Below are 72,089 nucleotides of genomic sequence, written 5' to 3'. Positions count from 1 at the left end.
AAGCACTTCAATGGATAGATTAATACTGCACTGTATGCCACATGTTCAAGCTGTAACACAAAGGAAGTGTTATGTTTATAGGGAGAGAATGACAGCCTTGAATAGATCCACATTGTAGTGTGTGTGTGTGAGGGGGATTGTGCTTTGTTTTTGTTTTGGTTTTTTTGCTGTGATGCCATAAATTCTACCTTTGACAGGAGCATGCACATAGATGACCTATTTATGGTAAAGGCAGGTAGTGAAGAGAGGAAATATGAAATTTGCTTAATTGGGCTGTTTCATACACAACCTGTGATGTTACTGTGTAAAAGGTGAACAGTGTCTTAAATCAGAAAGTTCATGATCCTTCAGAGAACACTAAATGTGACTGATCTAATACTAAAATGGTTTGCGGCTTCTCTGATCTATCCAAGTCTTTTAAGTAGGCAAAATTGGTCTGGAATCCTGATCAACAAACAGGCTTATTCATACTAATTTGTTATTTCCAGCATAAATAGAAATAGGAAACACCACCAAAAAACAAAACAAAACCCCAAAACTTCATAATATTGTGGTATTTCTGGATGGAACTAGGAATTGAAGCAGATGTATGGAAGTGTAAAGCAATTGCTAAAAAAAGTTATTTGAACATGTCTGAACACTACATGTTAGTAGTGAGGACTTGAAACAGTTCAAATTACAATGGGTCTTCTCATCCCCTCTCCCACTGGCTGTGTTGCAGGTGGGTGTGCTTTGACAGAGGCTGGAAAAATGAAAGGAAAAGTGTGTGGCCTGTAGCCAGCTCTAAAGAAACAGGCACTGCTGTTTGAGTACTCCTCCAATTTTTAGATTTTTTTTTTTTAATAAGTGATCTAATTCATTCATTCGGATACCTTGCACGAAGCTACAATATTTTGTGTAAACCACATCACCTATCCCTACTAATAAATCACCACATAAAGATTATAGTTATTAAAATGAATAGAAACGGATTTTAGCATAGGGTGACCAGATGTCCCGATTTTATAGGGACAGTCCCAATATTTGGGGCTTTGTCTTATATAGGTGCCTATTGCCCCCCACCCCCTGACCCCATTTTTAACACTTGGGGCTGGTCTACACTGGGGGGGGATCGATCTAAGATATGCAACTCCAGCGACGTGAATAGCGTCGCTGAAGTCGAAGTATCTTAGATCGATTTACCTTGGGTCCTCACGGCGCGGAATAGACGGCCGCGGCTCCCCCGTCGACTCCGCTACCGCCACTCGCTCTGGTGGAGTTCTGGAGTCGACGGGGAGCGCGTTCGGGGATCGTTATATCGTGTCTTAACGAGACGTGATATAGCGATCCCCGATAAATCGATCGCTACCCACCGATACGGTGGGTAGTCTGGACGTACCCTTGCTGTCTGGTCACCCTATTTTAGCATGTTTTGGGGACATTTCAGCTGTGTTTAGTAGTTCTATTTAGCCAGGCCCATGGGATGGAGAGTTATGTTGTCACTGTTACAAAGGTTTACACATTGTGCTTAAACAACTTAACTTTACAAGTGTTATTCTACTGAAGTGGGGCCGGTAGGTGGGGGAGAATCTCTTTCATCCCTGTAGGGTATTATTTTGCTTGAGTGGATGTCACATACTCAGCTTTACAAAAAGTAACTGAATCAGATCATTATCCTAGTGCTTTCCAGCTGGACGGCCTGTGCTGGGTGGCTATGCCTTTCTGAAGGAAACTGCAGACAGGAAGACGAATGATTGTCTATAAGTTTCGGATCCTGCTCCCCATGAACTCAATGGGAGTTTTGCTATAGCCTTCAGTGGAGCAGGATAGAACACTAATGTGGTACCATCTTGTAACCCATTAGTCTGTTTGCCAGAAGCTGGAAATGGGCCACTGGAGATGGATCACTTAATGATTACCTGTTCTGTTCATTCCCTCTGAAGCACCTGGCATTGGCTGCTGTTGGAAGACAGGATACTGGTCTGAGCTAGTATGGTCGTTCTTATGTTCTTAATATGTGAAAAAATAGGAATACTCTACCTCAGGGATCGGCAACCTTTGACATGTGGCCCACCAGGGTAAGCCCCGGCGGGCCGGACCGCTTTGTTTACCTGCCATGTCCACAGGTTCAGCCGATCGTGGCTCCCACTGGCCGTGGTTCGCCGCTCCAGGCCATTGGGGGCTGCGGGAAACGGCACAGGCCAAGGGATGTGCTGGCCACCGCTTCCCGCAGCCCCCATTGGCCTGGAGCAGCGAACCACGGCCAGTGGGAGCTGCGATCGGCCGAACCTCCAGATGCGTCAGGTAAACAAACTGGCCCGGCCCGCCAGGGTGCTTACTCTGGTGGGCTGCGGGCCAAAGGTTGCTGATCCCTGCTCTACCTCATTACACGAAGATTTATCAAAAGGCATAATTAACTGAACACAGTTAGGATGCCAAAGATCTCTCACAGAATCCCTTTTATATAAAATATATATTTTTTTCCATGAGGATGGAGTAGAAATCTGGACAGAAAGGTTAATCAAATACGTTCAGAAGAATGTGGATATCTCCTTATACCTTGTTACTGAATCTTGCTGCCTCTTCACCAGCCACTCACTGCTGAAGGGTAACCCAAACTAGTTGGAACAACCTGAATTTAAATGTGTTTTTTTTTTAATGACATCTTGCACTGAATGATTGAGATCACTTTCATTAGGAATTGAGGAAAATCATTTGTTTTGAGGAAAATCCTTTTGTTATAACTTAGTGTCACATTTTTTTACTTTAACCTATGAGAAGTTTGTATATTTGGAATTCCTTTCATAACTATGTTTCCTGTCTCTTCATTTAACTTGGAATTAACTTATTCCAACTTTACTTTAACTTATATTTGGAATTAATTGGACTTGGGAAAATGGGACCTTTTGTCTTCTTGCACATAAGCTGAACTTTATGTCTAGAATCAAACGTGAACCAAATCTTTTCTTTAGATTCTGAAAAAATCATGTGATCTTATGTTTTTATTTTCACTTGAGATGGACCTGAGTCAAAACCATGCTTTCAAGTAACTTTTAATCTTATGGACTTGGATCTGGAGTCAAGCTTTGGTCCCAATCCTGTAACTATTTACACATCCAAGAATAGGAACTACTCCAATGTGGAAAGTTATCCCTGTAAGGTTTTGCAGGATTCAGGGCCTTAGTGGCTGATCCAGTCTCTATAATGTATCAAACTCAAAACCCTATGTCCTGATGTCCCGGCACTTTGGGAATGTTCCAATCAGGATCCAAACCTGTCAATTTGGGTCCCTGTCTAATTTCTGCAGTCTTTGCTTTTGCAGTCAAAAGTGGGCTGGAAAGGCTGAAATACCTCAAAAGGGCTTTCTTGTGAGATTTTTTTTTAAGTGTGTTTTTTGTTTTTAGTAAAGAAACTCAGAAACTTTGATAGACTTTTGGGTACTTATCCAAACCAAGCCTGGCCTTTTGCAATTTTGCAATTCACCCATCATTATTTAGAATTTGCCATGACTGTTAAATTTGTCTTTGATTTACCAAATGCTCCTCACTGGCACAGCTGAACTCTGAGTCAAGAGGCAGGGAATTAAGTGAAATGGATTGTGCTGGCAACTAAAATAGAAAACTCATATGTTAAATGAAGAATCATAGAAAGGGCTGCATATATAATGGTGGATTGTCTAAATTTCATGTTACATGGTCATTTTATCTTTTGATAAGTTTGATTAATAACTACACTGTGAGTAATGACCCGAAAGAGCTATCTTAATTTTTGTTCATTATTTTACAAGGTTTTATAAAAAAAGATTCAGTATTTGCCTCTTACATTGTATAAATTATGTGAGACTATACATTTCTATTTTAATTTCATATTCTACAATAGGCATATTATACTTCATTCTTTTTTTTCTTCTGAAATTAAACATTTAATGAAATAAGATACTTTCCTCCTCAAACTGGTGTGTACAAATATCTAATTTGAGAGCTACAAGTTCTCAACCTGCCTCCTCATCTATGAGATGTTGCTATGGTCAGGGCCGGCTCTAGGTTTTTTGACACCCCAAGCAAAAAACAAAACAACAACAAAAAACACCTCCAAAAGCACAACTGCCGAAGCGCGAAAAAAAAAAAAAAAAAGTGGCTGGAATGCCGCCCCTGAAATTGTGCCGCCCCCAAACACGTGCTTGGTTTGCTGGTGCCTAGAGCCGGCCCTGGCTATGGTTATTACCCTACTAGGTAATTAGCTTAGCAATTCCTTTCTTCCACAATACTGTACACCTATACAGTAGGCTTGAGTTCACTAAGTGTGTTGGGTTGGGGGGAAGGAGTCTTTCACACAACCGTCTTCTCTGAACGATGTTTTGTCACAACACTTACATGAAAAATATTTTGAGTTAGGGACAGAAATCCTTAGCAATAAGTAGATTGTGTGAAAGACTCCTTCCCACCCCCATCAACACCCTCAGTGAACTCAAGCCTACTGAATACGTTTACTGTATTGTGGAAGAAAGAATTGCTAAGTGAATTACTCCATTTCACTACCCAGTAGGATAATAACCATAGCAACAGTTCATAGATATTTGTACACAAAGGGGTGTGTGTATCATATGCAAATTGCTGCAAGTCTCGTCAGCATGCACAAGGTGAAGAAGGCTCAGCAAAACATTATCCTTTCCTCAAAGTGTCACCTCTTCTGACCCTGTAACTTAGTGCTGTTGTTGCCCAGGTACTGATCATCTGACAGAAATCATCCCTCCTGCCCCCACCAACAGGGACAGATGTCCTGTTCTTTCATTTGGAGAATCTGGTTGGAATCTAGATGAAAAATTCCTATTAGAATATCTACTTTACTCCCCTACCAATGAACGCTTGTTCTTCTCCAGCAAGCTTTATATGGCTTCATTCAGCCCAGTTAAAAAAAAGTCTCCAATGATGGGGATTCTTTCAATTCCCTAGGGAGCATGTTCCGCGGCCTAATACATCTCACTGTCAGGAGGTTGTTCCTGATATTCAACCTACTTTTTTTCTTTTCTTAATTGTGTCCCATTACTTTTCATTCTTCATTCTCAGCACGGCAAACTAGAAACTGATCTACAGTTATTCTTATCACCTTTGACAGGTAGCCGCCACCACTGCAAGTGGTTTTAGGTATCCTCTGATGGCCTCTTATTCCACGACATTCTGTGGCTGCCCACTGTGCTGCTCTTTCAATAATAGCTGCAGCCAGGAGTTCCTCCGGAGACAATTTCCTGAAAAAGAAACTAATGAAAAGTAAACAAAATAAGGTACTCAGCTCTACATAACTTGTGAATTCTGAATGCTCACTCTGCGGGGAAAGAGGCCCTGCCAGCCAAACAGGTATCAAATCTAGATAGTTCCACATGATGCAGAAAAAAACCCATCTACTAGATGAGATTTCTGTTATGGCTCAAGGAATATATTTTTGGTGAACAATGTATTCACCAATTTTAGCCATTATTTAGTGACCATGTTATTGTCAAATAACTGTTTGTGTGATTTGACCAGTTCTGGTTTCTAAATACATTCCCCTATTTCACTCCGAAATTGCACAGTTTGTGTACACACCCTTCAAATACTTGCATGTGTTTACCATGACCTCTGTTAGTCACCACTTTGTCAAACTATGCAAATTTTACTCTATTCTCTTTGGATAAAAAAAAGAAAAGAAATCTGTCCTTCTTTCTGAATCATTTTTACTGCAGTTCTCAGAAATCCTTCCACATAAGTCTGTCTTCCTGGAACCAAGTTGTGAAACAAATGAACACATTATTCCAGGATTGTACGGAGAGGCACAATCTCTCATCTTTGCTCCATGACTTGTCTTCTCTGCATGTGTTGCCTGAGATTCCACTGCCCTTAATTTGCATCATGACCATATAGCAAACTTTCATGTCCAGTTTTCTGACAATTACCACCCATAAGTCACTTCCAATATTACTGCCTTCCAGATTGTTTCTGTGTATCTATATTTTGGCTATTTCCCCCTACAACTGTTCTGGAATAGATTGTTTCTCAAAATTCCTGGGTAGTCCCTTCACCTCCCCACCATCCAGCTGAGACAGTGGTTTACGGTTACTAGGGCTTTGTAGAAAGTGCTAGTTTTGGCTTGTATAACCAATTTTAATCAGCTTTAGAATCCATAATTTAATTTTGCTACACATTTCTCGGACCCTGCCCAAAACAGGAAGGACAGAGTAGCTTGAACTTGGGAAATTGGTAGTTGCACAGACACCTCATGATGGATATAATCTTATTGACGCAGAGTAAATAGTGAACTTAAGTAAATACCAGAGTCTTTGCACCTGACCTTTGATTTACTAATATGCAAAGCATACAGTGAGTCAAAACACTGAGAGACTAGAGCTGTGTGAACCACTGATTTTCCACTTCACTGGGGAAAAAATAGTTTCTGGTGAACACCAAACTCAAAATATTTCAGAATCTTTAACAAATTGAAAAGTCAGACAATTCATTCTAGGTGGAATGAAATGCCAGGGTGTTTCCCTCTCCCCTCATGCCCTAACCACCAGGCTAGAGTCTTTCTCTATCTCCGGTTCTCCTCTAGAGCAGGGACTTGAATCTGGGTGTCTCATATCTCAGATGAGAGCCCTAACCACGGGGCTACTGGCCATAAGGGAGCAATGGCAGCACTGCCACCACCTCCTTGAGTTTGTGAATGGGGCCTAACTCTCCTTGTGAATCTATCCCCCAAAACTCGGGGTGAGTGGGTGTAGAGTTTTGGCTGGAAAATGTAGTCACCTAGTTCTATGACAGACTCTTTTCTCTTAGATTTTAATGATAATAATAATAATACTGGAGTAGAGAAAAATAGATGTTAGTGTAAGATATTATATATTTAATTAGATTTACTTATGGGGAAGAGTAAAGGGGACAAGATGAACTTCAATGGAGCTAACAAATACATTATCTTCAGATAATGTTGATGTCACAAAAGCAGGGCCAGCTCCAGCATTTCTGCTGCCCCAAGCAAAAAAAAAAAAAAAAAAAAAAAGCGCAATCGTGATCGGCGGCGGCAATTGGAAATTTTTTTTTAAAAAAAAGCCGCGATTGGAGGGAGTGAGGGACCTGCCGCCCCCGAATTGCCGCAGGTGCTGCCCCTCTCCCTTGGCTGCCCCAAGCACCTGCTTGTTAAGCTGGTGCCTGGAGCCGGCCCTGCACAAAAGATAAATACAAGTCTGAAGTATGGTAAAAGCAAGACTTTATTTACTTGCGCACTGTGGACTGTTGTACATTTGTACAGCTGTCTGGCATACACAACCACACGGAGGAACTAATCTCTTTCACCTTAAACACAAGAATAGTTGTACTGAAGTTTACACAGATTCCCTGTGTAATCCCCCTGCGTAGGGAAGGCTTGGCAGTTGTGGATACCATTACCACAGCTTTAAACAGCATTCATGGAGTTGATTGATTCCTCCAGAAGATGCCTGTGGAACTCTCTTTGGAAAGCCCATTTCTTTGTGCTTTGCACAGACTGAGAAGATTTGTTCTTTAGACAGTATGGTTGGGAAGAATAACACAACATAATGTGCCCCAATATTTGTAGTTAGATAACCCTAAAATCTATCAGCATAGGTAGTAAAAGGCTCATGAGATTGTGTGTGCATAGAGGAGAGAGAACAGGACCACTGTATGCATTGAGTGCAATTGGGTAGATAATACACTAATACAGGGGTCGGCAACGTTCGGCACGCGGCTCGCCAGGGTAAGCACCCTAGGGGGCCGGGCCAGTTTATTTACCTGCTGACATGGCAGGTTTGGCCGATCGCGGCCCCCAGTCGCCACGGTTCGCCGTCCCGGGCCAATGGGGGCGGCGGAAAGCCGCGGCCAGCACATCCCTCAGCCCGCGCCGCTTCCCGCCGCCCCCATTGGCCCGGGACGGTGAACCGCGGCGAGTGGGGGCCGCGATCGGCCGAACCTGCCGTGTCAGCAGGTAAATAAACTGGCCCAGCCCGCTAGGGTGCTTACCCTGGCGAGCCGCGTGCCAAACGTTGCCGACCCCTGCACTAATATGAGACCTCTGATCTGTAGCCTTTATTTTAAATTGAATTGATTGACAGTTCTGTGGTTTTAAGATCAATAGGGTGAAAATCACCCTTAGATTTGGAGGCTCTAGGAACACACAAAGAATAGACAGTCACCACACACACACAGTCACAAGTAGGAAATCTTGTCTGTAGTGTACATTTTTTACTAAGCAGATGATTAAGGTTACAAATACCAGCAAATGTATAAAACCTAAGAGAGCCCATGCACTAACTAATGCTGTATTCATACACACATACCCAAAGATGATATAGAGGCTGGTGGGTCTCAACTGGTGGTGACTGATATAGGGAGGTTCCTATGAGAGTCTTCTCAAAGACAGCTTCATATCTGGGAGCCCCTTTTATCTTCTTCTCACACCTAATTCTTTATGCATATGCATGAGGTTTCTAATCTTCTTTTCCTTGTCTGTACTACCACACCCCATAAATTTTGGGGGTGCCCCAATTTTCACCGGTCATTATTAATTCCCCTTATTCTCATTAAAATGTACTTAACCATGTTTCCATAGTGACCTGTGGGCAAAGCAAAACTTTCCATGTTGTTACAATCAGGTACTTTGCAGTCTCGTTTTCTGGAATATCACATATTGGCACATCCTTTACAGTAATCCAGTAACTTTCCTGGCATAGGGTCATCCACTCATGTCAAGTCTCCTTAAACCTTAGGCCTAGTGTGGCTAAGCTGAAATCTTACCATCCTTAGCCTGTAGGCCTTAAATTCAGGGCTTTGGAGCCGTGCTCTGGCTCCGGCTCCGCTCCAGCTCCAGGCAAAAACCTGCAGCTCCACTGCTCCGGAGCTGCTCCGTGCTCCAGCTCCGGGCTCTGCTCCAAAGCCCTGCTTAAATTACAGCCTTGCTTTCTTTATATATCTAATATACACTCATTACTCCTAAATAATTGTCGATCTTATACTCCGATAATCCTACGATTTATCTATACTTATACCTGCAATTTAAATCTATTAATCACACATTGATTACCTATGAAAAAGACATGTGAGTTAACCACAACAATAACCCAATTAAATGATAAAATGAGCTAAATGGCTACAGATAACATTCAAACAATACTCTATTCTTTTTTCTTAATGAATCTAGCCCTCATCATTCTACTTCTGGAAAAAGGGGAGGTAAAATTCTGGTTTTGAGCAAATGACCCTGAATAGTGAGGTAGAATAACTCCCTCATAACCTTATTCAGCAATAAAGAAATTGAAAGTTTGTTTAATATATTCTTTTGACAGATGTCTATTAATTACCTAGAAAAGAGGTATTCAAGCAAATACAGTAGGCCTTAGAAACCTAGGAATGCAGTCACTAAATTGTCTATAATTATTTGACACCCACACATGCTGCCTTAATGTATCATACTGAGACTATGCTGAAGAGTTCACTTGCAATTTCAATTTTTAAAATCAATGTACAGTGCATACTTTGTTTTTTCTCTCTCCATGGGCGAAGCAAATTAGTAAATATTTTTGTGATGTATAATTATTTTGTATTGTGTTTATACATAGGCAGTTTTAAAAGACGTATTGAAATGAAAGGAGCTATTAATTTATACTTATCAGATTTAATAAGGAAACAATGAATATTTTAAAATATTTAGATCCTCATAAATTGATTTTATTGTAGTCAAAATAAGTGTGTATAACTGGACAGAAATTGCTGGTACATTAACCATTTCACTGTTCTCATGTCTGCCTAAATGGCAAAATTTTGCTCCTGATTCTTTTCTGGTGAAAGTTGATGATAAAGCGTCTACTTATCTCAGTGGGAACAGGTTGTGAGCTTTAACCTCAGTTAATATGAAGGCAATTTTTATTAAAACCAACAGGAGCTGCATGTGTGTAAAGTGAGGGCAGAATTTAGACAACGGATAGTCACTAATAAAAACAACTGACAAATAAATGTTAGGCCTCTTTTGTGTGTGAGTTCATGCTTCCTGTTATGTGGCTCTTGGCATAAAAAGGAATCCACAAGAATATAATATAATTAGAACTCCATAGGACCATCTCCTACTAAGGCTATGTTTAAACTGCAGAGTCTATAACAGCACTGCTATGCTGGCATATCCCCCGTGTGTAGAAGCAGCATATGCCAGCAGAAAGAGGAGTTCTCCCTGTGTAAGAACACCATCTCCCTGAACAATGTTAGCTGTGTAGTGTCCTGTTCCGTCCACGTAGGTGCATCTACACTAGGTGCTTTGTTGGCATAGCTATGTCGCTAGGGGGTGAGATTTTTTTCACACTCCTGACTGCTATAGTTATGCCAATATAAATGTTAAATGTAGACCAGGCCTAAGTAGTTAATATTAAGTATCTCTTACAACCCTCTTAGATCATTCACACAATGTGCAAAATGAAAATAACTTCACTTACTTCAAAGGATGAAATAACTGTTTGAAATGAAACATCAGCTTCTGAACATGAGCTGGATGAACACTGCAAAGGCATTTCCATAAATATTGGCTGGAATGTTTAAAATAAACTTGCCTCAGTTGTGTTCATGCTCTTCTGGATAGAGAACTGGACTAGGACTCAGAAAACCTTGGGTCTATTCTTGCTTCTGCTGTAGCTTGCTGGGTGAATTGGGCAAGTCACTTTGCTTCTGTGCCTCAATTTTCCCATTTCTAAAATGGGGATAATGATACGGACTTCCTTTGTAAAGTGCTTTGAGGTCTGATGAAAACCACTTCATGAGAGCTGGGTATTACTATTATCATGTTTTCCTTGAATATTGCAGTGAACAGCGGCGGCTCCAGGCACCAGCGCTCCAAGCGCGTGCCTGAGGTGGCAAGCCGCAGGGGGTGGCGTGCCGGTCCCTGCGAGGGCGGCAGTCAGGCAGCCTTTGGCGGCTTGCCTGCGGGAGGTCCACCGGTCCCGCGGCTTCAGCGGCAATTCGGCGGCGGGTACGCTGAAGCCGCGGGACCGGCGGACCTCCCGCAGGCATGCTGCCGAAGCCGCGGGATCGGGGACCTCCCGCGGGACCAGGGACCTCCCGCAGGCATGCCATCGAAAGCCACCTGCCTGCCATGCTTGGGGCGGTAAAAAAGCTAGAGCCACCCCTGGCAGTGAACGATTGTAGTGGAAGGAGTGTTTATGAAGATGGTGAATTTTCATCAAATATTGGAGAGTGCGGAAAGGGAATTTTGTCCTCATAAATGTGTTCATACTGAAAATCTGATTCAAAGAGCTCTGTGAACATGAGAGCTGTGTCCCATGAAAATGAACCAACTCATCTCAAATTGAGACTACTGAACACCAACAGCACATTAATCTCATAGTAGCTACATCCAAGAGCTTTTAGTGTGAATAATTTAAAAAAAAATAAATCAGGAAAACCATAAGGACAGTGTTAAAACTGAAAAAGATAAATAATTTATCAGACAATAGTAATTTTCTTGTGCTCCACAGCTCCAGCAAAGAACAGGTCCAATATAAAGGAGGTTTAGATTCCTAGAGTTTAAGGCCAGGCAAGACGATTGGATCATCTCACCTCCTGTATATCACAGGCCATTAAATTTCATGTAGTATCCCTGAACTGGCCCCAATAACTTGTGGTTGGCTATAGCATATTTACCAGAAAGACATCCGGTCTCAATTTGAAGACATCAAGAGATGGAGAATCCACTACATCCCCGGTAATTCCAAGGCGTTAATGACACTCACTGTCAAAAATCTGTGCTGGATTTCTAATTTGAATTTATCTGACTTTAGCTTCCAGCCATTGGTTCTTTGTGTCTTTCCTTGCTAGACGAAAGAGCCCTTTAGTACCTAATATCCCCCCCCACCCCAAAATACTTGCACACAGTAATCAAGTCACTCCTCCATCGTCTTTTTAATAAGATAAACAAGTTGAGCTCTTTAAGTCTCTCACTGTAAGGCATTTTCTCCAATGCTTGAATCATTTTGTGCCTTTTCTGTACCTTCCCCTATTTTTCAACATTTTTTTTAAACACAGTATTCTAATACTGGTTTCCCCAGTGCTTTATAAAATCCCCTCCCTCCTGTTACTCATTACTTCCTGGTTTGTGTATCCAAGGATCACATTCGCGCCTTTTGACCCAGCATCGCACTAGGAGCTCTTTGAGTTATGTGTCCACTTTGACCCCTAAATCCTTTTCAGAATCCCTGATTTCCAGGATAAAATTCCCCCTATTCTGTAATTATGGCCTACATTCCTTGTTCCTATATGTGTAACTTTGCAGTTGTTAATCCATTTAATACATCTTTTATAGATAAGAAGTGTCTAGTGCAGGACATCAAAAGTAGTGAAAGAACCTCAAATTCAGTTGCCTTTTTAGAGTAGTAAAATATAGATGCTTATTCAAACAACCATCCATGTATCAGTTTGTCTGAAGTTTATATACTGTGTTTAATGACTATGGTATCTGAGCACTGTGGTTCTGAAAGCTCATGACAAAGGCTTCCTTGATAGATTTCCTTCATATGCTGTCTTTGGTGAGGCTGAAACTATGGCTTAAACTATTGAAAAGCTAGAAGTGAAGAGTTGTGTGCAATTAAAAGAAAAAAACCTTCATGGTATTAAATTAAATCTAACAAGCAAAATCAAAGAACGTTAAAAAAAACAACATACCAATGGGACTATCAGAAAATATTCAGCTTGCCAGGGCTTCACAAAGAAAAAGGCGTATAACTCCTATAGCAAGATGGTAGCCATTTCTGTGACTGCTGAACAGGGCTAGAAGCCACCCAGGAATGGAATAGCGGGACTGTGACTGGCCAGGAATGAGTTGCATTGACAGAGCTGTATGGTGATGATAGCACTTAAGCAAGCTGCCAGCACTATTCGATCAGCACTGAAAATTCACTCCTCCTGTGGAATTAGAAATGTAAATCTGGTTATGATCTGTTTAAGCAATGATCTCCCATGTTACTAGTGATTGAAAGACCACAGGCAATATAGGCATATTGGAGATAGGAGCCAAGCAGAACCTTTGGGTACCCCAAAGCAAAGACAACAGCAGACAATCCAATGGATTTCTCTGATATAACTGTAAGAAAGTTATTTCAGTTAGGAGGGATTTTTGAATGCTTATGGCCTGCTTGGCAGACTTTAGATCAGTACATATTTGAGCTAATCCTAACTAACCACTTGCTTTCATACTCCGTTTATTTTAGCAATTTGGTCACATTTTAAAAACAAAAATCAGCTGCTTTATATTTTTTTCAGAGGTGTAAATAGACACTGAATTGTGCCTCAGATGTGTAATTGTTTTGTCACTGTTGCGGGATCAAGGGATTTTTTTGTTTGTTAAATAAAAATTGCCTGTGAAAGAGTTGAACTAGAGGAACATATCTGAAAGATTCCTGCACCAGTCAGACTCACTTAGCCCTTTAATCCCTTACATTGGCAGCTGAATCCAAGAGACATGTAACTAGTGCACAGAGGAGCAATAAACAAACAAAGCTTGAAGCTCTTGGCACCTTAAAAAAAATTGCCCATTTCTCGTAAATACATTGCAATAAAACAATAGCTGCTGAACATTAGTGGAGAAAGAAATCAACCAAGAAGAACGCAGACTAGGTGGCCTTACAGTTGTGGATTAAAGCACCTAAAAAACAGGTTAAGATAAATCCTGCAAAGACTATTTGAGCTTTTGAGGGTTTATTAATAAAATACTCTAGTAGGACACATGCAGAAAACTAAACCAGTTGATTGTTTGAACAGTAGAATATTTGTCTTACACGCAGACACACTCAATCCCCTACTATTAAAATCACTTTCTTTGATTACCTATTATTCTACCACTGGCTCATCACCCTTTCTTAGCCTGTAATTGCTCACATTCAGCTACCTTTTTCATAGAGAATATGTGAAAGAATTAAATAAAATTAGATGTCACATTCTTAAAGTGCAGTGATAGCAGTGTGGATTCATGCTGGTAATTAAGAATGTTTCACTGTGAACAGTGTGAGTATCCTGTTAAAAATGCAATGCAAAAAATTTTGGGCTGACTTAATGATGCATATGCCTTAAAAAAAGAGCTTTTGGAATTTAGATCAGTCGTAGCAGATTGAAACTATACTACATTTTGAATAGTGTGGCATTATATATCATAGAGAGAAGTGGAAATATTGGTTGCATGAAATGGAGGATAAATGAGTACATTAAAATCTTTAAGTTGCTGTATTTATACATGCTGCACACAACATAAAAAGAAAGATAATGAGGTTATTTGCATTATAAGGTTCCAGGGCTCATTTGTGGCACAATTCATCTAGGGTTCTCATTGTGAATCCTGTGTATGTGTGCATCGCATGAGCCAATATCTCAGATGATTGAAAAGATGGTGTAAGTTCCATGTTGGAAAGCTGGTGCAAGTGACTGTGAATGTAAGTGAATTTAACTCACATGATGAGAAGGGCAGAAGGGTGAAGTTGTAGCAGGAAAAACAGCAAAGGTGGAGGTGCTTATACCAAACACATTGTGGTTTTTCTACATGGATACTTAATCTTACACCTCCCTGTTTATTGCCTTTCCTGCTATAATCTTGCCTTTCTGCCCCTTTCACAGTACAAGTTATACACACTTGATTTACTAACTTGAACAGTACACTACTATTTTATATCCTTTATGAATCTGCCCCATTAAGTAGATCTAATTACGTGATGCTTTGAAATCTGCTAAATCTTATGATTGTGAAATACATTGAGGCAGGGCCGGCTTTAGGCCAATTCCACCAATTCCCCCGAATCGGGCCCCGTGCCTAAGAGGGCCCCGCGCCCAGTGGCAGGGCCGCCAGGGGGGCAGGGGGGAAGAAGTGGCCGAGAATCCCTTCCCTGGCTAGAGGCTCCTTTTTAATTTTTACTCACCCGGCGGTGCTCCGGGTCTTCGGCGGCACTTCGGTGGCAGATCCTTCAGGCGCCGAAGACCCGGAGCGAGTGAAGGACCCACCGCCAAAGACTAGGAGCTCCGCCCGGTGAGTACAAGCCCCACGTGTTTTTTTTACGTGGTTTTTTTTTTTTTAGTCATCCCTGACGGGGCCCTGTCGAAACTATTCGAATCGGGCCCCGCACTTCCTAAAGCTGGCCCTGCATTGAGGGAGATTTTTTATAAAGTGCTCTGTTCCTGTTCTGCTGATCTGCAAAACTCCATGTTCCTGGGACTTGCAGGTTAGCTTTCTAGTGGAAGAGAAATCAGTGCCACAGTGTCTGGGTATATGCTTAATGTAACTTGTCTTATTTACACACATACACCAAGGGTGGCAATTAGGGCTGACTGTGTTGGTGTCTTTTGTGATGTGGATGACTAAGAACTAGACAAAAACCACCAATTCAGCTAGCAATAGCCGAATAGCCCTCAGGTTGTGATGACGTTTTAGTTACTAGCTCTGGACTTGGAGCGCATAAAGTTTGTGTCTTGTTTTAGCACATTAGGACATCATTTGTCCTACAACTCTATTGGGACTTATTTTCATGTATGCTAAAGCCCATTTAACTCTACTTTTCTGGTGAAAAGGGGTCCTAAAATGGGAGCATATTACATTTACAATTGTTGTCTTTACCTTGCCAGAGTGATGTAAAAGGCCTTACTGTAAATAAAAATCAGGCCTTCTTATGTCCATCTGGTTATTCTGGTTCCCACCACAAAGACAGTCTCTCCCAAGCTAGAAGTAACTCGCAAACAAGCAAACTAAAGAGCAATGCCAGTAGCACTGTTTGTTAGATGCTACATTGTTAAGCCAGTGGAAAGGAGCTATTTACCACTACTAATTGTCTGAGCAATGGTGATCCCAGTACTTGCTGTTTTGCTATCTCAGTCTAACTGACGGATCTCTGGAGAGATCTATAGGTAGTCTCCTCACTGGCATTTTAGGAGAGAAAAGTATGTGTAGTTCATAGCAGTCAAATGAAAAAATAATGAATGTTGGAGTAATTGTTGTTTCTGAGTAGGCAATGCTTCCTTTAGATGAGTGTAGGCCTTGGTGCAAATACATCCCATTTCTGATAGGGATTATTTCAGGCAGAATTAGAAAACAAAGTTGAGGATGAGGTAGCTGTATTGCATTTACAAAAAAATGTGATTTGTTATTCATGCATGATGTGGTGATTATGATAGCTTTTGAAATCCATTCAGGATTTTCCTACCTGCTGTGGTTCATTTCAGAATCCAGTGCCATCATTAAAGGATAAGAAAACAGATTGCTCTTTCATATGTTCATCTCATTGACCAATTTTAATCAAAACTAGCAACATCTTTAATAGAGGATCATTCTATCAGATTCTATTAGCATTTCTGATCTGTCCCTACTGTAAATTGTCTTGGGGTATGACTACTCATGTCAGAGATAGACAAGTTAGGTGAGGTAATATCTTTTATTGGATCAATTTCTGAGGTGAGTTTTATGAATAATACTATATGTCTAGTTCTGAAAGCAAACACTGTCATATTTTGGTATGCTGGCATTGCCATACTCCACATGGGGCTTCTCAATGCTTGTGGAATTGCAGTGGCCATATTAAAATAAATGGCAGCCATGGACAGATTACCTTCTGTGTGTCTGCATCCTTTGGCCTAAATAAAGTCACACAACAAAATAGCTTGTGAGACCTGAAATAAAAAAAAAAGTGCCCATGTGGTTGTGATGACAAATTTAAATTAAAAACAGGAGGAAGCTAGAGAAATTGTGGAATGTAGTTGCTGCCCATGCAAATAGAAATTCAGAAAGCGAAGTGCAAATAGCTTTGCAAAACCTGTGTGTTGAAGAGTCAGTGACTGATTGCTATTTCCATGGAAAGAAATAATCCAAGTATACAGTCTGGAAGAGTTTGTACAATGCAACTGAAAAGAAAAAAAATGAAATGTTTTGTGTGATACTGTTCACAAGTGAAAATGACAGTACATAGGAAAATAGAAGATTATCCGGAAGAACGGAGTTTATGGAAAGATTGAATCAGATGTTTGAAGCAAATGAAATAAAAGAAGTTGAGTTATCCGTGGCATAAATAGGTCCAGTTCTTACTAAAGTTTATGGTTCTGATTCTGATTTCACTTATTTCACTAGTATAACCTCACTGACTTCATTGGATGACTCCTGTTTTAACGGAAATGAAACTAGAATTGGGCTCAATGGGAGTTTGTGCCTGCATTTACCATGTCTGAATTTAGCCCATAGTCTGATGTTAGTTTCCCCAAATGTTACAGCAATAAAAATTGATTTACAAATGTGTATATTGATGAAAGAGCACCTGACTTCAAGAATGCTTATAATATGATCCCTTTCAATTTCAGAGAAAAGTCAGTGTGAGAAACATGCCAGAATGCTATCAGATTTCTCATATTTAGAGTAGTCTTTACAAGACGGATGTGAGGGTTAATTTTATATGAAACAAGGGAAACCAATGCCCCCAGCAGCCCAAGGCCAAATGTTGGTTTCAACACTGAAAGCTTCGTGATACAGAGACCTAGAGTTGAGGGTCAGTATACTATTGCAACCCAAACCATCTCATTATTTCTTTTAAAGGCCTTACATGTTGATCAGATATTGCTAAAAGGACTACCCTGTGCTTGTGGAAATATAGGGTCACCTTGAATAAGGCTGCAACATTGGGCAGTCTCATCTCTACATTCCTCTCTCTTGACCTAAATGAGATAAATACATAACCACTGTTCCAAAAATTGTAATAGTTTGTAAGCCTTCTTTGGGAAAGAACAACATTCATTGAGTACCCCAGTAGATTTAGAGGGTGAGGATCAAATATTTAAATATTCAGCTATAGACCCTAATGGCATTGTACATCAAGAACCTAGCATGCTCCAGGTATGTCTCTAACATGAAGCAGGTCACATTGGGAAGGTTAAGTCTGATGTTTACTTCTGAGGTGTGATGACCAAGGAGAAAACAGTATCTGCAGTGGTATTGTCTTTTGTCTGTCTATATCAATATACCTGTTTTAATTTGTTCTGTTCTGCTAGTGAAATTCAGGAAACTCTGACCAAAAACCAGAGTATAGAGAACTCACCTTTTAACGTTTTCACTTCCCTTGTGAGAAAATGTAGAAGAAGGTTTATTGGGTATTTTATAAAACATACCGCCCTTTTTTCACTGAAACATTTGTGTTGAGATTTATGTAGTGAGCAAGCATTGAATTATTGGCAAAAATAAACCCTAATAAAAACATAGTTTAATTTTCCTGGGACAAAAAAAGAGGGTGGTGAAATAGAACTGTTATTTAGCACAGTTTAAAAGCTTTAATGGGCTACTGCTACAGTACATTCTCAATAATATCCTTTTGACCAGAGATATAAGCTGGCTCTGGAAAATGTAGCAGATGCATATTTCCATGATTCCCCCCATGCCACAACATCATAAAACTCAGTGGTCATGTAAGAGAACTTAATAGGATCTTCTGCAGATTTCAGACTAGAAACTGTAGGGAAAATATAGAGCTCTACAAATCTCTATTTTGTCTTGTGTAATGTTCGCTAAAGCGTTACAGCTGGCTTAATCAGTTGAATATGAATAAATGATGGATATCAAACAAAAAATAATGAATTCTAAATAAATACTTATTTCATAATTGAAGTTGCAAGAAATTTCTATGAATAAAATATATTTGTACTTATAATGCGTAAATTCAGTTGTGACACTGTGGGCCATAAACAGCTTTCTGATGAAAACATTGATGAGCTGTGTTAAATTAGTAATAGGTTGAATACATTTCTTAATTATGTCACCAACTTTGTGTGCAGGAATGTCATCTAAAATAAATTGGACGCCATTTGTTATGTCTACACCCTGAGAAGAAAATGGTGTATTTTGAAAATTGTAATATACTCTCAGGAGCCAGCAGTTAATGATATGCTGTGCTTAAAATTAGTCCTTGTTATGGGGAGTATTGTGGAGTTGACTTCTCTTTTGCCAAAGACCATTTATATAGTCTTTTCATCAGCATAATAATTAGTATAGATTTACATGTTTTTCCATAAACATAAGTGTTACTCTGGGAATTTTTTTTAAAAAAAGGCAAGAATAAATATACCCAAGAATTCTGTGAACTTTGAAAAACATTCATATTAAACTACAATTAACCAAAAAACCCAAGTGTGCTGAAAAGTATAAAGAGCTGTACCAGGGCAGGTCTTAATTTTTGCGGGGTCTCAGTCTGGGCACCTGTCAGGGGTATTTATTTAGTAAGGCATGCACTTCCATGCTTAAATGCAAGAGATGACCTTACCCCTACAGCGTGTATGAGGTCATGCTCTGTGGAAGATGCCATTTTGTTTTGCTTGATTCCCCCGGCATGGGCTCCTTTACCAATTAGGCACTGCACCAGAGTAAACCTTGGCTCAATAGTTATTCTGTGCATCTGAGATCAAGATTTTAAATGTACAAAATTAAGGATAGGGAAACCTCAGAAAGGTGGCAGTTTAGAAGTTTCTCTCATGTTTAATGATCAGATGGAAAGCAGCTATTTCAATATCCCCCCCCATCATTGACTCAGTGTGTGACCTTAGATAAATCACTTCCCAGTTTGGTGCCTGAGTTTTCCCATTTGTAAAATGGGAATTATACCTACCTGGCTGGGGCAATGTGAAGCTTAATTAATAATGTCTGTAGAATACTTTGAGTTCTTTGAAGCAAAGTCATTATTGTGTTAGTTTTTTGGATGGTTATCTGATTTTTTTAAGTTGAATTAGGCTCACCATATTTCCATCAAAAACAACTTCTAGGAATGGAGACAGTGAGGAGTAAATTGTAATTTATTTCAGGTGTAAATCGGGTCCTGGCTGAGATGTATGGGCTGGGCTACAGCCTAAGCTTGTGTTAACTGGCATATACCCACGGAAAGAAATGGAACTACATTGATTTACACTAGAGGATCTGGCCCTATGGTTCTGCTCACTTTGCTCTGTTTCCCTCTACCCTAAACAGATGGATGAGTGGAAAAAATGTGATTTAAGGATCCTTTTTCAGTCCTGACTTCTTCAGTGGTGATCAGAATGGGATTGCAAGTATGGAAGAGGCATCAGGGTTTCCAAGATATGGAAGAGTTATTTAAGCATGCTGTATTGGAGCAAAATGGAAAAATAATGCCTTGCCTAAAGTCCTGGTACATGGTTGCTACTTTCTGATCAGATATATTCAACCTTGGAAGAGTAGGCAGTGTTCCACCTGGCTAAATGAGCTGGTGGAGAGACACCATTTTACTTATCTGTATTTGCATGAAACTGCAATGCAGGTTTGGTCCTTCCACTTCCAGCAAGCAGAGATGGACTGGTACACTCATCATAGACTCTTTGAGGCATTGTGCCTGTGTGTGGCATAATGCTTCTGAGGGTATGTCTACACCCAGACACTAGTTCGGCGGCTGGCAGTCGAAGTTCTGGGTTCGACTTATCGCATCTTGTCTGGACGCGATAAGTCGAACCAGGAAGTGCTCGCCGTCGACTGCGGTACTCCAGCTAGACGAGAGGAGTACCGCGGAGTCGACGGGGGAGCCTGCCTGCCGCGTGTGGACCGAGGTAAGTTCAAACTAAGGTACTTCGAACTTCAGCTACGTTATTCACGTAGCTGAAGTTGCGTACCTTAGTTCGATTTGGGGGTTTAGTGTAGACCAAGCCTGAGAGTGACTGTTATTCCATCTTGTTATCGTCTGATCCTTGGTGTGCAAATGCTCAAAGCCACAGTTTTGCCCTTAGACAGGTCATCAGGAAAAGTTCTGGATAGTAGGATCTGTTATCCTATGGAATAATTTTCCTACAGGAGTAGTGGAAGCCCTATCACGTTGCACATTAAGAACCTGGATACAACAATAAAGAATTATCCAGCTGTGCCAGGGCAGTGATGGGATCTGCTAGGGAGTTTTCAGTCTAGGTTCTCTGAACCACGCATCAAAGGAATAAATAAGCTTACCCATTTCATTTTTTTCCTCTTTCAGTTCTTCTAACTGTATGAAAGATTCCAAAGCATAAAGTTGGGAAACTTCTCTTTTGCTTGAGAATAATGGCAAATGGGAACCCAGGAATTTCCACCAATGTATTACACCAATGGTCTACTTAATCTAGTATCCTGTTTCCCACAGTGGCAAGTGCCACATGTCTCACAGGAAAATGCAAGAACCTCAAAATAGACAGATGTGGTATAATCTGACCCCCCAAATATACTTCATAGTTACCTTATTTTAGCTATTTTGCACTCATTGCCTCATAAATGAATCAGAGCTATATATAATATCAGTTTAATCTTCACAATATGGACAACATTTTAGGTCATGTTCACGTTCTTTATTGCTTTATAGTGGGGTTTTCTATTTCACTGCTAATGGAGCAGAACGACATTTTTCCATTTCAGAAATTGTCACTTCCCTAGCAGACAATAGGATTGTTTCCTTATCTCCTTTAACTGTGAAATTTGCTCTTTTCAAACAAAAACATGGAGTAACTACAAAATACAATAACCCCTTAATATTGGCTGGCTTCTGGGTTGCTTGACCCTTTATTCTGTCTGTTTCATATAGTGATGGTATGCAACACACAGAAACAGCCCCTTCATTCACATCTTGTCAAATCCCTGTCTGTTTTTACTCTGTCATAAGTCTATTTTTATTCCATTAGATTATAAAACAATATCATTTGGGTTTCATTCTGCATGAAGGATTCAGTGAAAGCAAAGGACTGCAACATCAGGCTGTTAATTTTGGGGAAAAAATATAATGCATTAAACAAAGGATACTTCAGAAGAACTTTCCAAGAACACAGCTTTTTCAGATCTGGGAAAGAGGCACCATGTATACTTCTGCATCCTTGTGGCAACTCTGTTCATGTTCTCTGTTTTGAAATGTTATCAAAAATTATAAAGCATAAAAGCTTTCAAGCACTGAAGATTAATCCTCCCTCCCAGAAAGATATAGATTGTAGTCAAATTCTATAAACCTGGTTTTGCCTGCAGCAACATATTTTTAAGTATAATTCTGAAGCAATATCAAAGCAGATGGTGCAACAGCAGCATTGAAAAAGCATTTGGTGTATTGTAAGTGTCAGGTTAAAATTCACAACCTGATGAATTGCACAGAAGTTCAGTGCTAAAATGGTGCCATTTTTGTTTTAAAATAACTAAGCTGGAAAATGTTTTTCAGTAGAATTAAAGTAAAAAGAAAATAAATAATCCATATGCCCATTGTTCTCTTTAAATATTTCAAGTGTCAACTGCAATTGTGAAATGCCATGATTATGCTTTCCATTTGCTTGGAATTTCTTGTATGAGCATGCTTTCACGGACCTTCACAGTCAGATTTGTTAGCATATGCAGTAGACAGGAGCTATACATAATACTTTCTTCAAGTGAGAGTGTGTACTTTTATCTTGCCTTTAAAATAGTGCTATACATACTTGGGCAATTGAATGGAGCCTTTCTTTTTGGTCTCTATTTACTACACCTTAAAACACCGAAGAATCTTTGTAATAGCAACAACTAGAATCAGATCCCTATTATGTGACAGTTATATTAGCTGTTGTAACTCTGATCTTTCTTAAACTGGGGCCGTTAAATAAAGTTCAGTCTCTTGGCAGCTGCAGGGCCAGATGATGCCATTTTGTGCTTCAGTTCAGATGCAGACTGTTGTGGGAGAGTCACTGTTTTGTGTCCCATTCAGTTGCCAATTCCTATAAAATAATTTGAGGTTGGTTTAGAGAATTTTAGTCTCTCCTGCAGTTCAAGGTGTTTCATGGGCCTTTATTTAGTGCCTGGAATGGGTGAAAGTTCAGGGAGTCTCTGATAGAGATATTTTAATCCTTTCCTTGTTATTGAGAATATCCTGCACTCACAGATTGATTGTGAACAATGTAGAGCCTGTGTGAGTTGACCATCTGACATGGTTCAGACAATATTGGCTACATTGTCAATGATAATGCAACCTAGAGAGAAACTTCAGGAAGGGAGCCGAACATTGATTAGTTTTTGAAACTTTGCAGGTATTTAGGCTGCTGTATGATCTTTGTGAAACCCATGGTTATAAATTGCAACTGCTTTTGAAAACTCACTGCCAATGGCAGAGGCAGATGCTTTTTGGAATGGCAACCAGTGATATGTGACATCCAGTGACTTGTGCAGGCAAGTGTTAGTGTAGTTGTCCCCTTCTTGGTGGTAGTCATGAAAATTATGTTTACACTGGCTCTCAGAGTTGGATTTACTAAGTTGTCACATCTTTTTAGTTTTGCTTTTACTACCTACAGCTCCTTGGAGGGCTCAGCATGTTTATCACTAACATTGTTTTCCTTTATCAGCTGAAGGTTCATACTTTTCATTCTAATTACTCGTATTATGGTTCCTGGATATATTTAAGGTCCCTGCACATGCACACATTTCTGCAGGCCAGTGTCTTCCATATAACATGTCATGAAAGAGGACTGGGTAGCCAATCCTAAGCTGTGCTGCCGCTCCATAAGCCAGGTTGCAATGCTCAGAGCAGGGAGCCAGGGGCAGCTCTCCAGGAATGGCAGCCACCACTGTGGAGTGAGTGCAATCCCCTCCAAGACTTCCCACTCTCTGGGGGCAGGACCCAATATCCTCCTCCTGAAAAAATAAAAAGAAAAATTGTAAACAATAATTTTATGGAGCTCTGCCCAAAACCTGACTAATAACTTCTAACTAAAACAAGAGATGCTGCTATCGGGTTTTTTGGAATGAACTTTCTCCTTCACAAAGGGACTAGCACTGTGGCTGCCTCTGGACCACCGAGGTTGTTGCTTAAATTTAATCTCTAATGAAGCGCAACTTGCATATAGAATACAATCACATAGTGGTGTGGCCTATGTGTTCTCTAAGCTTTTAGAAGGTTTTTAGAGTTATTTTTACCTTTCTACCCTTCTGACATTAAAAAAACAAAAAACAAGCACAATAGCAAGGATTTTTAATGACTCTGTAATCTCGGGGGTTGTACCCTATGACTGGAGAATTGCTAATATAGTACCTATTTTTATGAAGGGGGGGGGGGGATGTGATCTGGGAAACTACAGGCCTGTTAGTTTGACCTCAGTGTTGTGCAAGGTCTTGGAACAAATTTTGAAAGAGTAAGTAGTTAAGAGCATAGAGGTAAATGGCAACTGTGATAAAATACCACATAGTTTTACAAAGGGTAGATTTTTGTCAGACCAACCTGATCTCCTTTGTTGAGAAGATAACTGATTTTTTAGACAAAGGAAATGCAGTAGATCCCTGCCACATCCTGCCTCAGAAAAGGGCAGTAGAGAAGTCCTCCAAGCTGACTAGAATGGTGTGTGGGAAGCAGCCAATCGGAGCCCAGCAGGCTAGTATAAGAAGAGTTGCGGGGCCAGAGCAAATTCAGTTCCTTGTTAGAGTTGGAGGAGTGTGGATGGTGTGTGGCTGGCTGAGGGAACTGCAGGACCTCGGATGAGGTAGTGCTGTCAGAAGCCAGGGAGAGCAAGGAGTCCTGAGCCAGTTGCTGGGACTCCATCAGTAAAAGGCCCTGAGGCAAGGGTGAAGATGGTGCAGGGCTGCAGGGAAGTGGCTCAGGGAATTAGAGCAGCAGTGCGACTTGGATAAAGGGACACAGCGACAGCTTCTATCTACAAGGTCCCTCGGCTGGGACCCAGAGTAGTGGGTGGGCTCAGGTCCCCCTGAACTCCCCATTAGTCACTGGGGGAAGTGGCCTGGGCACTGAGGCACCCCAGAAGGGAGAACTAAACTCTTTAGTGGCCCAACTGAACAGCTATGGTCAGAAAAGCCTTGAGAGGTCGAAGACATTGCCTCCAAGGAAGGAGTACCGTGGTACTGCTCTATTCCAGAGTAGGGACAAACTGAGAGAGACATTGCAGAAGGCACTGAGAAAGGCCCCTGTTGGACTTGTACCCGGAAAGGGGTTTGCTTGTCTTTTATCTCACAGGCAGACAGTGTATGACTTGAGGGCTGAGTCAGTGAAGACCCACCACAAACAAGTAGAGAGAGAGTTCAGGCACGCACACTCGGCCAGGGGGCACTCACAAGAGGTGAGTGCAATGCTGTTACATGTAGATTAATATGAGAATTGAAAGGTAGGGAAGGAACTGGCTAAAGGGGAGACTACGAGTCATACTGAAAAGTGAACTGTCAGGGGAGATTACTAGTGGAATTCCTCAGGTCTCATTTTAATTAATGACCTTGGCACAAAAAGTGGGAGTGTGTTAATAAAATTTGCCAGTGACGCAAGGTTAGGAGGTATTACCAATACTGAGGAGGACTGGAATATGATACAAGAAGATCTGGATGACCATGAAAACTGGAGTTATTGAAATGGGATGAAATTTAATATTGCAAAGTGCAAGGTTTTGCATTTAGGGACTAACAACAAGAATTGTTGCTATGAGCTGGTGACTTATCAGTTGGAAGCAACAAGAGGAGAAAGGCCTGGGTGGGTTGGTTGATCACAGGATGACTATGAGCTACCAATCTGATGAGGTCATGAAAAAAGCAAATATGATCCTAGGATGCATCAGGTGAAGTTTTTCCAGTAGAGAGGGAAGCGTTAGCACCATTATTTAAGGCACTGGTGATACCTCATTTTGAATACTGTGTGCAATTCTGGTCTCCCATTTTTAAGAAAGATGAATTAAAACTGGAACACATGCAGAGAAGAGCCTCTAGGCTGATCAGAGGAATGGAAAGCCTATCTTATGAAAGGAGACTGAAAGAGCTTGGTTTGTTTAACCTAAACAAAAGAAGGTTGAAGGGCAATATGATCACTCTCTATAAATATACCAGAGAGATAAATACCAGGGAGGGGGAGAAGTTATTTAAGTTAAGCACCAATATGGACATAAGAACAAATGTATATAAACTGGCCATCAATAAATTTATGCTTGAAATTAGACAGAGGTTTCTAACTATCAGAGGAAGCAAGTTCTGGAACAGCCTTCCAAGGGGAGTAGTGGGGGCAAAAAACCTAAGTGGCTTCAAGACTGAGGCTTGGTCTACACTAAACCCCCAAATCGAACTTAGGTACGCAACTTCAGCTACGTGAATAACGTAGCTGAAGTTCTAAGTACCTTAGTTCGAACTTACCTCAGTCCACACGCGGCAGGCAGGCTCCCCGTCGACTCCGCGGTACTCCTCTCATCTAGCTGGAGTACCGCAGTCAACGGCGAGCACTTCCTGGTTCGACTTATCACATCCAGACAAGACGCGATAAGTCCAACCCAGAACTTCGATTCCCAGCCGCCGAACTAGCGGCTGGGTGTAGACATACCCTGAGTTTCATAAGTTTATGGAGGGGATGGTATGATGAGTGCCTACAATGGTCTGTAGGCAATCTGTGACTGCTAGTAGCAAGTATCTCCAATGGCTGGTGATGGGACACTAGATGGGGAGGTCTCTGGGTTACTGCAGATAATTCTTTCCCAGGTGTTTGGCTGCTGGATCTTATCCACATGCTCAGGGTCTAACTGTTCCCCATATTTGGGGTCTGGAAGGAATTTTCCCCCCGGGTCAGATTGGGGGTGTTTTACCTTCCTCTGTAGCATGGAGCATGGGTCACTTGCAGGTTTAAACTAGTGTAAATGGTGGATTCTCTGTAACTTGCAGTCTTTAAATCATGATTTGGGTCTCTGCGGGAGGTTCTGTGGCCTGCAATGTGCAGGCGGTCAGACTAGATGATCATGATGGTCCCTTCTGGCCTTAAAGTCTATGTATTGGCAGCTCCAGCAAAGAGACTAAGGATGGATAGGAGAATGAACTAGTTAATTACCCCTAAAGATTCTACTTCCAGGTTAGGGTTGTGGCCAGGGCCGACTCCAGCATTTTTGCCACCCCAAGCGGCAAAAAAAAAAAAAAAAAAAGCCGCAATCGGTGGCACTTCGGCGGCAGCTCTACTGCCGCTGCTTCATTCTTCGGCGGCAATTCGGCAGCAGGTCCTTCCCTCCGAGAGGGACTGAGGGACCCACCGCTGAAGAGCCGGACGTGCCACCCCTCTCCGTTGGCCGCCCCAAGCACCTGCTTGCTGCGCTGGTGCCTGGAGACGGCCCTGGTTGTGGCATGCTGCCAGGGCAGTTGTGGGAAGCTAGATTGTATGACACTATCGTGTACCTGTCCTGTGGCTAAAGAGGAGAATTTCAGTAACCAGAAATGAGAATAAGGAATGCAAGACTGTGCCCTAGATAATTTTATTTATCACTCACAGTTATGATTTACTCTGTTTGCTTGGGATGAATAGTAGAGGTTAGGTGATGATTAGTTTTTAGAGTGCAGAACAGAGACGAGCCAAATACTTAAGAATATGCAGGACCCAGCCCAGATTAAAAATGAAGTCAGGAGGCTTTACTTAACATCTATACTTTGATGGTTTTGTACTGCTCATGTACCTGCTGCATTGGTTGCCTTGGAAACAAGTGACTGTGCATATGCAGCACAATGAGAGTCCACAATTTGTGGACTTGGCCCTTTGGGGCCCCATTACAGAATTCTTATATTTTGTACAAGGCTCCTAGTGTCGCTTATTAGCAGTAAAGTGTGCAGCTGCCTTCATCAGCGTCAACTACCAATTTGTTTCTTATGGAAATGAACTAACTTTCATGGTGTGTATGGTTTTTTGGGAGATTTTATGTGGAACAGAAGTGTGTTTCCCTCTGAGTTTTATGCTGCCAATTGATATATCTTTGTCCTTCAAGAAATTTGCATGTTTCTTACTCCCAATATTGACTTCAACTTTGTTGCTTGGGTGGATCATAGGAAACAGACTTACTCAGATGCATTTTTTGCATCATATTCTTTATTAGCTTGCAACTGATGTTACACTTGAGCTATAGCATCATTGTTTTTATTTATTTTGCACCGTTTGAGACTTCCCCTTCAGTACACTTGTGTTTTGGTTTACTGTGAAATGTAGGGGAAATCTTAACTTTTAAGACAGTCATATTAAAGAATGGATGCACATTTTGGCTTTTTTCCTTCCAACACCTGGAAGTCCAGACATGAATAGGAATGATAATTAAAAAATATTAGCCAAACTTTTTCAAGCCTCAGACCAGGCTAGCGAATTTTCAAGTGCTGGGGAAAAGTTCATGGTTCTTATTTGAACTGGTTCATTCAACCCTAATTAATGTGGGGTTTTTTTCTGTGTGTGAGCATTCTGATACTTGTAGCTCATACATTACACAATGAGAGATTTATTAAACTGAGAGAATTCCTAAAGATTAAATGAATAAATAAAGATAATCAAGAGAAGGAAAACAGATACAAGTACTAGGTTTGCTAATTCTCCCGAAGGGGAGAACCAAAGCAATTTGGAATAACCAGTTTGAATTACTTGAAGTCAGCGAAGAGAATTATCTAAGCAGAAAAGGGGACATGGGATAAATCTTCCCTGATTTATAGTAGCCTTGAAGGGAGCTGGAGTGTGCATTTAGCCAAAGATTCAAACTCACTGCTGTTCACCTGTCAGGCTCCAGATGGAAGCATAGAAACTGCCAGTATTTAACAAGGGCTAAATCTTTTTCGCCTGCACCAAAACTGATGGAACAGGATGTGTGATTGATGTACTGCTCCCCATTCCAGGCTGCCAAGTGCTGCAATGGAACTGCTTTTTTGTTTCTGTTGCATTATTGTTCTATGTAGCTATACCTCCTGTGTTGGGGTGTTTTAGCTAGTGGATCAGCACAGCCCCCTTCCCTTAAATAGCCACGTGTTATGGCATAAATTGATCAATAGCAGGCATGGGTTACAGACACCCCTTGGGCATTTTTGACCCTGATGCATAGTGGAACTAAACCAGTTCCTCTGCCCTGCGCATCCTATGTGCTGCCAAAGTGTGTGTGTAGAGTTTGCTCAGTCTGTGGTTTTGAGTTTTGTCAGCTCGTTTGAGGGAGGAGAGCTGGGGACTGCAAGAAGAGACAGAACAACCGACCAGTAGCTGGATCAAATATAAGGTTTAAATTTCAACCCTGTACAGTGAGGTCATGAACACTTCAAGCAGCAACTAGAAAACACCCTCTCCAGGAAGTTCCTATGTTTATTAAGTTCCCTTCTGCAACACATCCTGGTCCTCTCTGTTAACTGTGGAGGACCAGAAACTATAACCACTCTGCAAACCCTGAAAAATTTTATGCTATTACCTTTTAATTAAAATCCCTGAAAATACAAGCCTGAAGAGCTGAAAGAGAATCAGAGCATGTACTCACTAGATGGCCTTTCCAAGCGATCACAGTTCTGGGTCTTTAATGGATTCGTTGCTTCAGGGTCAAATTCCTGTAATCTAAGCCATGCATAGAGCATTATATACTGAGATCAGTATCTTTCAAGTAAACTGCTTTCTTGTCATTAAGTCTTGACATTTCTGTACATTGTGGCTGCTTCACTGCAATAAACTTTCCCTTGAGGATATACAAACTGCATTTTCAGACATGAATACCAGGAAGGGGCTGCATATGAAATAGGAGAAGAAATTATTCTTGTTCACAGAAGATGACTGGAGAGAAATGCCAGTAGCTGACATATGGCAGACAAGTAGGGACATAGAAATTAGAGGCACAAGAGATCTAATAGTCTAACTTATCTAGTCTGTCCCCTTACCAGTGTGTGATTATTGCCTACAGAATATTCTCCTGTGCTTTGTCCATTCATGATTTAAATATCTCTGGACTTCTGGTCTGCCACTTCCCTTGGGACACTATTCTGCAGGCCAAAAGATTTCACCAACAGGGAGTTCTGCTGCTATTCTGCCTAAAAATTCTTTCCATGTGGAGAAATTGCCAAAGCAGAAATTGTGCATGTTAAGAACCTATAAAAAATGAACAATAAAACTTCAGTAATACGCAAGATCCAGTTCAGAATTCCAAATAATTAAAGAAGAAAGAGTTCTTTAGCCTGTACAATACAATCTAGATTGATTGAACTCCATTAACCAAAGGTTCTCATAATTCCCTTGATGATTTGACACCTTTATTACCCAAACAAATTCAGTGCTGCCCATGATACTCTGATCCCTGAGGTTGTACTATATATTAATATATTTTTAGAAAGAATGTGGAAGTGTCTGAACTGCAGGGAATAAAATATAATTAATTTTAAGGAGAAGTGTATAGAATATTCCCCCACATGGGGGAAAAATTAATTTAAAAAATTCAGTGTAATTGATCTTACACATAAATCCATATTATATTTTCTTTACGAAAATACTACATAAAATAACCCAACCCAAACAGAACAACTCCCCCAACAAATTCCCAAATCTCTATTAGAAAGTCTGGAAATGAACAGTTATGATATCCAGCTAATTTCATGCTGCCCTACAATCCTTCCTCATTCACTATCTAGTTTACACTCATACTCTAAAGTACATCAGCAGGCAACAGTTGTCTCCTCCTCACCATCTTTGTCGGGTTGCTGTGGCCACATCTGCATTCCCACAGCCATGCCCCTTATGCTGGCAGCCAGGAAGGGGAGTGGTATGCTCAGTTCTGCATTGGAATTTCCTTTGCCCTTTACAGATTATTCTTGCGTAAGAGAGAATGGGACCCCAAATTCCTTATGTCACTTCCTTCCATTGTGTTTTGGGGGTACACCCTATACACTATCTTAGAGGCTTCTCCTCTGGCATTATTCACAAAGATAGAGAATAATGACATTTAACCAACAATGACTATAACAGTTACTTACTTACACTTTTAAAGAACACTTCAAAGTACAGAGCTTTGTTGGATTTTTTAAAATATTAACCTACTATTAAAAGAAAGTAATTGATCAGTTAATTTTATATGGAGGCGGTTAGAATTCATGCTCAACTAATGAATAGCCGAGGATGTTAAGATTTCCAGGTATCTGAAATGCCTCTCTAGTTATTCTTTATTGCCTTGAAGTGGCTCTTTGCAATTGGATATGAAGTGAAATAGTCTAAGACGAAGGTAGAGTGGTGCTTAAAGGTTACACTGGCAGGGCACTCCATGGACCATGCTCTTTTGATCAATGTTCACTCTTCCAACTGAAGTTAGGTCTAATGCAGCATTGCTATTACTAATTAATTGCCTAGGTGAAAATTATGAGTGTAATAATGTGGCACACTGAACCATTTAACAATGTGGTTGGCACATTCTGTTGTCTACTAAGGCCTTTGGAGCAAATTCCTGTTCAGTCTTGAGTATATCTAGTATATGGAATTTAATAGTTCTTGTATTACTGATTAGAATCAGCTGATTTAGTCCTCTCTTAATGTGATTATAGACAATGTTGTGATTGCACGATATGTGGATGTGAAACCCAGGATGCCGATGGAGATTGAGTAAATGAAAATCTTTCTTCCCATGTCAGTACAACTTTGTGTTATGAGCATCATACTGCTAGAGGTGCTGTTTTTCAGATGAAATATAAAGCCGTCGTCCCATAAACCTTTAATCATTAATAATTTCATGATACATTTTGTAAGAACAGAGGTGTTAACACCAGCATCCTGGCCAACTTCCAGTTTGAATAATTACAAATCTGCTCGGTGAGGTCGATCAGAGTGCCTGGACAAACATGGCTATCCTCCTCTTAGAGCTCCGAATGGGAGCCAGAGACTCCAGGTCATTCTCTTCTTTAAGTTTCGTCCAGCTGTATTTTTAGTTGAATATAGGCTGGGTTTGGTTTTTTGTTTTTGTTTTTTTGCTTCCTGTTCTACAGCGAATTGCATTATAGCTGAAGATTGCATGGAGTGCTCCCAGCCAGTGGAATGTGTGTTATGAAAAGTGCCACAGTGAAACTGGCAACATCTTACTCAACAGAACTTCTCCACGTCTCTAGGACTTGGGATTCCCTTTCTAAGTCATGTTTGGTGACTTTAGGGACAATTTTTTTTGTTACTTGATACTCATGTTTGTCCTGAATAGTCAGTGTAGCTATGAGAGAGAGCTAGATTCTATTTTATTAATGCATCATCAACAGAATTGTTTGAGTTCTAATCAGTTACATCTATGAAAACCCATTGAAGGAAAAGGGTTGTGTGGGTTCAGCCTAGACCCAAGGTGCTTGAAGGAGCTCCTCTTTATTCAGTGATGCAGTTCTCAACTGCTGTTGCAGAACAGAGTATGGTCTTCTGTCATGCACCTCCTCCACACTTCCTGTCTGGGAAGCTAAACCAGTACAGTTCCCAATATCACAGATTGCAGAGTTGTCAGAGAGGGCCCAATCTGATGACAGTAGCTGGCATAAGTGTTACAAAGGACAGCTTGAAAACTTTTCTTACTTGTGATAATGTGTGAGAAGGAAAGGACCCAGTTAGTCTGAAGTGAAAACTAATCTCATTTCATGTAAATTTATTTATTTAGATTAGTATGTATGACAAAAATAGCACCTATCCCTATACTCTAGGTGCCAATAAAGTTAACTTTAAAAAAATCACAAATAATAGCTAAAGTACAGCAGTCTAACTCCTAGTCACTCACTATCATCAAACTAGGCAACTTAACACTCAAACTATTCTTTCCCACCATTTATTTCCTGACCTTACAATTCTGAATACATTGGTCAAAAATGAGGACATGCCCCTGTTTGTGTGTGTGTGTGTGTGTGTGTGTGTGTGTGCATCCATATCTAGTGGTATGTCTACACTACGAAATTAGGTTGATTTTATAGAAGGTGATTTTTAGAAACCGATTTTATACAGTCGATTGCGTATATCCACACTAAGTGCATTAAGTCGGCAGAGTGCGTCTTCACTACTGTGGCTAGCATCGACTTACAGAGCGGTGCACTGTGGGTAGCAATCCCACAGCTCCCGCAGTCTCCGCTGCCCATTGGAATTCTGGGTTAAGCTCCGAATGCCTGATGGGGCAAAAACATTGTCGCAGGTGGTTTTGGGTACATGTTGTCAGTCGCCCCTCCCTCCCTCCATGAAAGCAATGGCAGACAATTGTTTCGCACCTTTTTTCCTGGGTTACCCATGCAGACGCCATACCATGGCAAGCATGGAGCCCGCTCAGCTCACCGTCACTGTACGTCTCCTGGGTGCTGGTGGCAGACGCGGTACTGCATTGCTACACAGCAGCAGCTCCTAGCCTTAGCGGCAGACGGTGCAGTAGGACTAATAGCCGTCATATGTCTCCTGGGTGCTCCTGGCAGACCTCGGTGAGGTTGATCAGGGTGCCTGGACAAACATGGCTATCCTCCTGTTATAGCTCCGAATGGGAGCCAGAGACTCCAGGTCATTCTCTTCTTTAAGTTTCATCTTACAGAGATTCAGTCCTGCCTGGAATATCATGTGAGCTGGAGGCTTCTGCCTCAGGCTGCTCTCCCAGCTGGCAGCACCGCGCAGTCGCACCTACCCCAACCTACCCCTTGCTCCCATGGCTCATGAAGCCTGGTCAGTAGTAAGGAGCAGTTCAACTATAGGCTGAGCAAGTGCAGAATGGTAGTAGAATGTGCCTTTGGACGTTTAAAAGCTCGCTGGTGCTGTTTGCTGACTAGGTCAGACCTCAACGCAACCAACATGCCCATTGTTATTGCTGCTTGCTTGTGTTCCATAATGTCTGTGAGAGTAAGGGGGAGATGTTTATGGCAGGGTGGGAGGTTGAGGCAAATCGCCTGGCGTCTGATTTTGAGCAGCCAGACACCAGGGTGATTAGAAGAGCACAGCAAGGCATGCTGCGCATCACAGAAGCTTTGAAAACCAGTTTCATGACTGGCCAGGTTTCGGTGTGACAGTTGTGTGTGTTTCTCCTTGATGAAAACCCGCCCCCTTAGTTGATTTTAATTCCCTGCAAGCCAAGCACCTCCCCCCTTCGAAATAAAGTAACTATTGTTTTGAAACCATGCATTCCTTCTTTATTAATTAAAAAAAATGAGATAATGAATAAGGTTGCCCAGGTGGGGTGGGGGAGGAGGGAAGGACAAGGCCACATTGCTTATTGTAGCCACACTAAAAATCAAACTGTTTGAATGACAGCCTTCTGTTGCTTGGGTCATCCTCTGGAGTGGAGTGGCTGGGTGCCCAGAGCCTCCCTCCCGCCCCCAGCATTCTTGGGCGTCTGGGTGAGGAGGCTATGGAACATGGGGAGGAGGGTAGGCGGTTATACAGTGGATGCAGTGGGGGTCTGTGCTCTTGTTGCCTTTCCTGCAGCTCCAACAGACGCTTCATCATGTCCGTTTGCTCCCCCAACAACTCTTCATCATGTCCGTTTGCCCCTCCATTAGCCTCAGCATCACGTCCTGCCTGCGCTCTTCGAGCTCACTTCTTTCTTTCATTCATTGCCTTGCCAGCAGTAGTCAACTCGCTCTTCTAAAATGTTTCCACTATTGCTGACACCCCAATATTAGCCATGTTCAGAACCCTCATGTAGATGGGTCATTGCCTACCACCATGGTTTTAAGCAGTGTCATTTAGCCCTGCTCAAAACAGGTCTAGTGAATATATTGCTTGCCTCACCAACATGAGCCTGGCTTCGCTAAATTCTCAATGCTGCTACTATCAGTGGAAATGAACCTGTGTTATAAATGGTGGGAAATGTTGAAAAAAAATGTCCCCATTATACACAGGGGTTAAGTCTCCAGGGATATGGGTTGCCCTGATGCATCCACCTCCCCTTGTATATTGTGTTCCTCCTGATTATTAACTATATATGGAATACTGTATCTTCCAGGGTTTTTTCAGGGGTGGGGGGATCAGTTTTGTAGTTTGGGGCTGATTCTATATACCTGTCTCCAGAACAGACCATTAACTCCTTACTGTCCTGGTCCACTCTGAAATTTGTACAGTCCAACACTGTCCTGTTTAGTTCTCATTATAGGAAGATTAATGTCACAATTGGCCCATCATTGGGTGAAGGCCAATGATCAGTTAATTTTAGCTGTTATTTTAATTGCAAAAGTTAAATAAAGGATCATTAAATAGCTCCTCACTATTTATAAAAAGTTCAATTTTTCTTTTTTAAAGTTGAGGAGCTTGTGAAAGCAGAAATGAAGAGAAATTGAGGGGAGAGCTATATAACAGGAGGTTGGTGCTTCTTTTTAAGTGGAGACCCTGGTCACACAACTAACATGAAAAGTATGTTTAGAAAACATTTAAGATGAATGGGGAGAGGGTAGAAGCAGGTATTTGTGGTCTTCCATCTCCCATTTTATATATATATATATATATATATAGAGAGAGAGAGAGAGAGAGAGAAGACAACCTTTAAGACAAGTACTACTATTAAGTATAGTTACAAAACTAACTAGAATGGTCTCAACTAAAGTTAGCACCTGAATGAAGACAGTGGGTCTGCATGAGATCTTGGAGAATATAGATTTTACTTGATACTAGAGAGAATTTAGTACTGCCTGGGATGTAGAGATAAGTGTTTGAAACTAAATGACTAATTATGAAATAGTTTAATATTGGAACTGCAGAAACAGTAACAGTCTAGGTTGTAGATAAGCAGGGATCCAGGCAGGAACTCAAAAAAGAGAAGTATATTTGATGTTTTGGTTACGGATGAAATGCAAGATAGTATACTCAAAAGCTTGGGATGTAATCAATATGTCATTATAGAGACAGAAGCATATGTGAGTTGCTTGATGATAGAGAATAGGATGGTAGATTAAGAGTAGGACAGAGACAAATTCTGTTCATGGCATGCCCAGGAAATCCATCCTGAGAACAACATAAAACCTGCAATATTGCCATTGGCAATATGGCAATTTGCACTGCATATTACACTAGTTGTGATGAGATTGAGAGTCACCGTATCATGAAGTAGCATTGCTGAAAGCTATTAAATAATCATAGCTGTACATCCTGACATTATGTTAATTATCACTGTTACCCCACAATTTGGACCCAAGGCACTCGAGTACTAGTCTACCTATAATTATAAATGGATTGTTAATTTATTCTGCCCAAATGGGGAGAAAGGTAGTGACCTGCCCTAAAGGAATTGCCAGGATATTGCCAGGGCGTTTGTCTCCAACCTGCAGAGGACTCTTCAGAGCAGGCTAATCCTGCAAACCCTGGAAAGGACATAGATACAGCCATCTGCTCAAAAAATAGTCATACACGTAGTAGTTCTTCGAAAACAAAGTCTTATTTATTAAGAGAAAGTTTGGTGGCTACAGTATATCTAGTAAAAGGAAAGGAAAAGAAGAAAATTACAATGTATAATAGCTAATAAGGCACAATTGAATTACTCTTAAAGGTTATACGTTTAAATGGTACAAGGGACTACACAGACTATGAGACAAATACAGTGTTGTGATACTGGTACACATTGAACTTTTCATACACATGCATAAGGCCTCCAATACAATAACATTGGGCTTATTACAATGTAACATACAAATACTCTATGCATATGTATAAAACAATATTACAATACAACATTAAAGAAACTTTAAGATTACCATTTTGTGAGTGGTGATCAAACGGTCATGAAATGGGGCGGGGTGGATCAGACTTAGAAGCAGTCATTCAGCTTTCTTTATAGGCATACTAAGTCATTTCTCAAGAATCATCCTAAAAATCAGACTTACACTCTTTCAACACTCCCTTTGAATTGTGTAGGGTATTTCTGCTCTGTCAAGTATGCTGTTACTGCTTGTGATCTTTTTCTTCAGCTGCTGCTGCTTCTCTCCACTCTGGTCTTCTCCTTTCCTCTTGCCTCTTTTCTGGTCTTCTCCACTCTCACTCATACCCACCCACTCTAGCTTGTCATCGGTCTCCTTATATACAGGTCCTGGCCTCCTCCTGATTGGTTGACCTTTTAAACTGAGAGCTCCCTGCATGGTTGGCAACTCATTCAGCCAATCGGCTTTGCTCTGACATCATAGCTATTCCTCCTCCTGCCCTTCCCTGCAGGTATTTTGAGTCAGTCTCCTGAACTTTGTTCGACCTTTGTTTCTTGCTTGCTCTTGGTCAATTTAGTCTGTGTCCTCCATCACGGAAGGCGGATTTTGGTAAGCTCAGAGAGCTGATAGGTAAGGTCCCATGGGAATCAAGACTGAGGGGAAAAACGACTGAGGAGAGTTGGCAGTTTTTCAAAGGGACACTATTGAGGGTCCAAAAGCAAGCTATTCCGCTGGGTAGGAAATGTGGCAAAAGACCACCTTGGCTTAACCATGAGATCTTGCATGATCTAAAAAATAAAAAGGAGTCATATAAAAAATGGAAACTAGGACAAATTACAAAGGATGAATATAGGCAAACAGCACAGGAATGCAGGGGCAAGATTAGAAAGGCAAAGGCACAAAATGAGCACAAACTAGCTATGGGAAGAAAGGGAAACAAGAAGACTTTTTATCAATACATTAGAAGCAAGAGGAAGACCAAAGACAGGGTAGGCCCACTGCTCCGTGAGGAGGGAGAAACAGTAACAGGAAACTTGGAAATGACAGAGATGCTTAATGACTTCTTTGTTTCAGTCTTCACCGAGAAGTCTGAAGGAATGCCTAACATAGTGAATGCTAATGGGAAGGGGGTAGGTTTAGAAGAGAAAATAAAAAAAAGAACAAGTTAAAAATCTCTTAGAAAAGTTAGATGCCTGCAAGTCACCAGGGCCTGATGAAATGCATCCCAGAATACTCAAGGAGGTATCTGAGCCTCTAGCTATTATCTTTGGAAAATCATGGGAGACGGGAGAGATTCCAGAAGACTGGAAAAGGGCAAACATAGTGCCCATCTACAAAAAGGGAAATAAAAACAGCCCAGGAAACTACAGACCAGTTAGTTTAACTTCCGTGCCAGGGAAGATAATGGAGCAAGTAATTAAGGAAATCATCTGCAAACACTTGGAAGGTGGTAAGGTGATAGGGAATAGCCAGCATGGATTTGTAAAGAACAAATAATGTCAAACCAATCTGATAGCTTTCTTTGATAGGATAACGAGTCTTGTGGATAAGGGAGAAGTGGTGGATGTAGTATACCTAGACTTTAGTAAGGCATTTGATAAGGTCTCACATGATATTCTTATCGATAAACTAGGCAAATACAACTTAGATGGGGCTACTGTAAGGTGGGTGCATAACTGGCTGGATAACCGTACTCAGAGAGTAGTTTTTAATTGTTCCCAATCCTCCTGGAAAGGTATAACGAGTGGGGTTCTGCAGGGGTCTTTTGGGGACCGGCTCAGTTCAATATCTTCATCAATGACTTAGATATTGGCATAGAAAGTACTTATTAAGTTTGCAGATGATACCAAACTGGGAGGGATTGCAACTGCTTTGGAGGATAGGGTCAAAATTCAAAATGATCTGGACAAATTGGAGAAATGGTCTGAGGTAAACAGGATGAACTTTAATAAAGACAAATGCAAAGTGCTCCACTTAGGAAGGAACAATCAGTTTCACACATACAGAATGAGAAGAGACTGTCTAGGAAGGAGTATGGCAGAAAGGGATCTAGGGGTTATAGTGGACCACAAGCTAAATATGAGTCAACAGTGTGATGCTGTTGCAAAAAAAGCAAACATGATTCTGGGATGCATTAACAGGTGTGTTGTGAGCCAGACACGAGAAGTCATTCTTCCACTCTACTCTGCGCTGGTTAGGCCTCAACTGGAGTATTGTGTCCAGTTCTGGGCACCGCATTTCAAGAAAGATGTGGAGAAATTTGAGAGGGTCCAGAGAAGAGCAACAAGAATGATTAAAGGTTTAGAGAACATGACTTATGAAGGAAGGCTGAACGAATTGGGTTTTTTTAGTTTGGAAAAGAGAAGACTGAGAGGGGACATGATAGCAGTTTTCAGGTATCTAAAAGGGTGTCATAAGGTGGAGGGAGAAAACTTGTTCATCTAAGGATAGAACAAGAAGCAATGGGCGTAAACTGCAGCAAGGGAGGTTTAGGTTGGACATTAGGAAAAAGTTCCTAACTGTCAGGGTGGTTAAACACTGGAATAAACTGCCTAGGGAGGTTGTGGAATCTCCATCTCTGGAGATATTTAAGAGTAGGTTAGATAAATGTCTATCAGGGATGGTCTAGACAGTATTTGGTCCTGCCATGAGGGCAGGGGACTGGACTCTATGACCTCTCGAGGTCCCTTCCAGTCCTAGAGTCTATGAATCTTTCATGTTTTCTAATACAAAATCAATGTGTCCACCATTCTGGATTTTTAACTATAAACTATCATTCACTATAACTTACCTAAAGCATCTAGCCTAAAACTAACTATCACTCCCTGCAAACTAAAGTACTCTGATGCTAACACTACCTTTGAAATGCTAATTGGGAGAGGTGAATTGCTCCAGATGTTTCTCATTCCCCTCCCCCTTCTTACTGTCAGTATCCCTATCCAGGGTGCTGAAACATATACAGGATTCAATGTAAGTGAAAATCTCTTGTAACATCACAACACAACTTCAATTCTCATTGAGTCTATTGATACAATATCATGACAAAGCCAGTGAATATCAGGATATTAGTTCAGATGTATTGTGTGGTTCTAAACTAGTTTCAACATAATTAAAATAATTTTGTTTGGCTTGCCCTCCACTTCTGCTCTCCTGCTTGGCTGACATGAGGATAGAGAGATCCTGGTGGCTCAGGTTATTTGGTCACAACTGTGAATCAGCAAGGGGAGCTTGACTTTGATCAACACTAATAATTGAGCTTGAGATCAGGTAGCATGAAAGAGCTCCAATTAAATCCATGAATTCCCAGGGAGCTACAATAGGACCAGAGCAATCTAGAGCAATGGGTTAAGAATCCCCACATTGAGATACCATGGGACTAATTTTTAACTCACATAAGCTTTGTGTAAATCAAAGTAACCTAGGATTCCTGAATCCTGTTGACGTCCATGGGGTCACATGTCCACTGAGGAGAGTATCAGTAGAACTCAGCAGCCCAGATTAATTGGGTGAAATCCTGGCTCCACTGAAATCAATGAAAAAACTCCAGTTGACTTCAGAGGAGCCAGGATTTCACCCCCCCATGTCTTACAGTAAATATCTCTGTCACTGTCAATTCTGTTGCTTATTGGGAGTCATAATCTTCTCTGTTTGCAAAGAGTTAATATTATGGGGAAAAAGCTGATAAAATGCAAACTTAAAATATTATTAACATAACGGATAGAACTGGTTGAAATTTTTGAACAAAAGCATTTTTTTAAATGACCTTTTTCAAAACCAAAAAGTATTCTAAAAAACATTGACTTTAAAAAAAATATTTTCACAAAATTAATACTTTTTATCAAAATTGTTATAAAAAACTTTATCAAGATATTTACTGAGATTTCCCCCCCATCCTGTGACAATTATCAAGATTTCAAATATTTTTCTGTCCTTCATTGGAATGAAACATTGGCCTTTTGGGGAGATAGACCCATCCCTCTACAATAACCCAGTGACTATTGCACTCACGTTGGATGTGGGAAACCTAGGTTGAAGTCTCTGCTCTGCCATTCTCCAAATTCCGAGGTGAGCACCCTAAGCTGTAGAGTCATTCCCTCTCTGTGACACTTCTGTGACGTATTCATTGGGCCAGGGAGAGACTGATTCTGTAGCTCAGTGGACTGGGCCCTTAGGAGATGGGGAGACTCAAGCTATGTCTAAACTAGAGACCTTACAGTGGCACAGTTGTACTGATGCAGCTGCGCCACTGTAAGATCTCCCGTGTAGCTGCTCTTTGCCAATGGGAGAGAGCTCTTCAGTTGACATAATTAAACCTACCCCAATGAGCAGCGGTAGCTATGTCAGTGGGAGAGTGCTGGCCACACCGTTGCTTTTTGTTGGTGTAACTTCTGTCAGTTGGGGGGGTGATTTTTTTCCACACCCCTGAGTGACATAAGTTATACTGAAAAAAGTGCTAGTGTAGACAGACTTAAGGTTCAAGTCCCTGCTCCTATTTAATTAGTTAAACAAAGTGGAACGGCTCCAACACGAGAGATTGAGAGATCCATCCCTGAACAGTCAATAGCATGGTGGTTGGGTGCTCATCTGAGGAGAATAAGGTTCAAGTTCCTGATCAGAACTGGGCTGGTCTGGGTCTGTGTGTGTCTGTGTCTCTTTCTCTGACCAGGAGTTGCATTCTGTCCCTGAGAAACCTTTTCTAGCAAAGGATTGTTGAACTGGTATGTTCCTGTGAAAAGTTTTGGTTTCAACAAATTGGCATTTTTGGTCCAAAAAAAAAAATCAGAAAATTCCTGACCGGCTCTCCTCTATATTCCTTATTGTGATGCTCCCCAGGGGCATCTCAAGAACAGCCTTAGCTTGAAGCAGTCTTGTCTGTGCCTGCTGTGGATGAGCTCCTTAAAACCACCACCCTCTGACAACACAAGTACTACCTTCCAGACCTTTGCAGGCTTTGCTTTCTCTGTACAGGTTAGTGACAGACACACACCAACCCCTGAGTCCTCTGAGCATTCTCTGTAGCATCCTGCCCCAAATCCCCTGAACACTGACAAACTTACCAGGCCTGCTGTTCCCAAAGGAACAGTACACTGCAGCTTACTAATTATACCTCAGGACAGAGCCCTGCTGAAGACACAGCTCTTATATTTATAGTGAAAACAGGAATAAGTTTATCTATTATCAAAGAATAGGGGTTCTAGTGATAGTGAGAGGGAATATTGGAAACAAATGACCACATATATAACAAAATCACAACACACTTTCTAGAGACTAAACTTAACTAGCAAGACATTCCCCTATCTCCAACAAAATTTTCCCCCCTGTATTTTCAATAAACTTGATTGACACCCAGTCTCATCGCATCAAGCCCTCTGCAGCTAGTCCACACAGATTGAAAGAATACATAGGGGTTCATCTCTTCCTCAGATATAGTTATTACCCCTAAACAGGATAACTCCTGCTATTTGCCTCTTCCTGTTAATTTCCTCTCTTGAAGATTCCACAATCGTTCATTAGAATTTGGCTCAGACTTGAGTAGAGGCCCACTGTGAACCATACAATACTTAAATGTCATGTAAACAGAGAGAGAGAGAGAGAAACATTTCCTGTCTGAAAAAAGACTTGTTTTTCACCTTTGCTGGTGTTCAGTCCCTATGAAAACCACCAGTATGATGCAAGCTTTTACTAGAGACCTTATATGACATTCTTTGATGAACTAGAATGTAAACAATAGACCCAGGCCTGCACAACTCGTAAAGTGGCGAGGGCCATATTACTCCAAAGAAAACAGCTGAGGGCTGAACCCCACCCCCAGCGTTGCTGAAACACCACCACCCCCAACCCCCCCGAAACACAACACCCCTCCCCCTCACTGCACATCGGTTCATTGAGGGCCATATCCAAACGAGCCTTTATAGACCCCAGGGGCCAGCAGTGCCCAGGGGCTGCTCCCCAGACCAGGTTCCCCCCCCGCCCCCTGAACTCCCCTGGAGGATGCATGGCTCCCCCACGAGCCCTGCCCTCCCCACCCCACCGGCCCCCGCCCCGAGTCCAGTCCCTGGTTTTGCCGGGCTTGGGCCACTGCAGCAGCTTGGCAGGGAGGAGCTGCCTTCCAGAGGCACCAGAGAGCTGGAGCGTCCCGCTTGCGGTGGCGAGCCCAGCCATGGAGGAGCTGGCGCGGTGCAGGGGGGCAGCAGCCCCGCAAAGGCGGTGGCGCGGCTAGCGGGGAGCAGCCACTCCCCCCACCCTCCTGCCCAGGCTTCAGCCCGGCAACCCTGCCCCCGGGAGCTTCTGCAAGCTGCAGCGGATGCATGCGGGCGCCGGCCCCCCATGCGCCCCCTGGCTGCCCCCTCACTGCGCTTGGGCTCTGCGGCTCCCGGGAGTGTGAGCCACCACTGCCGCTGCCCCTCCTGGAGCAGGCTCAGGGCCTCGCGCCCCAGCGGCTCACATGCCCGGGAGCCGCAAAGCCCAAGCGTGGTGAGGGGGAGCCGGGGGGCGCACGGGGGCTGCTGACCGCATGCATCTACTGCAGCCTGCAGGAGCCCCCGGGGGGGAGGGTGCACCAGGCCGCAGCCTGGGCAGGAGGGGCAGGGGGTGCAGCTGCTCTCCGCTAGCAGTGCCGCCGCCTTTGCAGGGCTGCTGCCCCCCTGTGCCACGCTGGCTCCTCCATGGCTGGGGCTCGCCGCCCCTACAAGCCAACACTCTGGATCTCCTGTGCCTCCGGAAGGTGGCTCCTCCCTGCCGAGCCAGGGCACTGCTTTTTTAGGGTTACCATATTTCAACAATCAAAAAAGAGGACGGGGGGAGAGCCTGAGCTCCGCCCCATCCACTCCCTCCCACTTCCCACCCCCCTGCTCCTTGTCCCCTGACTGCCCCCTGCTGAGACCCCCCCCACCCTAACTGCCCCCCTAGGACCCTACCCCCTACCTGTCCCCTGGCTGCCCCAACCCTTATTCACATCCCTGCCCCCAGACAGACCCCCGGGACTCCCATGCCCCATCCAACCACTCTCTGCCCCCTGACAGCCCCCCCCCCCCAACCAAACTTCTGACCCATCCAACCCTCCTCCTGCTCCCTGACTGCCCCCCGGGACTCCATGCATCTTACCACCATGCCGCTCCACGTGGAGCTAAACCAAACAAGCTGCGGAGCACACAGACCCTCCCACGCAGAGTGCTGTGACGTGACGCTGAGGCAGGGGGAGGGAGGGAACAGGGGAGGGACTCTGCCTGCTGGAGGCCAATGGGAGCAGCTAAATCAGGCCTAGGTGCCCAATCAGCCGCGCCGAACTCTGTGTGAGGGGAAGGGAGGAAAAATCCCAGATGCCCCCAACCACTGGGCACCCTAGGCGACTGCCTAGTTCGCCAGCCCTAGTGGTTGCACCAGCCCTGGGCAAACCTGACAGCCCCACTCCGCCGCCTGCCCGCGGGCCGCACAGTGAGCTGCCGCGGGCCGCATGTTGTGCAGGCCTGCTTTATGCCCTCTGCCAATTGGCATCAGGAGACCCCTGGGTCACAGTATTCTTTATATATAATTATTTAACTTGGACACTGACCGGTGTGTTGGCTTGAGGACAGGATTGAAAATTTCAGCTTCCCCTCTGATTGTTAATTTTCACTAAAAGAACAGGAAGGTCTAATGTTTAATAGGTTCTGTAATAGCTGCTGCTTTGGCAGATTATTCCTTTGCAAAAACAGAAGTGCAGGAGACATGACTCACTGCTACAAGACCATAAACACAGTTCATTAAGAATCTAACTGTTTGAAGATGGCAGTAACCTATTTTTCTTTTAGTACAAATGAAGGGTTAATTCAATGTAAAAATGCATTTTACCCCAAACTTATCTCAGTACCAAGTCTGACTTGCTCTTAGGAAAATGTGTGCATAATACTGTACGAACCCCACTGTGTTATGTTTTCAAGTGATGTATGCAAGTTCGGGAGAGGACTGAATATCATGCTGCCATGATTGATGGATTGCAGTAAAGTGCCAGCTATACAGCTTGTACACTCTTGGGCTCCATGGTGCTGCACTAGCATCAGCATTGAAAAGAGCCTCTTACTTTAAACTTTTGGCTAGGCTGTAGATTTTTGCAATAGCTGCTAAGTGAAGCAAGAGGAGAGAGAATTAAGAAAACAGCAACTGAAAACAGGATTGGGGAGAGGAGTGAGGAACTTGGAGTAAGTTTTTTATGTTCTGATAGCTCATTTGACTTGTCTTCATTCTGGGCTGCTCCTTGTTATAATGTCTGTATTTTCACTTTCCAGGCTTGAAATGATCAAGTTAAAAATAAATAAATGAAAAGGTGGAGCAATTCAATCTCTTTAAAAAATAACTAGAGATTTTAAATTGTAGAATGCCATGTACTGAGTGGGTGTTTCTCCCTTGAAGGCTCATATACTTCCTTTATTCAGTGACATTTCAGATTCTCCAACTTTTTTTTTTTGTTTGGCTCTGTTCTGCTGAAGACAGTAACCCTTTAGGAATTCTGTCTAGTTAACTCACATTCAAGCCATTGGGGATTTCAACAGTCTGTCGCCACAATCTTTTGCCACATTTTCTTATTATTTATAGGTTAGATCTTGCATCACTGCAATGCTTCTGCCATATTGCTCGAGATATGCCAGTAAATTCAATATGGCATAGAGCAGCCCCAGACTTGCCTCCAAGGCCTTGTTTTTCATACAGCAAAAAATACTTTGTGGAAGAATGGGAGCTGGCTGACTGCAAAATGTGTTTGAATAATAACACTGGTCTCTCAGCTGAAATTTTACACTCTGGATGAATCATCAGACATGCATTAAACATCTATCTTCTCCAGAAAGAGATAAAAAAATCTTCCTCCTGATGTTACCCTCAGGATCTGGCCAAAACCAATTTCACACTAGAGTGTGAAGCAGGCAAATTTGACCAAATGGTAGGCAGTGATTTCAGTTCAATTTTTGATTCTGATCTGAGAGTCTATTTGCCTTTTGATGCAGCAATCAGGGATGACCTAATAGTACCAACATGGCAGAAGTCAACCTTAAAAGACCTGCCACTGAGCAGAGGGAAAAGCCCTTTTTCTGTAATGGTCTCCACATGTCTTGCTTTCCTTATTGAAAAAGGAATATCTTGTGAGAGCAAAATCCTAACACAGGGTCAAGGCACTTCATAAGACTGAAGGAAATATGTACGTTTTCCTACTGCCACAATACTTCAGGCTGTCCCTTTCTACCAGTTGGTGGCAGGGAGTCAGCCTGCTGTATGTAAAGTGGTGGTGAGGGCAGATAGTTATTGGTTGAAGAGAGCTGGGGCACTGATGGAGTTGCAGGGGGCCGTGGACTGATGGACACAATACAAGGGGGATAGAATTGTTCAAAAAGGTTGATTCCAATGAGCGGCTCTGGATATCCCTTGCTTCAAGCACTTTGCAAAGTCAGAGTCTTTCCTAGAGGAGTGCTCAGATGATATTGCTATTGGTGGACTAGTTAGAGATGTGGTTATGAAGAGATTCTCTATCTCTGCATTACCACCATTTAGGAAACCAGTTCAGCAATAGTGAGTCAGGCTGGGAATTTTGATGTCACACTTGACCATATACTTCCATAGAAAAGCCCCAGGCATTAGTCACACTTTGCTTTGACTGTGTGTGATTCACTTACCCAATTTGCATATGTTGTGCCCATATGTGTTAAACCAAGCACCAGAAAGCTATAACTTATCATTAGGTTCAATTATTATTCCCGCCTAGCTTCGGTGTCACTTGTGGCTAATACAGAATATAGTGGCAAATTTGTTCACTGGCTCAAGATACTGTAATCATATTATGATAACTCTGCATATTTTAACACATTGGAATTCTCTGAGGCAGATGTGTAGCTATATAGCCTATTTTACTTGTTCCCGCAAGTCTGTAGGTGGTGTGCAGCAGTGATTGCAACCACGTTGCATTCCAGAGCAAGGGAGAGCAGAGGATCACATGGGAACAAATAAGATGGTGTGTCAGCCATAGTTGTTCACACTGAATGGGAGTAAATTTCAAGTCATGTGAGTGCATACTCACTCTCATTTAAGTTCAGGTGTGGCAAAGTGTCCGAGGAGGCCTGGCCTTAAATGTGGTCATGAGCCTGCAAATAAGGATCTTGACTACATGCATTGGTCTTTGGCCATTCTGCTGCTATTTGATAAGAGTAACATGATCACTGGGCTCAGAACTTTTGCCTTGCACTTATATATGCAACTCTTCCCACCTGAACTGTGAATGACTAAGCCACAAATAATCAGAAAATCCTCTTTGTAGGCCTTGTCTTTACAAGGAAAATGTATGGATAACCATTAAGCTAATCCATGTTAAAATCCTACTGGTGTCAAGGAAAGATATATTTTTAAGCTGCATTTCAGCTGATAAAGGAAAAGCTGGGAAGATTGTAACATGGGTTAGTTAACACAGGTTCAGGGGTGCTGGAACAATTTTTATAGTGGGGGTGCTGAGAGCCATTGAACCAAACTGTAAACTCTGTATATAATGGAAACCACTTCAAGCCAGGGGTTGCAGTAGCACCCTAGCACCCCTACTTCCAGCACCTATACACAGGTTGGTAGTAAAAAAATTTTCCTCTGTAGTAAAGACATAGTCATTTTGTCCATTTACCTGAGCAGTCTTGTCTTTAATCAACAGAGATTTACTAATTCTTTATGACTTCAGCATTAAAACTTACAGCTCACCTCCAGAATTATATACCATAGCCTTCCTATATAGTTTTCAAATGTTGCCAAATGATTTGTTGCGATTTCATTTTGCATTTAAATGAGAAGCCACCAGCAGCAATTTGCAGCCACTAATTATTTAATCTTAATTGGAATATCTATTAATTTAGATGGCATTCGTGTTGTAATGCTACAAGAGACAGTAAATGGCTATTGTTCATTAGCCATAAAAATACTGTGCATTTGGCTTTTATTTTTTAATCTACTTAATGTCAGTTGTGTTAGATGTAGAATATTATAAGGATGAATGGGATAAAGTTCCTTTCATTTATATAACACTAAAATGTATCTACTAAAATGTCTCTGAAGTGATTTTGGTACAGTAAGTTAATTAATATAGTTGGCTATGAATTAGTGTATTTAAATTAAGTCTATTATATATCCTTCAGCTTTCTGGAATATGATTAACTATTAAAATGGAGATTCTAGTTTCACTTTCTCTGGCTATCCAAATGACTTTGCTGGCCAAAACTGTCCAGCATCGCAGGATTGTTTGGTGACTAATGTGAAATGACATGGTGGGCTCTCTTCTGTTCATTGTGGATATTTCTGTACATTACAAATTACAGGGGGATGTTAACTACCCAGACATCTGTTGGAAAAGTCTTACAGCAAAACACAATTTCCAGAATAAGGACAATGGACTTCAAAAAAGTAGACTTCAACAAACTCAGGGAAGAAAATCTAAGGGAAAAAGTTCAGAAGAGTTGGCAGTTTCACAAGGAGACAATATTAAAGACACAACAACAAATTATCCCGATGTGAAGGAAAGATAGGAAGAATAGTAAGAGGCCAGTATGGCTCCATCAGGAGATATTTAATGACCTGAAAATCAAAAAGGAATCCTACCAAAAGTGGACATATAGACAGATTGCTAAGGAATACAAAAGAATAGTGCAAGCATGTAGAAACAAAATCAGGCTAAGGCACAAAATGAGTTACACCTAGCAAGGGACATAAAGGCAAGAAGAAGAGGTTCTTTAACTACTTAAGGAGCAACTGAAAGATGAAGAAAAGGGTAGGTCCTCTACTTAGTGAGAAAGGAGAGCTAATAACTAATGCCATAATGAAAGCACCATGAAACAGGTAATTAAGGCATATTTTGCTTCAGTCTTTCCTAAAACAGTTAATGGTGACCAGATGCTAAACATAAGTATTATCAATAAGGAGGAAAAAATGCAAGCCAAAATAGGGAAAGATCAGGTTAAAGAAAATTAGGTAAATTAGATGTATTTATGTTGGCAGGGCAGGATGAAATTCATCCTATGGTACTTAAGGAACTAACTGAAGCAATCTTGGAATTGTTAGCAATTATCTTTGAGAAATCCTGTAGGACAGGAGAGGTCCCAAAGGACTGGAAAAGCACATATAGTACCTTTCTTTTAAAAAGTAGATCAAAGAGGACCTGGGGATTTAGGAGATTTGTAGTCAGCCTAACTTCAATACCTGGAAAGATACTGGAGCAAATTATTAACAATCAATTTGTAAGCACCTGGAGGATAATAGCTTGGATTTTTCAAGAACAAATCATTTTAAACCAACCTAATTTCTTTCTTTGACAAGAGTTACTGGCCTTGTGGGGACAGGGGAAGCAATACTCATGCTATATCTTGATTTTAGTAATGCTTTTGACACAGTTCCACATGACAATCTCATACGCAAAGTAGGGAAATGTGGTCTAGATTAAATTATTATAAGGTGTGTGCAAAATTGGTTGAAAGACTGTACTCAGAGTAGTTATCAATGGTTTGCTGTCAAACTGGAAGGGCATATCTAATAGGGTCCCGCAGTGGTGATCCTGGATCTGGTGCTATTCAATATTTTCATTAATGACTTGGATAATGGAGTGGAGAATAGGCTTATAAAATGTGAAGAGGAAAACAAGCTGGGTAGGGTTGCAAGCACTTTGGAGGATAGGATTAGAAACTAAAAATGGCTTTGACAAATTGGAAGACTGCTTTGAATTCAGCAAGACAAAATTAAATGAAGACAAGTACAAAGCACTACACGTAGGATGGAAAAATCAAATGCACAGCTACAAAATGGGGAATAACTTGCTAGGTGGTAGTACTGCTGAAAAGGATCTGCGGTTATAGTGGATCACAAATTAAACGAGTCGTCAGTATGCTGCAGCTATGAAAAAGACTAGTATTCCGCAGTGTATTAACAGGAGTATTGTATGTAAGATATGAGAGGTAATGGTCCCATTCAACTCTGCACTGGTGAGGCCTCAGCTGGAGTACTGTGTCTGATTCCGGGCCCCGCACTTTAGGAAAGATGTGAATAAATTGGAGAGAGTCCAGAGGAGAACAACAAAAGTGATAAAAGGTTTAAAAAACTTGACCCATGAAGGTTAAAAAAAAACCAGGACATGTTTAGTTTTGAGAAAAGAAGACTAAAGGGGGACTTGATAAATCTTTAAATATGTTAAGGGCTGTTATACATAGGACACTGAACGATTGTTTTTTGTGCCCACAGAAGATAGGACAAGTAGTAATGGGCTTAATCTGCAGCAAGGGAAATTTAGGTTAGATATTAGGAAAAACTTGTTAACCTTATAATTAAATTCTGATATAGGCTTCTAAGGGAGGTTGTGGAATACCCATTATCTGAGGTTTTTAAGAAAAGGTTGGACAAATGCCTGTCGTGAATGGTCTAGATTTATTTGGTCCTGCCACAGTCCATCGGACTGGACTTGAGGATTCTCAAGGTCCCTTCCAGCCCTACTTTTCTATGTTTAAACCCTAAATCTGACACTAATTTTCATCCTTTTTGGCAGTTTCAGGAGAAAGCCCAAAGACTGCATGAAGATGGAGAATTGATTAGAGTTGTTTTGTCCATGTTGTGGCGGATACATACCAGTGAAGCATTGTGGTAAGTTTGCACTACTACTGTGCAATGTTATAGCTTTTTCCATATTGTTGAAATTCCTCCAGGGCAAAGGGATTGTTGAAAGGCACAAACTTAGTAGAGCCATAGCAGTGGGGAAAGCAGCCATGATACAGGCACATATATTCCATATCTTATTGCAGTAGTGTTGGACTCTACACATGTTCTGTGTAAGACAGAACAAAGAATGATGAAGGGATGGTCCAGACCATGGGTCAGGCCTTGACTGCTGATGGAAGTGATAGATTTCCTCTTCCCCAATCAATGTGTCTTCCTGCAAAGATGGTTTGATTTGGACTTTGTTCAGAGTTAGGAGGCAAACATGGAGTGAATTTTATCCTCCGAGAAGTATGTTGTACTGTGTGAATCCAGCAAGTATCACTGGCACTAAAACTTACTTAATGTTCTAAAATATTCAAAATATCTTTTCACGGTTACTTCTAAGGAACGCAGTGGAGGCAACCCAATAAAGTCAAACAAAAAACTACATGGCATACATTTATTTATTATTATTATTATTCATATTGCTGCAGTGCCTAGCAGCCCCAGTTATGGATCAGGAAACATAACAAAAAGACAGTCCATGCCCCCAAAAGGCTTATGCAACATTATTTTTGTGCAGAGGATCTAATAAGGCAAGGGGCTGATCTACTCCTGGAGGCATGATGGACTCACCAGTAGGAGTTGAGGGTCCTGAGCACTTTCCAGGAATCACTCAACACTGGAACAAGAGAGATGATTTGGAACAGTTCACAGTGTTTGATATTTACATGAAAAAGAGCAGAATGAATATTCAGGGGTGGAAAAAAGTTTCATGCTTTCATTTAAATGTTTGAAAGCAACTCTATCTTTGAAGAATGTTGTACATTTTCTTGCTGAAGTTTCTTGTAAGCTGTATGATCTCTGAAATTTCCCCTGTGATATTGGGACAAGCCAATGTTGTCAAAAATGGTTTGTTTCTTTTGAAATCAAAGAGCAAATGATCACCCCAACACTTATACACATGAATATCTGACTTACTTGAGTAATTCTTTTGACTTAATTGGAGTTACTCACATGAGTAAAGTTAATCATGAACATATGTGTTTTTAGTCTTCGGTCCTTAGAGGAAATAATGTCTTCAACAGTATGATGCTTTTGAGAGTACCTGCATGGCTCATATTTTATTTAAAAATTGACTATGTAGAGTGTGCAGATTTTCCACTTGTAGCTATAAGAGTTTCATTCCTGTACTGAGAGAATATGAATCTCTTCTTCTCACAATAGAGAAAAGAAAAAAATCTAACTCACCCTTGTGGGAGTGTTATGGGGTTAAGGAGGAATGCTACTGTGCTGTAGGATAACTGGCACCCTACTACCATAAATGCCATATATTAGTGACTTGAGATCTTGTTAGAATAAACATTTTGATTCACCTTCACACTTAGTAGGTTGAAAGTTCACTCAGAAATGAGCTTTTCATTCAAGGCTTTTTAAATTCTTTGATTCTTCTGTCCATGAGTAGATCTTTTATTGCCAAAATGTGCTCTTGTGCACATTGAAGACAATAGCAAAACTCCCAGGGACTTCAATGGGACCACGATTTTACACTTGAAAGATGTGTATATTCAAGGCAAGAACTTGATTATGAACTCTAAATGTATACAGCATCTTACTTCCTTTAAAAGAAAAGCAGCATTCAACAGGGCAATAGCTTAACATGTATTATATCTGCTATCTTATCATCTCTACTTGTAATACCATATTTTTGTAGTAAAACACCTCTAACAATGTAAAAACCTAACAATGATTTAGGCAATGTTTTATATTTTAGACAATATCCCCTCCGTTTTGCAAAGAGAGAGAGAGACAAGGTTTAAATTACTGACTGACTGTATCTCCCATTAACCTTAATAGGATTCACAGGGCTAAAAACAGGTGCGATACTTTAGAAACTCAGTTTGAGAAAAATTGTCAGTGATGAACCTTTTTGCATTTTCACCCTATAATTGCTCTTTTACCACTAAAGCTATTATTTTGATATTTGGCACACTGCTCTTCTACTTCAAGATGTGTTAACAGATGCTATGGCAGGTTCCTAAGCATAATAGTTTTCAAGCTGTGGCCAGTCAGATGAGGAATGCCAGTGGCGAGTGCCTGACTGTTTCATTCCAGAATTACATGTAGTCAGATGGTTATGATTTTGTGTATCATTTCAGCTATCTTTAGTATAAGCTTTAGATAATTTTCTTTCTTATTTAGATGATAATATTTTGTTACCGGGACAGGAATGACCACTTTCCAAATCTTTACAAAATATCTATGTACAAATATAACCATTTTCAGCTGGAGTTTTTCCATTCAGCTATGTTCTACAGTTCTTGATCAGGTGACAAGATTGTGTATATTTCATGCTTCAGGGTGTACTGGTGTGTATGAATTTTCTAAATTCAAGACTAAGCTGGTATACAGTCTGAAAACAACAATAAGATATTTAACTCTAAGCTTTATTTCTTGGTTTGTAAATAGTATGTTTGTCTTTTTGACATTACTAAATAAGGCAAGAGCCAACGTTTTGAGCGGTAGATTTTGGTGAAGACAATACAATACACCTTCATTCACTCCTGTGAGATGCTGAGTGCCCAAAAACTCCCACCCAAGCCCAGCTGATTTTTTATTTGTACTTTTAAGAATAAAACTATACGATAGGGCATAAGATTTACTTCCACTCAATGCACTGGGTACAGTAGGACATCTCCTCATGCATTTCCTTTGTTCACACTTGCACAGGAGTGAAACAACCTTGAACTCCCCAGTATGTGTCACACATGCCAAATATGGTAGAATAATTTGTGGGAATATGGGATGAGGATGGTGAGGAACTGAAGTAGGTTTTTCTGATTTGTATATTAAAAATGAGTTATAAAGAACAGTTAGAATCACAGAACACATTCCATTTGTGTTTGACCCTCTTGACCTACCATAGTAAGGCAAATGGTTTCTTTTTCAGATTTTCATTTGATGTCTGGAGGGGAAATCAGATTGTAAAATTGAGATTGGTAAAGTCCTATATGCTAATCCCTTTGAGCTGCTTAACAATAAGTTACAGTGTTACAAAGAATTTCCAAAGGCATCACTGTATTACTTTTCCTTTTTACTATGATAATAAGACCTTCTGAATCATAATAGAATTTATTATATTAAATACTACAAGAGAGAGAATTTAGATTCTGCTGAAAGTGTGTGTTGTGTTCTAAACTAAAAAAGAATAAGAAGTTGAGAGTCAAGATATATATTCCTTTTCATGTGGTGAAGCCTTTTTGTAGAATTACTTGCCTTTTAAATATGAGTTTCATTATTGTCTGGATATCTGATCCAATAGTATTTTATATATCAAGAACAAGATGCAAGCTTCAAATTTCAGTGTGCTCCATAAGTCTGTCATGTCTAATAATAATATTTCACCCTAATACAGAGCTTTCCATTTTTCAAAGAATTGTACAAACATTAACTAATTAGGGCCCAATCCTGTAAACTTATACTCAGCACACTGACTATAATGGAAGTTCTCAGTAAGGGCTTGCTGAACAGATCCATGGTTGGGAAAGATTTGGGACTTCCAAACATTGGAATACCCATTTACCCAAAGAGGCATTTGTGCATGTATTTTAACTCCCTGCACATCACAAAGTGCTCTTCCTCCTTGGTTAAGTACCTGTTCTGGTCTTTCCACTAATGTGTAACTTTTGAGATAAGGGTTGTATGACAGGACCCCCTACACCTTTACCCCCCCCCCCCGTGATGGGGTATATTGGACTGTTGTCTGGACGTGTCATAAGGAAAACCATTTCGGGAATCATGTCACACTCTGTAGGTTAGTGGCTAGGAGCGGCAGTTAGTCCATTAGCTTCATAGTCAACCAGTTGGGAGTTTTATGAAGGAAAACCCTGGTTGTTGAGAATGTGCTTTGAGGAAGTTTGGCTGCCTGGAGAGGGGGATCCCACAAAATGAAGGAGAGTCACTGTAAACCTGAGGTAATGGAATTTGAACTCTGTTTTCTTTAATCCTGAGTATAAATGGAACAATCCTTCTGTTTGGCATTGAGGCAAGGTTACTTGGGAACTCTGGTTCTCTATCTCTGAAGAGAAGGAACCAGAAACACTGTTTAATCATTAAAGACCAGAACTTTGTGATTCTGTTTATTTTAAGCTCTGAAGAGACTGAATTAAGACACCACCTAGTGCTGGAAAAAGCCTTTCGTCTTTATTTTGCTCTCTTCATTAGCCTCCTGCTGCTCTGAGGTTGCTGAAACATTTCTCTCTTCAGTAGCTGGGCTGCCTCCTGCTGTCCCCCCATGCTGCTGCTAAGTGGGAGCTCCACCAGGCTCCCTCACTGCCATAAACCCTCTTCCATTCCTTTGACAGGAGGTGGGTGTTCCCAGGGGCACTTAAATCTCTTTAAATAATGGTCATTTAAAAATAGAACCGTTTTGTTCTATTTTTGCCCCTTTTTCTTAATACTGTTATAAAGTGAAGGTCAGGGATCAAGCCATGCTCTGTGTTAGTGTGTGTATTTACCTCTGCTGGACACTCATCAGTGTATTGTGTTTGGTTCTCACCACACTGGGCCCATGTACTTTAAAGCTGCCCTTGGTCAAAGAAGGCTGCAGCACTGTTTGTCCCCTTAGCCTGTCTGGCACATTTGCTAGGCACAGACTGTCAGACTGTTACCCCTTCATGGAAATGGAGCTCCACAGCCCAGCTGCCCTCTCCCCCAAAGACTATAGTTGGCACCAAGATTGCCCACTAGATTAAGTACATCCTTTTCCATAACTCCAACCTTGGGAGCTCTCTGGGTTTACCGTTTACATCTTCAAGGACATGTGATAGATGTCACACATAATACACACAGGCTTTGCAAAGGTTTCTAGACACAATTATTCTATACTTTAGATTGCACAAAGGATATACAGACTCAGGCAAATATAATAAAGCACCTATATACAGTCCCCTACCTCAATTTCCATACCACTCTGGAGTGTTCTTTGGGCTTAGGGTAGAGTTCTCGGCGGTGTCTTGGTTTCCTCTCCTGCAGCTCATGGCCTCTACTTTGAATCATAGAGTGCCTCTCTCTGACCCCTGTAGTCAGTGCCCTTCTGCTCACTCTCTAAAATGGCTAGTGAGAGGCCCTTTCTTCTATTGCCTCCATTCCCTTTTCTCAGGTAAACCTTTGATTGGCCTCATCAGGTGATCCGTTGCTGAGTTACTTTTCTTTTTACACTTCAGACCTAAAAAACTGGTGTGCTCTGGGCAGTAGCCATCTTTTTGTCCAAGGATGCTCCATTAGAATGGATGATGGTCAAAGTTTAATGACTCTCCATTGTTAACTCTGGGCTAAGTGCAAGAATTACCTCCTTTATATGGAGGCAAAAGGCAGCAGAGAAGTAAAACAATCTCCACATTCAGAATGGGGTTTGTAGTCTGACATACGCTCCCCAATAACAACCAGAATGCACAAGATATACATAGATAGATAGATTCCCCCAAATCACATAACAAGCATTAACCTTTCTATGCTTATGATCATAGGAGCTCCACGTAGTGTTACCTGGAGTAATGGAATAAAATTAATGACTGATCCAGATACTTTTGTGATCTATCCTTTGGAAGGATTTTAAAGGAATCCCAGTAACTAAGAAAATATAGAATTTACTGTCCCGTGTTGGACTAGAATTGAGATGGAATGTTAAAGCCTTCACTCTCCCCTACTGCAGAGAATTGTCAGGCAGGTTTAATTTCGAGAAATATAGGGCCAAATTCTGGTCGCAATTACAATACTTCTTTTTTTATGTATATTACAAATATATGACCAAATAGGAGTTGGTTCTACTGGTAGACTGGTGTATACCTTTCATACAGTGGTTATAATTAAGAAGTCAACATTTATGTAGAGTTGCAACACTTTAATATCTGAAATACACAGACATTAAGAGATCTGTGATACCTTGGAGTAATAGTTGGCAAATACTGAATTTTTAGTGGCTTCTACAGTTGGTGACGTTACTCCATATTTAACAACGTGATTGAAAGCAGAATTTGGCCCAATATCATTATATCTGAGATAATCTGTTTTTAAAGATTATTGCTTTTTCAAAGAAGGTAATAGTTTATCTCTGTTCATCTAAGATCAGGTTGGTGCTGACACACAATCTCAATGTAAAACCCTAGAAGCAAGTTTCCTCTCTTGTAAAACACTTTCAAACTGAGAATTGCTTATAAATTCCTTGAAAAGATACCTCTCTTTCTATAATTAATGCTCATATTCAAATATCAAGGCAAACATTTGAGTTTATGTAGCTTAATTCTGTCAAATTTGAATGAGTTCATTTGCATGAAAACTGTTTGCAACCTCGTGGAAAAGGCCAAGGCAATTCTTAGAATAAATGGCTTGGTAAATCAATAAACCAAATGGCTGTTTATAAAAAAATAAAATAAAATTGGATTTTTATACAGATTATCAGTGACTGCTCTAGAGGACATTCTGAGAATGACTGAATGAAATGTCAAGAAAATTGGCACAAATCATTTGATGTCTTTCAATTTTTCTTTCTCCTTTTAAATTGAAGTAGGTCATATCAAGTAAGATGAAGATTTCCCATTTGCCTTTTTTGTGCTTTCCATGAACATGAAACATCTTCATATTCAGGCCTACTGTCTTAAATTGATGTGCCTTTCCTAATAAAATGGCTTTATAATTAAAAAAGAAAGAAAAGTATTTGTAAAAGATGGAAAACCCAGTAGTGAAGGCTTCCTGGATCACATGCCTACATTACACACTACCGTGTTTCTGCACCAGTAATTGTCTTTCAAATATTGCACATTTTAAGCAGCTGTGTCTTAAGTAAAAAACAAACCGTTTCTCAGTCTCTTCACTTAAATTTTTAAGTAACAAGGTTAGAAAATGTTTTGGTCTTTTAACTTAGTACAGTTGGTTAAAAAGGCAATATTTGAAAGACCAAACTACCGGGGTGTGTACATAAGGAAAGCAGTAAATAATAATAATAATAAACATGCAACTGAAATGAGCTGTGTAAATTATAACATGCAGGTGTTTGAGGACTCTTCCATCACTGGATTTTCCCTCTCTTTTCTCCTACAGAGCTTAGCTTTTTTCTTTATTATAAAAACTGATTTATTAGGAAAAGATTATTAAAGGTTTGGTCTGAACAAATATTTGCTGTCACATGACTAAGAGTTATATTAGACTCTGGTGTTGACCTGTTAAGTGTCAGAAGTGAATCATATTTTGGAAATGCTAGATTTCCTCAGCTGAATCTTATGTTGTAATTTTTTTTAAACGCTCAGTTTAAAAGGAAAGTTTCTAATACAACAAAGCCTTTTGTAATTATACTAGGGTGACCAGAAAGCAAGTGTGAAAAATCAGGACAGGGGGTGGGGGTTAATAGGAGCCTATATAAGAAAAAGACCCAAAAATCGGGACTGTCCCTATAAAATCAAGACATCTGGTCACCCTAAATTATACTAATGATACCAAATTCATTCATAAACCACAGGAGCACTATTATTGCAACTGTGTTGTGGACATATTCACTGCAATGGCTGGATCAGAAGAGGTAAGTAATGATGTGTTCCACCTGTGGTTCGAGATACTGTCAGTGCTAAATTAATTACATATAATATTCATTGTTTGATAGAAGAAGATCCAGTTTCTGCCATATCCATTGACTGCTTCTTGTTGCTTTCATTTCATGAAAGGAAATTTGAACATTGCTTTGGTACAGGAGCCCTATTCTCCTATGTTCATTCCATGTCAGCACCTTTCCTTTCTGGTTAGTTTTCTTTCTCTCATGTATACTGGCCCACTGACCATCCTACATAACAGCCCTAACCAAATGTTCATAACTTTTGGGTTTGTACACACTGAGTTTGTGAGAAATCCTTTTGCTTCAAGTTATTAACTCCTTGCTCAGTGAGTTCTGAAGAAAGCTGTTACAGGAGTGCTCCATACAACAGAGATGTCTGTATATATTTAAATAGTTAATAATCAGGTGCTGGTATCTACCTGGTGCTCCTGTGGTTTTGTAGGACTTATAAAACTGCCTGTTGATAGCTGTAAATTACTGTTTTTTGCTGCTCTTTGTATTCGCTCTGAACATGAACTTCCCTTCAACATACATCACACCACCCTATGTACAGTACAGTTCAACTTTCCAAGCAATCCTATAGTGATATGTCACCCTTGTTGGAAAACACCAAGTCACAACAGGATTCAGCAGGGCTATCTTCTCCTGAAATTCTCCTTACGCAGCCATGGAAACTTTTTGTTTTGTGTCGTTTTGTTTTGTTTTTTTGAGAGTCCTTGCACTCCTCATGTATTGGGAGGGATCCCCAGTGAATATTTTTAACTAAGCCTTCTGGAGCACCTGTCTCTGTTGGTCTCTCTGTGGCAACAGCTCCTGCCATTTCTCACTCTTACAACAGTCACTCTGGAAACATTCTACTGAGAGCTACTCTCTTCCCTTTTAAATGTTATTTAGGCAAACAGAGAACTAAGCAGAATTCTGCAGCTAATTAGTGTACCTCCTGTACTGGTTTACAGCTGTCTTGAAAGAATAGGACAATTGCCTAAAAACAGCCTCATAAATCACGGATAAAACCAAACCAGTAAATCATCTTCAGTACTAATTTTACTTAAGGCACAGAGAGGTTTATTTTTTAAAGCTAATTGTCAGAACAGATCTGGAGAACATTTGTAGTGCCACAAGCCCTGTACCCATCATACATTATAGTATATTACTAAATTTCAGGTGTTAGAAATGCTATTTTCTGAGGGTTGTTGCATGATTCCCAAACACCTGTTTGTATCAGAAGATTGTGGCATTCTGTTTCAGAACCATCTTAGTGTTTCAGAGATGAAAAGGGAATGTGCTATGTGTAAAATGCCTTGATTTATCAGAGGCAAGGCATGTTGTTTGCAGAGATAAAGGGGCTTGTTTACAAGGTATCAGTATCCCTAGAAGAAAGGAATTTCCAATAATTGAATAAGGTGTTCTGAATGTATAGATTAGACTAGAAGGCCAACAGTAAACATGATGAACTTCAAAAGAACAGCTTCTTATCTCACTGGGGACCTTCATTAACGAGTCACCAGATAGGCAATTACTGTACAGCTCTTGTAATGACCAGGATCAGACACAAGCAGTCAGCACAGTAGGCAGCAAGAAACCAAGCAGAAAAAACCTGTGAAAATATGCCATTAAATCTTAATTATTCTTCAAAAGAAAACAAGCACAACTAGGGGGCAAATAACTGTAAGGAATATACAAAACTATATCAGAACCTGCTGGCTCAGGGCAATGATATTTAGTTATTAGCAGCATCAACATTTATTTAAAGCTAAGCACTATGTTCACAGACCATTCAGAGGTGTATTTTTTTATGTTGGTTAAAAGCTTCAATGACAGCTAGTCTTGTCTCCACAGGGTTATTTTTTTGTTAGAATTAAGAACCTATCTTATTATTATTAGCATTACAGTAGCCTTCAGAGCCCCCAATGGAGACTGGGGTCTTATTGTACAAACAAATAGTGAAAGAGAGTCCTTTCCACAAAGAGTTTACAATCTGAATAGGCAAAACAGACAAAGGATGGGAGGAGAAATAGAAGCACAGAAAGGAGAGGTGAATTGTCCAGGTCACACAGCAGAATCAGGAATAGAATCCAGGGCTCCCCTGAGTCTTAATTCAGTGCCCTATTCACTTAGGTAGGCTCCCTCTGAAGTATCTTTATCAAGTATACTCTGTCTTCTGTCTGATTCAGGAGGTTTTTGCCAATGGCCAATCTTGAAACCTTGCATCATCTAAGTAATCATTCTATACATGAATAGTCCTGTTTAACTCATTGTGACTATTTGAAAGATTAAATATTGCTCATGTGAATAAGAGTTCCAGAATCAAGACTACCATTCCTTATAAGGCGTGATCTTGAACTTCCAGCATTTACACTTTTAAACAGAGTATTTAAAAAAACAATCCAAAGCTTGTTTCTCATTAGTGATATTTTTGTGTATGACTTCAGCCATTCAAATGTTTGTTTGAATTGATTCAAAATTATCTTGGGTTTGACAATATGGCATATAGTACTGAAAGAATGGTGTTGACTGTGTGGTTACTCCAGCTTTAAAGCTTGACACGTTCTTTGGCGCAGACTTCAAAACATCTTCTAACTGGAAGCAGCTGCAGCTGAACCTTGGCTGGACAGTGAGCCTAGGAATACAATGGATTGGTTCCATCTAAAACAATAATGTCTTTGTATTAAACAGATCCTTTTGTTTTGTTTTTGTTTAAGAGAATGTTTATTTTAAGAGAACCCATTGGCTTATTTGGGATGACTTAATGGCTTATCTGGAGGTGATAAATTGAAGAACCGTGTGATATATTAGTGGATTTATTACATGGATATCATCACCTCCTATTGGGGTGGGGGGTGATTACAGAAATTGTGGTAGGTTAGTTATTTACTTAGTTTATTTATAGCCATTTCTATGAGACTCCTCACACAGTATTTGAATGTTTTAAAAATTTGTTACATGCCATATAGGCATGAATATGGGGAATTACCCAAAGGAAATAGTAGAGCATTTTGCATCCAAAACTCCCAAATGTGACGGCTGAAATTGGTGATGCATCAATGCTTTTGATTTTAGTGTTGACTGTCACAATGATATTCCCTAAGCAAGCATTCTTTTAGTTTTCTTGGGAAATCAAAAAAGATAACAGGAATAATTAATCTGTTGAGTTTCTTAACAGCGGTGATCTATAAAACATTTTAAAATTTGTCTAGCCCAATATTTCATCATCTTTTTAGATTCTAAATTGCGCTGTTAAACTGGTGTTTTGTTGACAGCTGAGTATCATCAGAGATACAACAGTTTGAAGTTGTCAGCCCAGCCAAGGGTGTAGTATGCCTTTGCATTAGCTCGCAAGAAGAAAATGTTTCAGTATTCTCTGCATGCAAATAGTTGCTGTCAATAGCAAATGAGTGGAAATATATATATAGACCTCAGTGGTTGAGCTGATTTGTCACATTAGGATATTTTATACAAACAAATAAAATTCAAGTTCAACCCACTCCAGTGCACTTTAAAATACCTATGTTAGACATGAACCTTACTTGTTTCTAGATAATTCTGATCTGCATCATATATTGGAGCAGACTGAGATGTGTTCTCAGTCAAGATTATTTTGTACAAAACCAAATTAGGACAAAAAATCATCCATGAGACGCTTCAGAGCTTAGGCCAGTAACACTTTTTGCTGATCAATCATTGATTGTTTTTTTTTAAAAAATCATTATTATTTGAGCTAAGTATTTGCGAAAGCCTCATTTGGAATCTTGAAAATCAAGTTTTCTAAGCTTGAACTGGCTTCTTGGATCATAAACTCCTATGAATTGATATCCTGATTATGTAAGATCCATCACTTTTTTCCCAGTGTGCTACAAAAATAATATTTACGGCCATTATATCTCTTAACTTCCCTGAGGTAGCACAGTCTCAGATTCTTAGGCCCTGATCTTGCATAGAATTACTCATATATTTAAAATTAGCATATCTATAACTCTCTACCAGATCAGAACCTTACTGATTGATTTTTCACAAGCAGACTTCTTCTATGTATGTATAGTAAATGGATAAATTGCACTGACACCCTGAGTATCATTAGATAAACAGCAAACCTAGTCTATAGGTTAACCTGAAACACAAATTTCTCACTTAACTATACTGTATTAAGTAAAAACCGACCAACAGCTATTGCTATATTCGTGTTTTCCTTTTGCTCACATAATATTTTCTTTCAAATTCTCCAAGTAACGTCACATGAGCCTGACATTTATCAATCGAAACAAATAAATGGGTAGTCAGTCATGTCTCTATAACAGTAAATATTATTATTCTCATACTGTGCATGGGAATACAAAACAATGAGGTTAAGTAACTTGCTGAAGCTCACACAGTCAGTGAGTTTCAGAGCTGGGATTAGAATTCAGGAACTCAGGGCTCAACTTTCATGTTCAGTTCACTATCCGTTCTGCTCAGTTCACAAACAATGCTTTCTCTTTGTTTTTTAACCATGTCATATGGCTTTAATTAGAGCCTGGATATCCTCTTTGGTGGTGGTAATATCAACAGCTACTGTTCTATGATTCCTGTCTGTACAGGCTTATCGCATACTTCCTATGTCAGACACCAGGGGAGTTGGACTTGAGTTCATGACCTGAGCTGAGAGTGACCTTTATGGTGAGACACTGTAGTTATCTCTTGCTCTTCATTTCTGCTGCTTCATATTTGTCCTTTGCTTTCACACTCAACCTTTCCTATTTTTCTTGACATCTTTGACATCAATCGGGCTGGCAGGTCAATGTGAGCAGTAGTCTTTCCCTCTGGATATGTAAAACATGGCACCTATGTAATATACTTGGACACCAGTGACCTAGGATGAAACTAAGTTGACTAACACATGCAGGTCTTCGGTATTGCATTAAAGCTCTAGCCTGGAAAAGAGACTCTGATGTCCTAATCTTTATTATACTGAATGTAACTTTTAAATTAGTCAAATATTCGTATCTGTAATATTGTGAACTTTAACTTATTAATCTTGCCTTTGGCACATTTATCTGAAGTTCCCCTCTGGAACATGTTCCCCTGGATTATCTGTCAGTGGCTGAGTTCTGACAAGTTTCAGATCGCACTATAGGGAGTTTATTTTTTGTTTAGTCAAGTTTCTGACAGAACATTTTTGTGTGTGTGGCACTTCTGTGCTAGCTGCTGTGTAAGGCAAATAAAATATTTTGCTGCAGTAAAGTGAAGATGTATATAAACTTTTTGAAGGTGAATTAATATTAACTGGAATTGTAAGAGAAACCTGAGGAAAGAAGAGATGTGGTAAATATCTGCATATCTAACACTTTGTTTCAGTTGAAACATGGCATAACTTTAAATACCCAAACAGAGTTGAGTTTTTTTCAGTATGCAGGAGGGAACACTGTAGAACAGAGTCAGTGAATCTTCAGGTAGATAGCTGCTATAAGTCAAGACTTTCAAAAAATGAAAACTAATGATTTTTTGGTACCCAACTTAAGACCTCTTAAGGGGTCCTGATATCTCAATGGTGGGTCCCCAATACTTTCTGAAAATCAGATTCCTTTCAGGTGTCTCCAGAAAGGCTCCCCAAAAGTTGAGGTGCCAAACTCTTGAGTCAATTTGAAAATCTTGGCCAGAGGTTCTAAGCTTGATTCCAGAAAGTGAAAGCAGGCACTATTCCTGGCAGCAACTGCATAGTAGGTGCTTCCTTCATCTTGCCTTTAGGATGGCCACTAGGGTGTTCTAGGTGTGCGAGTGCTGAAAATGTTTACCTGACACAAAGGGGGATTCTGAATATTTTGAATATACTGTTTGTGTGATTCATATGGACTGATATTTCTGATAATATTGACATATATATTTGAAGGTCAGCAATGATGCAAACTTTCTCCACAAACGGGAAAAGTTCTGTCATGATGCAATGAGATTTATGTGTTTAATTCCCTTTTACGTTAATGTAGTTAATACGTATGAACATATGCCATAGCACAGAATTTCCACTGTGGTATCTTACTGTTGTGGCACTTGATAAATTTGTTTTATGGATCCTAAAGAACAATCATAATATATATTATCATATATATTTTAAAACATCAGTTCAGGGAAAAAGTCGATGAGTTATTCCTTTTCTTAGGCTCCATGTGGCTTTCCATTATCAGGGTTACAGGGCTAGCTACACCTTTGACCCCTCTGGTCTCTCTGAGTGCACCCGCCCCGGTGCTAGTCTTTGTGCTCTTACCTTTTCTGGGGTGAATTCCTGTGATTCTCCCACTCTTAAATTGGGTCTTGTGTTACCAGATTTGCCTGTTACTTCGGGGTATGCTCATTTATTCGGGTTACTCTTCGGGGGGTGGGGGTTCTGTAATTCTATCAATGTACTGCTTGTGTCACTTGTGTTTTCATATGGAGCTCTACTTCTTCCTTCTGCAAGTCCCCTCCCAATGGAGCTATCCTGCAGGACCTAGGTTCCCTAGAGCTGGGTTTCTCCAACCCCAGAACCGGATGAACACCCACACATTCATTAACAGAGCAAGTCTGAGTGGACCGGGTCAATCAGCACTGTCAAGCTGACCCCTTATTTGTCCTTGGACTCACTGGGCTGGAGGAAGGAGCGCTTTCAAGCTGCCTCTCCTTGTATGCCCCTGGGCTCCATGGACTAGCTCAAGCAGCACTTTTAAGCTGTTACCCTTATACATCCCAGATTCAGCACATCTCTATCCCCCTTCTCACATCACAATTGTACTGGCAGTAACCTACTTGATGAGCAAACCCCACAGTATTTTGGGCACTGCAGGGATCTTTAGCTTAGGTAAAAGAAGCGTTGCTGTAGCGTGAATGGGGGAAGCTAAAAACACAAAAGAGTAAAGTTCAGCAAGAGAGAGAGAAGCAACCAACTTAACCATAAAAGTTATTTATTGAATAATAGTGATAACTATACAAGGAGAGCCTAAACCAACATAACATACATTATTAAAGGTTAAAACCTAAGGTAGAAAGGAAAACAGAGAAAGAAAAAAGGGGGATCTCACCCACTCCATGAGGCTTGAACTGGTCGGGGTTCCCAGGTAATGGGGGTAGTTCAGGGTCCTGAGTGCTGGAGACAGGCAGAGGCCCCAGCACGATCAGTCAGGACAAGATGGAGTCCCAGTGGAACTGATGCATAGTTGAATCTAAGCATCAGAACCCTGACTAGAGGGTGAGTAGGGATTTTTGTAGAGAAAATACAATGGTTCAAGGGAGAACACTAGATTTGTTTATAGGTAAGCTGATGACTCAAGGGTTTTCTTTAGGCTTAGGGTGACCAGACAGCAAATGTGAAAAATCGGGACAGGGGTTGGGGGGTAATAGGAGCCTATATAAGAAAAAGTCCCAAAAATCAGGACTGTCCCTATAAAATCGGGACATCTGGTCACCCTATTTAGGCTAGACAATAGGAGCTGATCACTCTTGGCTATGGGTGGTGTTTTCTTCCAGGGAGCTCACAATGCAACTAGGCTGCTTCAGTATTTTGGATATCAATCAAGGATTCATTACTAGAATTGGTCTGATAACTGCTGAACTGGGTGTGTGCAGGCATAGGTTCATTAGCAGCTGGAGCAGAGATTCCCATGATGCAGTGCTTCCCTGCTTTTTCTGGTCCCAGAGTTCAGTGCAGTTCTCTGTTCTCCATTCTGTATGTAAATTGAGATGTCTCCCTGTCCCATCTTTCATGCACATGAGGCTAGGGGAGTTCTCTGTTCTCCATTCTGTATGCTAATGGAGATGTCTTAATCTTGTCACCCTTGTCAGGAGGGGTCTAGGTGTGTCTCCCAACAGCCTTCACTGCTCTCTGCAAGTTTTTTCCTCTGATGGGTTTTGGTTTAAACAGAGGCTTGGGGGGGAGGGAGGGGACTGTCTTTCATGAGTCAGGCTGGATACTGCACCCTGGTTCCCCTAGAACACAGAGCTGACTGGTATCACTTGGGCTATAGCACCCTATGTACCAATCATATTTATCCAGCAGGCGCAAATTGATTTGATCCTTGCAAGCCTTCCCTTTGGGAGCAGTGATCAAACAGCTTTATTAGAACACATTTATGTTTAATCTTCACAGTTGGAACTGTAAAAAATTGATATGCATACAGACTGCCTATCCTACCTAAGGTCCTCCATCATTCTGGATTGTTAGGAGGGCTTAAATGCTTCAAACTCCCAAATGGATGGGTGGGTGTCTGTATAATTCTGCTCCTGGGAAACAGCTCCCTGTCAGCTGCCCCCACCTTTAGACAGAGAGAAAAGTTTTAACTGTTAGTGTCCTTTTGATCTATTTGTTCCCAGCCTTTGCAAAACTGTGTGCAACTTTTGGCTAAAGCTAAGGGGAAGCATCTTCGTAGCTAATAGCTTAGGTACTGTTTCTTAATCTCCTGTCCTATTTACCAGGAAGTGCTTTATCTGCTTGAATTATTTTACCTCCCTACTTCTTTCCTAACTCAGCCAACCCATGCATATAGTGAACTAACCCCATATAGTCCTACAGTAAATGTCTCCATAACCCAAGTATTAATACAGTATTAATAGTACATTAATACAGTATTAATAAATTAATACGGCTCAGCCCCATGTCTTTCACGTCCATATTCTTCCTGGAAACCGTATCAGTGACAAGTAAAGGAAAAAGCAAATGCAGTCTATCCACAGGTATTTGAATTTAGTGTTGAAGACACAGCACATCCTATAACAAAAGAAGAAAACACTTCATGATACCTGTAAAGGTGTGGGACTCACCCCTGCAGCACCTCCTGCTGGCTGTCTGGGAATTGGCTCGCTTTCCAGCTCTGGAGTGCCCTCAGCAGGCTGGTGTCGTCGCCGCTCGCTGGCCCCCGTGTCCTCTCCTGGACCCTGGTGCCTCTTTTAGGCTGGGGTGCTGTCCTCTGGCAGTACCCCCACGGTCTCAGGGTCTCCCCACCCAGGGGAACGCCCATCCCTCTATCCCCACCTTGCCTCAGTCATGGGCTACTGCCAGTCACCATCTAGCCCCCGCTCACTGGGGCAGACTGCAGTATCAGCCTACTCATCACCGGCAAGGTTGGGTTTGGACCTGCTGCCTTTGCCTACCCCTGGGCTGCCCTCTGCAACCCCCAGTACCCGTTGGCCTTCTGCTAGGCCGCAGCCTGGGGCTTTCCAGGCTGGAGCCTCCCCAGCTCCTCTGCCTTTCCCCAGTCCTGCTCCACTCAGGTACTCTACTCAGCTCCCTGCAGCCGGGTCCATCTCCCTCTCAAAGCTAGAGAGAGTCTGTCTGTGCTTCTGGCCCACTGCCCTCTTATAAGGGCCAGCTGGGCCCTGATTGCACTGGCTACAGCTGTGGCTGCTTTCCCCATCAGCCCAGCTTTTCTCTGCCACAGCCCTCTCCTGGGCTGCTTTAAGCCCTTCTAGGCAGGAGCGCGGTGACCACCCCACTACAATACCTGATTGCTAGCAATAGTTATCTTAAGGCAAAAAGAAGCATTTTAACACCGCTGATAATGTAGAAGTGTGTCTTATTGCTAGTTTTCTTCTTGAAGTATCAGTCATAAATATCTTGCATCAGCCAGGCCAGTTCTCCCTAGGTTTTGGTTAACTCCACTGGCATTAGGCATTTCTTTTTTAGCAGAAATAACTGTCAGTTTCCCTATGTGCCTTCGTTTTTATGCAAACTTTGCAGAGGATCAGGAATGTAATAATGCCCTTCAATGAAAGGTATTCTGGTCTATACAGGTTTAGTCAAACAGTCTATGGTGAGGTCAATGCACTGTATGTAAAACCTAAAAGAATGTCAATGCATTGACTATGAAGGAGATGAAGTGCCTGAGAAATGTCTATAAAAACAAATAAATAAAGGTCTTCTTCAATTAAATGAATCTTTTCACATTTGACTTTGTTGTCCTCTCCAGAGACAGGTATTTCTCCCCCCCCCCCTCGTGAAAAACAAATGTTACCTTTCTGTCCATTTAATCCTGGAAACAAATTTCTCAGAAATACTCATGCTGCCTCCACCTAACATACCCCAGCATAAGACACAGACATTAAGCTGGCACCATGATATATATCTATGTTGTCTGAAATCACTTGGTGTTGGTAATGATGCCCATTGTTTTCTGAAGAGTTAATCAAGGATTTGGGGTACTCTAGCTGGAATTGCATTTTAATATCTTAGCTGTCCATCTACAAGTATGTATTTTTCACAGCATACATGCAGCATTATATATGACAGAGTAACTGATAACAGAACAGCTTTAATGTTTGAAGGAGATGAGACTTGCTTTCATCAAGATAAAGAACGACATGTTTCAGTACTTTTATGACAAGTGGCAGAAGAGCTACACTAAGATTTGTTTTATGGCCTTTACTAACTGAAAGGTGTATCTTTTTTTTACCATAGACATGCTTTCTTGCTGATTGCTGGATACTTGCCATTTGCCCCTAATCACTGTTTAATATTTTTTTTTTTTTGGAAAAAAAAAGCACAAGAGACATAATTTTTCTTTTGTTGGTTATGCTACTGCCAAGTGGACTGGTCACTAGTGGCTATTTACATGAGTATGATGTTTTACAATAGAAATAATACAAAAGGGAAATACATTTTCATTAGAAATATAATGATCCCACTGGTAGTTGGTGGGTTTATTCCTCCTTTGGCCCACAATTTTAGCATAAGACAGAAATTGGAGTGATTATGTTCAGATATTTTGGCCTCAGTTCAGTTCCTTTGAAAGTCCATGGAATCGGATATCTTTTAATTCTTACTTTGAAATCTACAGATGAAAAGTGTTACAAAAAAATTAAGTAGGATTACTGTTGACACATCTCCTGTTTCTAAAATATTGGTGTTGGTAATGCAATTCTTCTTTCTGTGGCTGATTGCATACTGCTATCTGTGCCTGATTTATCCATTCTTGTATCTCAGTCTGGATTTAATCCAGAGACTAAATTGTTAGAGGTAGAGAGTAGTTACCATTGATAGTCTATGTGTAATTGCCTTTGAGGTCTTAAACTAATGCCTAAGCACTAGATGTGTACACCAGAAAAGAATAAAAATACCATGGTAATTGGCACTAACTGATACCTTCATTAGTGGTCTCAGCAGAGAGGTTAAGGACTGAATGGACATGGAGACTGGACAACTTTACCCTTTCACCCAAAAGAAGTAATGAGATGCAAATTCTTTGGGTAGCACGAAGAAGTTTACAGTGCCCCGCTCATGCCGTCTTTTTCTGGGGGTTGAAGGAGGAAGGGACTTGGAGGAATTTAAAAGTCTATTTTCTGTGCATTCAGTCTGGCTCCTTTTGCAATTGTTAAGTTTGCTTAAAGAAATGGCAGGGGCTGGGGGAGAGGCAGGGGAGGAGAGATCAAATATTGAAATAACCAAGCAGGTACTGCTAAAACTATTACATTTGATCCAACATCTAACACCATACTAGAAAGCTTTGACTTCCATTTAGTACCTAGCTGTAATGGCAAGGAGGGAAGAATCTCCTAAAAGGCTTTCCTACTGCTGTCCAGACAAATCCAGAATGAGTGTGTGTGCACTAGAGTTACAGTACATTGCATGCATACCCCAATTTGAGAGTCACCGAATCTAGGAGGGACAAGTTAAATGAGTTTTCATATTCACTCAATCCTTGCCCTTTCTCTGGTCAGACTGTAATTCAAGGGTTCCATAGGTGGTAATGGTTTTCATTAATAAAAATAGATGCTCTGCATTCCTGTAGCACCTTTCAGGGGATCTTGATGGACTTTACAAACCTCTAGCACTTTATCCTCAGCACACTTCTATGAGATGGGTAAGTATTTTTATTTTGCCAATAAGGAAACTGGCACAGAAAAGTTAAAGCCAAGATTTTTTTAAAGCAACTAGTGATTTTTGTGTGCCTAACTTGAGACAACTTCTTGAGCACCAGCCCTTTGCAAATCAGGCCTCTTAAAAGGTGACTTAAGTCAGGCACCTAGAAATTGAGGCATAGAAAATCACTAGTTGCTGTTGAAATCTTGGCTTATGTGTACTGTACAAGGTCCCACAGGAAGTCTGTGGCAACACCAGAAATAAAACCTAGATATTCTGATTCACAGTCTTCAGTGGCAAAACCATGCTTTCCCCTGAGCATCGTTCAAAAATATTATTTAGTTTTCCATAAAACACACTGCCAGATACCCAAGACAAAGAAACTGAAAAGCCATAATAAGACATCTATTTACATGGATAACTATTTCTTAAAGATAATGGAGTAGTATATATTAATTCTTTTGCGTAGTGGTGGGAGATCAGACCATTCTGGGATGAATGTTTATATCCTTGCTGACCTTCAACATTATACATTAGTGTTTTGTGATGTAAACACTAGAAACTAGTCCGCTTGAGAGCATGAATTAGTTTTGCTAAGAACAGTCATCAGATGGTAACTACTTTTACCAAAATCATCACTAGAATTCCAGACCCGTAGTACTAGACAAAGGCAGACAGAACAACATTTTAAAAGGGGTAAATACAGAATTTTGAACATGGGTTTCAAGAGCGCATTACCTGCATTGAATAGTGAAAGTAATAGAAATCACTCAGTCTGCCATAAGGCCATGACACAATTGTAATCTGTGTGGTGTTGATTTGGTAGCCCTCTGAAATGTTCTCCTTTGCTTCCTAATTTGTATTGAGGAAGAACCCTTTTGAATAACAATATGCTAATTTCTTTCCGTTTAAGTAGGTATGAGTAGTTAACAGAGAAAGCAGCCTAAATATAATAGCTTCTTATGATACTGCACACCCGTTAACATACACTGGAATCCAACAGATCAATAGTTAAATACCATTAAAAACAGTTTTAAGAAAAAAATCATAATTGACTTTGCCATATGTCTCATTTTCATACTACACTATCTACAGAGTGAAACACAATCACCGTTCATAGAGAAGCTAATTATCCACTGTCAGTTAAGCCCTCAATAATTGATCTGTTGGCAGCTGGTAATAACTCCCAAACCCCATTGCAAATTGCATTCAAATAAATGTTTATCCACTGGAGAATTATTGGAGTAGAGCTTCATAGGTTCAGTAAACCCTACTGTTAGCAACAGTTGTCTTCTCCAAGTTCTCTATGGTTTTCCTTCAGTCACCTCTTCCCCCCCACCCTCCAAATTTATGATTTTACTTTTTGTAGAGATTAGAGCTTTGCAAAATGTCTGCAACCAAACCTGCAATAATGGGGAAACTTAGATTTGGGTCTTTCTATGAACAGGAAGTGAACCTTTGGAGTAAATCTATACTATGTTTTGATCAAATCTGAGACAATGTTGTGGTTTTGTCTTCAATATGTGGGGCAAGTTGCCTTTCAGCATGTTTTGGTGTGAAAGCTGGCAATGTGGACTGAATTTCATTTTGAGTTTGTTCAAACCAGAAACAAAAAGCAAAGCTTTTGTATGTGAAAAACTGACACAACTGCAAACCAAATAAAACAGTGGCACAAACTCCAGGATATGAAACTGCTCAGTTTCCAGGCAGACCTAGTGCATGTATGTCTTCCTAATCAAACTCTTTTAGATGTTTATACAGCAATCCCGCATGACTTCCCCAGATCATAATGTGTGTTATTTAGAATTTAAATGAACTCACTTCACAAATTCTAGTTGTTATATTTTTTTAGTCTGCTTCAAATGCCGGTAGCATATGTTGTTTTTGAATATAGAATGGATGTGTTATTTTGTCAAGTACTTTCAAAGTTAACATATGATATACGCAGGCTTGAAGAGGTCAGTACTTATTTCCTACCTTCATTTCACTACCACATAAGACAGTGTGTGTGTAGGTATTAGCAATGGCTATTCTTGAAGATAATGAATGATGTACATCAAAATGTTCCTATGAAAATACCTTGGGAAGAGGGGAAAATCATGTTAGCTTGAAGGCCTAAAGTTATGTGATGATTAAATATGTGGGAAAGGTAAAAGATGAGTGTAAATGCCATACATTTTTATGAGCGAGACAAGAAGGGTGAGGAAATATCTTTTATTGGACCAACTTCTGCTGGTGAAAGAGAGAGGCTCTTGACCTTACACAGAGCTCTTCAAGTCACATTTTTAATCTACGAGTGTATATGTGAATTTAGCAATCATTGGCTCTCAGTGTCAGGCAACTAGTAGTACTTACCCCAGGGTGCCATTAATTTTCGTCTTATGTACAAGTAACATTTCTAGTCAGTGTTGTGTTTGTGAGGCAGTGTGTCTGGTGGACTGGTGTCATGGACTGGAGAATAGGGTTCTAATCCTGGCTCAGACAACGATTTGTGTGACTGTGAGGAAGTCACTCAGGGCCAGTCCTGCAGTCAGTCAGTGGAAAGATTGCCATTTATTTCAAAAGGAACAGAATCAGAGTCTTAATCTCTCTGTACCTCTGTATCCTCATCTCTAAAATGTGTGTTTATACATCCCAAGACTGCACTGAAGTTAAGTTGATTAATGTTTGCAAAATGTATGCAAAGCCTGGGATTGAAAATATAACTAC

Source organism: Terrapene carolina, unplaced genomic scaffold (assembly GCF_002925995.2).
Source record: "Terrapene carolina triunguis isolate 2854851 unplaced genomic scaffold, T_m_triunguis-2.0 Scaffold93, whole genome shotgun sequence".
In the NCBI taxonomy this organism is placed as follows: domain Eukaryota; kingdom Metazoa; phylum Chordata; order Testudines; family Emydidae; genus Terrapene; species Terrapene triunguis.
The sequence above is the reverse complement of the archived record's forward strand: the minus strand, read 5'-3'. Positions refer to the sequence as shown.